The sequence below is a fragment of the Salvelinus sp. IW2-2015 genome, linkage group LG16, assembly GCF_002910315.2.
Source record: "Salvelinus sp. IW2-2015 linkage group LG16, ASM291031v2, whole genome shotgun sequence".
NCBI lineage: Eukaryota > Metazoa > Chordata > Actinopteri > Salmoniformes > Salmonidae > Salvelinus > Salvelinus sp. IW2-2015.
Genome location: NC_036856.1, coordinates 42,376,038 through 42,448,126, shown reverse-complemented (window position 1 = coordinate 42,448,126; position 72,089 = coordinate 42,376,038). Strand labels below are relative to the sequence as shown.

Here is a 72,089-nt window from a genome sequence, read left to right as displayed (position 1 = left end):
GAATTGCAAAAATCCCTGAAGTTGGAGACTCATATCTCCCTCTCTAGCTTTAAGCACCAGCTGTCAGAGCAGCTCCAGATCACTGCACCTGTACATAGCCAATCTGTAAATAGCCCACCCAACTACTCATCACCATATTGTTAGTGGGGCAAAAAAGTATTTAGTCAGCCACCAATTGTGCAAGTTCTCCCACTTAAAAAGATGAGAGGCTGTAATTTTCATCATAGGTACACTTCAACTATGACAGACAAAATGAGAAAAAAAAATCCAGAAAATCACATTGTAGGATTTTTTATGAATTTATTTGCAAATTATGGTGGAAAATAAGTACTTGGTCACCTACAAACAAGCAAGATTTCTGGCTCTCACAGACCTGTAACAACTTCTTTAAGAGGCTCCTCTGTCCTCCATTCGTTACCTGTATTAATGGCACCTGTTTGAACTTGTTATCAGTAATAAAAGACACCTGTCCACTACCTCAAACAGTCACACTCCAAACTCCACTATGGCCAAGACCAAAGAGCTGTCAAAGGACACCAGAAACAAAATTGTAGACCTGCACCAGGCTGGGAAGACTGAATCTGCAATAGGTAAGCAGCTTGGTTTGAAGAAATCAACTGTGGGAGCAATTATTAGGAAATGGAAGACATACAAGACCACTGATAATCTCCCTCGATCTGGGGCTCCACGCAAGATCTCACCCCGTGGGGTCAAAATGATCACAAGAACGTGAGCAAAAATTCCAGAACCACACGGGGGGACCTAGTGAATGACCTCCAGAGAGCTGGGACCAAAGTAACAAAGCCTACCATCAGTAACACACTACGCCGCCAGGGACTCAAATCCTGCAGTGCCAGACGTGTCCCCCTGCTTAAGCCAGTACATGTCCAGGCCCGTCTGAAGTTTGCTAGAGAGCATTTGGATGATCCAGAAGAAGATTGGGAGAATGTCATATGATCAGATGAAACCAAAATATAACTTTTTGGTAAACTCAATCGTCGTGTTTGGAGGACAAAGAATGCTGAGTTTCATCCAAAGAACACCATACCTACTGTGAAGCATGGGGGTGGAAACATCATGCTTTGGGGCTGCTTTTCTGCAAAGGGACCAGGACGACTGATCCATGTAAAGGAAATAATGAATGGGGCCATGTATCGTGAGTTGAGTGAAAACCTCTTCCATCAGCAAGGACATTGAAGATGAAACGTGGCTGGGTCTTTCAGCATGACAATGATCCCAAACACACGCCCCGGGCAACGGAGTGGCTTCGTAAGAAGCATTTCAAGGTCCTGGAGTGGCCTAGCCAGTCTCCAGATCTCAACCCCTTAGAAAATCTTTGGAGGGAGTTGAAAGTCCGTGTTGCCCAGCAACAGCCCAAAACATCCACTGCTCTAGAGGAGATCTGCATGGAGGAATGGGCCAAAATACCAGCAACAGTGTGTGAAAACCTTGTGAAGACTTACAGAAAACGTTTGACCTCTGTCATTGCCAACAAAGGGTATATAACAAAGTATTGAGAAACTTTTGTTATTGACCAAATACTTATTTTCCACCATAATTTGCAAATAAATTCATAAAAAATCCTACAATGTGATTTTCTGGATTTTTTTTTCTAATTTTGTCTGTCATAGTTGAAGTGTACCTATGATGAAAATTACAGGCCTCATCTTTTTAAGTGGAGAACTTGCACAATTGGTGGCTGACTAAAATATTTTTTGCCCCACTGTATTTATTTTGCTCCTTTGCACCCCAGTACCGCTACTTGCACACTCATCTTCTGCACATCTATCACCCCAGTGTTTAATTTGCCATACTGTAATAATTTTGCAAGTATGGCCTATTTATTGCCTCACCCCCCCTTATCCTACCTCATTTGCACACACTGTATATAGACTTTCTCTATTGTATTATTGACTGTTTGTTTATTCCATGTAACTCTGTTGTTGTTTGTGTCGCACTGCTTTGCTTTATCTTGGCCAGGTCGCAGTTGTAAATGAGAACTTGTTCTCAACTAGCCTACCTGGTTAAATAAAGGTGAAAAAAAAATAAAAAAGATATTAGGACTATGATAATTGTGTCCCAGTTGATCTAACCTGCTGTCCCAGTTTACCAAATGTGAACAGAAAATATGGTTTTGGTTGTGTACACAAATGTGTGTCATGCCTCCTGCGAATATCATATCAACATGTGTGATTAGGAAACATCTTGAGCATTTCAGAAATGTATCAGGTGTTGCGCTAATATAATATATAATGGAAAAGCAAAACGTGTCTCCCTTCTGAATTCACCCTGCTTTTGTATTTTTGGGCTTTGGCTATTTTCTATCAATAAGACTTTCATGAATACAACCCACTGTAAATGGTTCAGGGACCCCATCCCTCCAAATACTTTTGTATTTTTGGCAATTTTCTATGAATTTAAATTTACTTTACATTAAAAATACTTCCTTAAAATGTCAATGGCTTTCATCCCATAATGGTTTCATGAATACAACCAGAGAGGAAGCGGCAGATATAGATATTCATGGCATGAGGTTGGCAGCATACCATCTATCGCCGTGGATATACTGGCGGTTGACTACAACCCTCATCGAATATTCAAAAAGTATTAAAATAATGAGATGTATGAGCGAATCCAAAGAAAGATAGGCGGGAGGAAGACAGCCCGCGGTGCCGACTCCCATTGTTAGGGCGGAGAGAAGTTTCTTGTCAGAATATACATATTCTTTGATACACCTACATTCAGTAAAGGTACCCACAATGCCCTATGCAAGAATTAACATGGCGTCTATGGTGCTGTTTTGATCATACCGCAATGGTTTTGATCCGTGAATGAAAACAACAAAATACTGAGCAGGAAGATTAAGAGAAATTAGACGTATTTTAGAGCTAAAATCTGCATATTACAGTAAGGCATTRTATATTATTTTTCATGTTCTGGCGCTTTTGTCGTGTGTCAGTTTTTTTATAGGGTCGGGTGGCTAGTCAAACACTTGTCTATAGAAAGGCTTACCAGCCGCTGGCCAGCTAGCGGATAGATGGCTAACTTGCTAGCTAGCAAGCTAGCCATTTATCAGGTACTTCGATATACGAGGTGGCTAGTTAGCTACCGTTAGCAAATACAAACATTTGTCAGGTARCTAGCAAGTCTGCTCTAGCTGCACGGTATTTATTTGTCTAGTTATTTTAAATGTCACTTGCCCCGTTTGTTTGCATCTGCAGGGTGTCTCGCTACGCGAGAAGGCCCTTGCAGTATATTGTGGGTTGGTTTCGTTTCATAAGAAACACAAGTGCTTCAGCCTAGGTTTTTCTCAGCTAGCCACTCATCGTAATAATGTATATTTGCAATAATAAAATTAGCAAGTTTTATTACTACCCTTTATGCACTGGTCTAACTACTGTAACCCATATATGTTCATAACTAGGATGWACTTGTTTTGATCAGGCCTTTGGGGCTTCATTGCAAGCTAAATGTTTTGCCACTGGCTACTTTCTCAGTTCTTCCCAGCAGATGCAGAATTAGTAAAATATGTTATGTTTTGATAGCATTAGGTGTCTATGAATAGTTTAGGCTATTGTTCTTTTAAGATCAATGTAGGTAATGCCAAAAATGTATGACTTTCATCTCTTCAGATTTTCATTGGACTAGCTGCCTCCCCATTCTCAATACAGAGTAGTAGTTAGTTTTCTTCAGCCCGGGTGAGGGAGAGGACTGGATCGAGGCATGGAGGAATCAAAAATCCCCCTAAAATTAATCAAGCCCTCTCACAATGAGGCCAGGGGAGCCACAGCTCCATCCTCCACCAGGTCCCTGAAAGAGGCTCCAGCGACTCAGAGAGAGGGGCCTGGCCCCAAGCCTGCCACTGCCTGCCGGAGCAAGGAAAACATCACCACAGCCAGGGAGGACCATAAGGACCAAGGCAGTAACCGTGGGACAGGCAGATCCTCCACAGCTACCCCTCAGGACCCAGGGAGAGGGAAGCCTCGCAGGCTGACTGGGAGGGCCAGCTCTGGGGAGAGGAGGAAGGTGGGACTGGGAGGCCAGCAGCAGGCTGGGCAGGGGGGTGACGCTAGGCCCATGGTGGCTACAGGCAGGAGCACGGCTGGTGGAGGGAGAGACACAGGGGCAGGTACGGTGGCCACCTCATCCGACGAAGTCCTTACTGCACAGACCAAGACCCCCAAGATGGGGCCGTTGAAGAAGTCACCTGGTGCGTTATTCTATACTTTAGCTACATAGCTGTTTAATGTTTGAGCCATTTGCTGCTACAATATGTCTGTGTTAGAGTCCTATTGCTGTTTTTTTTTGTCATATAAACACTTCCTGGTCATAACATTTGTTAATCTACATGCTGACTGTAAGTGAAGAGTTGGTTTGTCTGTGTTTGCAGGCGTGAAGGTCGGTGCTGTGTTGGAGACAGGGCAACCTGCTGTGGAGGTGTCAGGGGTCAATGAGGAGGGTCATGGGAGGAACATGACCTCTGAGCAGAAGCTGGGTCTCAGACAGGCTGAGGATCGCCTCTACAGAGACTACATACACAGACTGGTCAAGGTGAGGCGAGAACAAAAGTTACTTCAGTTTGTTTATCAGTTGTCTGTATTTACAATCCCTTCAGAAAGTATTCACACCCCTTAACTTTTTCCACATTTTGTTACAAATTGGGATTAAAATGGATTTAATCTTTTTTTTGTCAATGATGTACACAAAATGCTCATGTCAAAGTGGAAGAAAATTTTGAACATTTTTAAAGATGAATAAATGCTAATAATCCGTGATTAGAAAAGTATTGAACCCCCTGAGACAATACATGTTGGAAACACCTTTGGCAGTGATTACAGCTGTGAGTCTTTCTGGGTAAGTCTCTAAGAGCTTCACACACCTGGATTATTTAAACACTTCAAGCTCTGTCGAGTTGGTTGTTGATCATTGCTAGAAAGACATTTTAGCCTTGCCATAGGTTTTCAAGCAGATGTTATTCAAAACTGTAACTAGGCCACTCAGGAACATTCACTGTCCTCTATTTGTAAGCTAAGCAACTCCAATATATTTGGCCTTGGGTTTTTAGTTATTATCCTGCTGAAAGGTGAATTTGTCTGTTAGTGTCTGTTGGAAAGCGGACTGACCCATGTTTTCCTCTAGGATTTTGCCTGTGCTTAGCTCTTCTATTTATTTTTATCCTAAAAAAACTCCCTAGTCCTTGCAGGTGACAAGCATATCCATAACGTGATGCAGCCACCACCATGCTTGTAAATATGAAGAGTGATACTCGGTGATGTGYTGGATTTTCCCCCAACATAATGCTTTATATTCAGGACAAAGTTTGCAGTGTAACTTTAGTGCCATATTGCAAACAGGATGCATGTTTTGGAATATTTTTCTCATTCTTTTCATACTTATTGAGTCAAGACATTTCAGCTTTGAGTTTTTTATTCATTTGTAAACTGTTCTTTGAAAAAATCCACTTTGATTATTGTGGGATATTGTGTATAGAGCAGTGGCACAAAATCTCAATTTAATCCATTTTAAATTCAGATTATAACGCAACAAAATGTAGAAAAAGTCAAGGTGTGAATACTTCCTGAAGCCACTGTATTGTCTGTAACAGTTGACTGGTGTTTGTGGACACAGTTTTACATTTTAAGGCAACTTCTTAGGTCAGATGTCTTATCAACTGTTGTTCGTTGCTGAGAACCCTCCACCAGGAAAAACAATAACAATGTTAATAGTCAACAGTTCAACACATCGCTGAGGGGTTAAAAAAAATAATAATTGGCATGTGTACAGTGAGGGGCACTATCAGTGGCTGATCTCTCACATATATAATTGGTTTCACTGCTTTCTGTCTCTACAGCCGTCTCCAGAGTACCCTAACTTCCAGTACCTATGCAAGCTATGTTCAATACACATAGAGAACGTACAGGGGGCACACAAACACATCAAGGAAAAGAGACACAAGAAGAACATCATGGTGAGAGAAAAAGTTAGCAACTTTTATTTATTTTGTCATAATTGTCATGTTCTCCTGTGTACTGTAACTTGTGTACTGTAACTGTAACTTGAAAGAAAATCCTAGGCTGTTATTTCCATCTTTGTTATTTCAGAAGTGGAAATGGTTGAGGTGGAGCTTATTGGTGTATCTGTATACATTCTTACTATTTTGCTGCTTCCTAAGCCTACGTCGGCCATTTTGTATCTCCCCCAAACTCCAAATTCTGTCAACATTCTCTCCAATCGATTAGACAGTGCCATTAAATGGGATTTGGATTCACCCTGCCTTTGTCCCTCTCCCCTGTGTTGTTTTTAGGAGAAGCAGGAGGAGAACGAGCTGCGTGCGCTGCCTGCCCCCTCCCCAGCCCAGCTCAGAGCCGTGGACGCAGCCGTCCTTCAGGTCACCCAAGAACATGGCATCTCTGACCAGGACTTCCTGATGCGAAAGGAAGTGGTCACCAGGATGGAGATCATCATCCAGCAGCACCTCTCAGGTAACCAAATATTTCTATCCTCCTGTCTCCTTCCTGTCATCTAGACTGTTCACATCTGCCATGTCTAGATGGTTGAAAGTAGCTTATTGTAAGTATAGGCGTACAGGAGTGGCAAAGGTTCCCAGGGTGGCAATAAACAAATAAAATGCAATAGTAGGGAAATGGTATGAATGAAATACTGTTTAATGTATGGCATGAATAGAATACTGTTTAATGTATGGCATGAATAGATCCCTGGTTAATGTATGGTATCAATAGATTCCTGGTTAATTTATGGCTTTTGTTGGTGTTGTTTTTTCAGTTTGCGCCCTCCGCCTCTACGGCTCCTGTCTCACCCGATTTGCCTTCAAGACAAGTGACATCAACATTGACGTCACCTACCCCTCCACTGTAAGTCTTGTCTGTTTCTTAACTTTTTATGGGCATGTGGGACGGTAGCGCAAAATTCAAATGACAGAAATATAAATATTTAACATTCATGAAAATACAAGTATTATACATCAAAATAAAGCTTAACTTCTTGTTAATCCAGCCGCTGTGTCAAATTTCAAAACGGCTTTATGGCGAAAGCACACCATGCGATTATCTGACGACAGCGCCCCGCATACAAAAGCATGAAAAACATTTTTCAACCATGCAGGTGCGCCACGAAAGTCAGAAATAGCGATATAACAAATGCCTTACCTTTTGAAGCTCTTCTGTTGGCACTCAAAGGTCCCAGTTACATCACAAATGGTCCTTTTGTTCGATAAAGTCCTTTATATCCATAAAAACTCAGTTAAGCTGGCGCGCTTCATTCAATAATCCACCGGTTTCCCTCCTTCAAAATGTATACAAAATTAATCCCAAACGTTACCAATAAACTTATCCAAACAACGTTTATAATCAAACCTCAGGCACCCTAATACGTAAATAAACAATAAAATGTAAGATGGAGAATAGTATGTTCATTACCGGAGATAAATAAAAAGGAATGCGCTTTCATCCACGCGCAATGAAACACTACAGCCAAAATGGGAGCCACTTAGAAAAACTACAACTTCTAGCTAATTTTTCCAAAAACCAGCCTGAAACTCTTTCTAAAGACTGTTGACATCATAATAAACAGTGGTAGGCTGAATTCTTTTTTATGTTTTGTCCTCTGTGTTTTGCCTGCCATACCAGTTCTGTTATACTCAGACATTATTTTAACTGTTTTAGAAACTTCAGAGTATTTTCTATCCAAATCTACCAATTATATGCATATCCTAGCTTCTGGGCCTGAGTAACAGGCAGTTTACTTTGGGCATGCTTTTCATCCGGACGTGAAAATACTGCCCCCTATCCAAGAGAGATTAACAACTCACTAATGCAAATTATAATTACGCAGTTGCCAGTTTATTTGCTACACCACCCTGTTCACAAATGGTTCGCTCCTACAGACAGTGAGTCACGTGGCCTTGGCTTGCTATATAAAGCAGGCAGACAGGCATCCAGTTCGATTGAACGTTAGTGGGCAAAACAAGTGACCTTTGAGTGTGGTATGATCATCTGTGCCAGGCGAGCYGGTTCCAGTGTCTCAAACGTCCCCCTGGGCTTTTCACGCATGACAGTGTCTAGGGTTTACCGAGAATGGTGCGACAAACAAAAAACATCCGGTCAGTAGCAGTCTTGTGGGTGAAAACAGCTTGTTGATGACAGGTCAAAGGAGAATCATGCAAGGTAAGTCGGGCCACAAATGGAGAACGGCATCCACAAATGCAGAACGGCATCTCGGGAATGCACAACTCGTCGGTCCTGGTCATGGATGGGCTATTGCAGCAGACGACCACACCGGGTTCCACTCCTATCAGCTAAAAACAAAAAGAAGTGGCTCCAGGGGGCATGGAATCACCAATACTGGCCAATTGAGGAGTGGAGAAACAGTGCCTTGTCCGACGAATTCCGGTTCCTGAGTCAGGATTTGGCTAAATCAGCATGAGACCATGACCCCATCCTACCTGGTGTCAACGGTACAGGCTGGTGGCGGTGCTGTAATGGTGTGGGGAATGTTTTTTTTCCTGACACACGTTAGGTCCCTTGATACCAATTGAGCAACGATGCAATGGCCCTGAGAATTCAGGCTGTTCTGGAAGCAAAGGTGTGTCCGAACCAGTACTAGATGGGTGTACCTAATAGATTGGCCACTGAGTGTAAATGGGAAGTGGCAGGTGTTAAATGCAATGTGGGTGCAAGTCAAATGATTGTAAGACCAGTGGTAATCAACGTAGGAAACAGGAAGGAGGTTATTCAAGACTATTAGGACACAGCCTTGATTTGCATTATCGCCTTATTGTCAGTCTGTATCAGATGATCTCTGATCGCTTTCACCTTGATTGTCTTGGATAGGATTTAACTGATTGGGTATATTTATCAGTTGGAGGGATCCAAGAACCTGTGAATGATTGGACTCCTAGACAGGACACTAAAACAGGACTCAAATTAACAGTGGACTGAATATTATTTGCCTCCACTCCTGTTAGGTCTTTGGGTTCTAGGCTGGGGTCACAGTAAAAGCACTTTGACTGCTGCTGATGTATAAACTGCTTTATGAAGACATTTGATTGAATATGATAAATGTTGGATGCCTTGACTCCTAATAATAAATGTAATGTTTTTGTCTCTCTAGATGACTCAACCAGATGTGCTGATACAAGTACTGGAAATCGTGAAGAACAGTGGTGTGTTAAACAGCCCTACACACACACAGTGTTGAGAGAGACTGTAAATTCGGCATAAGAAGCTATATTGAGTTATTTGTTAGCTTGGAGAGCTCATATTAACCACCTCGAATGAAGGTTATGAGAAAATAAAATTAATAGAAATCCGAACTAATGCACAGTAGTTTTAATACAACCCCCTTTGGTAAATTAGATAGTTTAATGCCTGAAAAGGATTAATCAATGTAAATTGGGTAGCCAGCCAGGAGATAATTGTTGGGTTTGGGAGCAGTCAAAGAATGTTGGCCTTTCTTTTTTCCAGCTCAATATTCTGAGGTTGAGTCTGACTTTCACGCCAAAGTTCCAGTAGTGTTTTGCAGAGATGTCAACAGGTCAGTGGAAGGTCAATTCTACTGTTTTCCATGAGCTCTACTGTTATCCATTTACAACCTACTTTTTTGAAATATCCTCTGAGTTAGTGGTTCCTGGGTGTATTTTTAATTCCTGGGTACAGCATAGCAAAACATTTTGCAACAAAATAAAAATTAGAGTTCCTTATTGGACAAGTTCAGGTAACCCATCTCTGCTTCAGTGCGTTTTCTTCCGTTTGGTGCCTAATGAATACAACCCTGATCAGTGTGTTGTATCTCCACAGTGGGTTGATGTGCAAGGTGAGTGCAGGTAACGATGTGGCCTGCCTCACCACCAACCACCTGGCTGCCCTAGCTAGACTGGAACCCAGACTGGTGCCTCTGGTCCTGGCCTTCCGCCTCTGGGCTAAGGTAAGGCTGGTCTGGGGAAAATAGTATTTTATGGATACCAGCATATGATATAAATAGCATCTGTCTAGTTGACGCTAGTGATTTTAGTGGAAATAGCAAATGTAACTAAATGTTTTGGCCTTTGATGACTAAACCTAAACCATACCGATGTTTTCTTCAGCATTTATGAGTAGAGTGGATTTCATTGTAAATTATATGGTTGCTTTACCTAGCTTAGAATACTGTCGCTTTAGTGGTTTTGATGACAACGACAGCCCCTGACCAGAGAGAATGTGTTCTTAATGACTTACCTGATTTAAATAAAGACTATGTCGTTTGTGTGCTTGTTTGTCCCTCTAGTTGTGCCATATTGACTGCCAGGCAGAAGGGGGAATCCCGTCCTACTCCTTCTCCCTCATGGTCATCTTCTTCCTCCAACAACGCAGAGAGCCCATCCTTCCTGTCTACTTCGGCTACTGGGTAGGTGACACCACACAAAGGTTGAGATTTTATTAAAATAGTCACCACTATTGCTGCACACATTTGAACGGATTCATTTTCTTTCAGGTCATATTTTCTTTGCTTTTGTTTAAGATGTTTTTACTGTGCTTGTTGCTGTTTTTGTTAATGCTGTTTATAACTTTGTGGTTGATTTCAGATCGAAGGCTTTGATGTGAAGGCTGTGGATGAGTACCATCTGACGGGGATAGAGATGGATATATTTGTGGGGTGGGAGCACCGGCCCCCCAGTACAGAGGGACGGGGGGACGGCAGGGGGGAAGGAGGGAAGGCCAAGCCTGAGCAGAAAAAAACTGCTGTGAAGAACCAGCATACAGAGGGAATGGTGAGTACTCTAGACAAGGCTTTAATTTCCTTTTTCAAGGCTTTAATTTCCTTTTTCAAAGTTTTTTTTATTCAAGAAATGATATGACTGCACAATGTAATATGTTTATATTCTGCAGTGCTAAAAGCAGAGTTCTTCAAAGGACTGAGTGTATCCCCTTTTCTCAGAAGTGCTACAAAGCATTGTATTGGTGTGTTAGCTCGACTGATTACTCACCATATTTCTTATACCAGTCCATTTCCTTTTTTATCCATGCCACCTATGGCATTCAGAGTGCCTCTGTTCTTCTTTGTGGCTACTGTCCATGTAGTCTTAGGCTTAGTTCATATGTCCCATCTCACTCTGTGTTCTCGCTCTGCTCCCTCTCAGACGCGCCTGGCCCTGGACCTGGGTAAGGGGGTGTCCCTGGGCCAGCTGTGGCTGGAGCTGCTTCGGTTCTACACTCTGGAGTTCGCCCTGGAGGAACGCATCATCAGCATCCGCCTCAAAGAGCTCCTCTCCAGAGAGATGAAGAACTGGCCCCGACGAAGGCTGGCCATCGAGGGTAAGACTACTGAACAGACAGGCTGGGGAGGGGGAGGGAGACGGACAACTGAACAGACAGGCGGGCCATCAAGGGTGAGGGTGAGAGACCACTGAACAGGGTATTCAGAGTTGAAACATTCAGAATGTTGCAGATAGAAATGTAATGAATAGAGCTGACATGATCACCCATAGAAATAAGAATGAATAGAACGGTCGTCCCCTTTCAAGTCAATTATGGCATAATGGGTGGTCCGGCAACCGTTGTGAGTGTACCCATAGGAGCAAAGCAGGAAGTGTACCTATCAATTTGTGCTGTGATTTGTTGATTCAACTCAAATGTCATTACAAAAAATACATACCATTGCATGAACCACATCAGTTAACATAATTTGAATGAACATTCTACATTAACATGGAAATTATTGCATCACAATACCAGACAGCCATTGCGAGTGTACCCATGAGTTTACCAGTTAAATTGCCAGGGTTAGAGGTTATTTCTGTGACCCCTCCACACACAATTCTAAATGGCAGACAGTCAGATTTGTTTTCTATATGACTAGCTCCCTTCGATTGTTACCACTTTTGTCCTTTCTACTTGTCTCCCTCAATGAGACTGCTGACTTACTAGGTGTGAATAACTTATTAAATTAATGTGGTGGAAAGGTCAGAATCGACTTTTTCATGGCTAGTTATTTTAGTCAGTTTCTACACACCACTGCTCTACCGCCTTTAAAGTTATCCTCCTCCATTTCTTCTCAGATCCGTTTGCCCTGAAGAGGAATGTTGCCCGCAGCCTGAACAGTCAGATGGTCTTTGAGTACGTCCAGGAGCGCTTTCGTACTGCCTACAAATACTTTGCCTGCCCGCAGAGCAAGGACAGGGACACAGGAGGGCGCCAGAGAGGCAAGAAGACATGCAAACATGGCCACATGAAACCGGAGGAAGGAGACGGAAAGGGAGGAGAAGAGGTGGCTGAGAAGAGTGGAGGTGGAGAGCGCAATGGGAAGGAAGGGAACGGTCTGAGCTCTGAGACAGGACAGAAGGAGGATGATGAGGGTGAAAGTGATGAAGAGGATGGAGCAGAGCGGGCATTAAACGCTGGCCTTATGGACTTGGTCCTCAGTGAGGGGGACAGTTCTACAGATGGGACTGGAGCTGAGCCTGGCGCTACCCTGGAGCATTCCTCCGCCTCCCCCTCGCCCCAGAACGGCCTGCTGGACAGTGATGAGGAAGAGGAAGTTAAGCCTGTGTTTGAGATGCAGGGACATATTGCACCAGAAGACCTGCATTATATATTTGACAGGATGATCTTCACAGGAGGAAAGGTACCTGTACAAAATGCTTTTTTTGATTGTTTTCAATTGGATAACGAAAATTCTAGACTTGCTTTGACAGAAGTTTAGTGTAAGTTCCAGAATTAAGTTCACAGGCTTTGCTTAATTATCTTTATTTATCTCCTCTGCAGCCTCCTACAGTCGTGTGCAGCATCTGTAAGAGAGATGGCCATCTGAAGGACGATTGTCCTGATGACTTCAAGAAGATCGAGCTCAAACCGCTGCCTCCCATGACCGATCGCTTCAGAGACATCCTGGATGGCCTTTGTAGACTCTGCTACCGTAAGTCATTTGCTGCTTAACATCATTCTGCTGTCTTGGAAGGAGTTTGTTTGAGTGATTAGGTCCAGATTTTGTCCAAGCGGATCTTCTATATTATGGAGCTAAGACGTGTCTTAAACACTACACTGGTAAAACCTGTGTATATATAGACTTCACATGCACAAATAGGAATACTCAAACACGCTAAATATACTTTTTCTGATTGTTTGTAGATGAGCTGTCCCCCTCTCTTGGAGAGCAGCAGAAGAGAGAGCAGGTCATGGGTAGTCTGGAGAGGTTTATACGAAAGGAATACAATGGTACGTACTGAATTGCATATGTAACAGCAGTTCACAAGAATATGGAACTTACTATTCTGTGTAGTACCACCTCAGTATTATAAAACATCTATGATATCATCCCACAGACAAGGCCCAGCTGTGTTTGTTTGGCTCCTCCAAGAACGGCTTTGGTTTCCGTGACAGTGACCTGGACATCTGCATGACCTTGGAGGGCCACGACACCGGAGAGGTACGTAGGCTCACTGTGATTAGTGTCCATTTTGAATGTGAAACTCATTCCCTCAGGTCTTTGTCTCCCCAGTCGTTCTGAGATGTATATTTGTCTACCCCTCTACTCAACAGAAGTTGAACTGCAAAGAGATCATCGAAGACCTAGCCAAGGTGCTAAAGAAACACGCAGGTAAAAGAGGTTCTTTCATAGCACATTACATTGACCCCTTTCAGGATGTTTGGTTTGACTACTTGTTATGAATGCAGACTGTCATATTTTGTGACTTGGTGATTGATGACCTGTGTTTTCCTCTGTCAGGTCTGAGGAACATCCTGCCTATTACAACAGCCAAAGTGCCTATTGTGAAGTTTGAACACAGACCGAGCGGACTGGAGGCAGACATCAGCCTCTACAATACGCTGGTGAGTAAACGGAGATCATTACTTAACGTTACAGATAGCCATAACAAGGACTGGTAAGGGACAGAGTACTATCATTGGGTAACATGTCCTTTGTAAGTCAAGCTAAGTTGATGTGTAATCAGTGATTGTGTACTATCCATCTGTATGGATTCATTGGCGTCGGTCCTCTTTCAGGCTCAACACAACACCAGAATGCTGGCTACCTACGCGGCTCTCGACCCTCGCGTGCAGTTCCTTGGATACACCATGAAGGTGTTTGCAAAGCGCTGTGACATAGGTGACGCATCCAGAGGAAGTCTGTCGTCCTATGCATACATCCTCATGGTGCTCTACTTCCTGCAGCAGAGACAGCCCCCCGTCATCCCTGTTCTCCAAGAGGTACTGTTCACTTACCCTCTGCTAACCCTTGTTACAGGTACATCCTGTTATATCCAGTCAGTGTGGATGTAGCTGACACCAACAGAACCCACTCAAAGTCTTTGTAAAAGCTTTAGGAAATAACCCAATGTCGACCTGTTCCTTAGATCTTTGACGGACATACTGTACCACAGAGGATGGTGGATGGTTGGAATGCCTTCTTCTGTGATGACCTCGAGGAACTGGTGAGTTAAGTCATCAACGCAAGTGAATGTAGCAAATCCTACACACACCTGCCTCTCCTAAATGATGACCTTGAATACGTTTGTTGTTTTATTAACTAGTCATTGTAGTCTAAAGCATTCTATTAAAGAGTTCTGATAAAGCTCACTGTCCCTTGTCCTCCCTCATAGCGTCGTCATCTGCCAGAGCTGCAGCAAAACCGTGAGTCTGTGGGGGAGCTGTGGCTGGGCCTGCTCAGGTTCTACACCGAGGAGTTTGACTTTAAGGAGCATGTCATTAGTATCCGCCAGAGGAAACGACTCACCACCTTCGAGAAGCAGTGGACCTCCAAGTGCATCGCTATTGAAGGTAGTGAAACTTTCCTTCTCACTCACATGGTTGTGATGATGAAAGGACCGATTGATCACTGATTACTTTTTGTTTGTTCCTTAGATCCCTTTGACTTGAATCACAATCTTGGTGCTGGAGTTTCTCGCAAAAGTAAGTGAACTATGTCTCCTAAGTAGGGTTGCAACATTTCAGGAACTTTCAATAAATTCCCTAGTTTTCCTGAAATCCCGGTTGGAGGTGCCCCGGAGTCAGGAGATGATAAGCAGGAAATCCGGAATACGCCATCCAGGATTTCTGGAAATCACAGAATTTATTGAGGGTTTTGCCACCCTACTCCTAAGTTATCCTCATCAGGCCAAGTATGTGTCATCTACCTCAGTATTTCAGTGATTATGGTCTGTGCTCCCTGTAGTAGTTCAGTGATCATGGTCCCCAACACACCCCTTCTCTGTCTCTCCTTAGTGACTAACTTCATCATGAAGGCCTTTATCAACGGCAGGAAGCTGTTTGGTACTCCCTTCTACCCCCAGCCTGGCTTGGAGGCGGTACGGCACACACTAGATACAGGGCTKTATTCAGAGTGCTGATATAGGATCATTTTTGCCTTTTTAAAATAATGAACAAGAGGGGGACCTGGTCCAAGATTCGCACTCTGAGACCCGTTGTAATTATGGGCATTGTTGCCCGGGCTGTACACTGTTGATGTCAAATTATTCCATTTGTCTACAGAAGACCTGTTCTCATGTCTAACGTTGTTTCTTCTGTGGTGCAGTACTACTTCTTTGACTCCAAGGTGCTAACGGACGGGGAGCTGGCACCTAATGACAGGTGCTGTCGGGTCTGTGGCAAGATCGGACATTACATGAAGGACTGCCCCAAGAGACGCAGGTACACTGGGAGAGAACATCAGTGAGTTTCTTTCGGAACTAGTGTGTGTGTGTGTGTGTGACAGACCTGGGTTCAAATAATATTTGAAATAATTCCAGGTGGGAGGGCTTTGCACTTTTGAAACTGTTTTTGCATTGGTTCTGTTGGAAGACGAGCACAGATACAGTATTTGAAATGATTTATAATAGTATTTGAACCTATGTCAAGTGGTGGCTGCATGTTTGAGTGAGCTAATCCTCTGCTTCTGTGTCTGTCTGAACAGGGGGATGAGGAAGAAGGAGAACGAGAAAGAGGAGGATGTGAAGGAGGGAGACGAACATGAGCCGCGGGAGCGTCGCTGTTTCCAGTGTGGTGACATGGGTCACGTACGGAGGGACTGCCAAGAGTACCGTCATCTTAGACAGAGAGCCGCAGGGGGACTAGGTACACACACACACACCTGATCGGGGTGTATCCGCTAGGAAGAAAACAGAAATGAAACAGGGTCGGGGATGTATTCAGGTGTACCTACCTGAATTTGTCGAATAGAAACTCCTGTTTTCKTTGCCAAACCGTTTTCTGTTTGGAGTAAACTGTTTCCGTAGCAAAGGGTTTTCCAACTGTTTGCTACCGTCTTGGTCTAATAATTACACCTCTGGGGTGAATTCATTACATAAACAGTCTACCGTTTGAGAAGCAAACAGAGCAAAACAAGAGTTTCATTTGGACAATTTCAGGTAGGAATGTAACGATTCACCGATACGCATCGGTCCCCAATTCAAATGTTTAAGATAAGTGTATCGGTCTGCGAACCCTAAACCGATCCAAATGTAGCATGCATCGGTCAGATATAATTTAGGTTGTCATCTGTGCGCTGATTTACTGGAATAAAAGTAAGCTATCGGAGAGACAACTGGCTGTTGGYCTACCTGCTGAATAGTGCTTAAAATAGAGTTTATTTTGATTGTTCAGGTTCACCATCAGCAATATTTTTGGTAGTTTTGCTTCGAACAATCAGTGTATATGGTAATTTTTGGATATACAGGGTAAAGTTCATTATTTCATAACGAGGACAGCAATCACTTTTAAAAAATATATATMTTTTTTTACCCTGTTTGTTCCGTGGTATCCAATTGGTAGTTAGTCTTGTCTCATCGCTGCAACTCCGTACGGACTCAGGAGAGGCGAAGGTCGAGAGCCGTGCGTCCTCCGAAACCCAACCAAGCCGCACTACTTCTTGACACAAAGCCCACTTAACCAGGAAGCCAGCCGTACCAATGTGTCGGAGGAAACACCGTACACCTGGCGACCGTGTCAGCGTGCACTGCACCCGGCCCGACACAGGAGTCACTAGTGCGCGATGGGACAAGGACATCCCTGCCGGCCAAACCCTCCCCTATCCTGGACGACGCTCGGCCAATTGTGCGCCGCCCTATGGGTTTCCCGGTCGCGGGCGGCTGCGACAGCCTGGACTCGATCCCAGAATCTCTAGTGGCACAGCTAGCACTGCGATGCAGTGACTTAGACCACTGCTCCACTCGGGAGGCCAGCAATCACTTTTGCGAGTCGCACTGCATGGCCAAAACTAGAGACGACGAGAAGATCAATCTGTAAAAACGGTCAAAACCATTTGATTTTGAGATGGGAGTGAAATCCAAAGTTGTGCTATATATTCACTGGCTATGTCATAGCTAATTTGTAAATTATAAATATTAAAATCCCAAACACGAATCTGCAAAAAATAGACAGATCCAGCTCCAAGAGTCCCAGCTCATGAGCTCCATCAGCAGCAGATTTGAATTTAGAATGGAAAATGAATGTGTTTGTGCAACAAATGTTAGTGTATTGAATCGTATTGCATCGAATCGCATCGATTCGTTCTGTAATCAAACCGAATGGCACCGAATCGTTTCAAACTAAAACGTATCGTTCCTGTATCGTATAGGAGCCCATTAACAGTATGTAATTGTTGATTTAAAGCCCTGTGTTTTGTCATGACTACTACCTCCAAGCAGAGGACAGCAGTGGCTATTTGACTGAGTGATGTAATGGTTTGCTTCCGTTTCCTCCAGTTCCCCACATGGTGCAAGCCATGGTGAGCTCCCAGTCCATCCCCATCCCCCAGCCTCCACAGGACCGCCCCGGACGCACCAGACAACCCTCCGAATGTGTGAGTACAACTGGGCGTTGTCTCTCTCCCTTAGCCACCCTTACCATGTTCAAACATGCTGCAGCTAGCTTCTTTATCTATCAGTACAGACCTCTATGTATGGTGATGCCTTTTAATTGATTTCTCTCTTTCCCTTCCTGTATTTTCCCTTCCTGTCTTTCCCACTACATCCTTACCCTGCTGTCTCTTCCCCCCCCTCAGTCTGATTCCCACCAGACTCCGCCCTACTCCCCCCAGCCCAACCTGTTCTCCCAGGGTTCCAGCCAATCCTCCAGCTCCCCCCAATCCTCCTCCTCCAAGACCTCTGCTGGAGTGGGACCCCCTAAGCAGCCCCAACACCCCCAGGTTCCCCTCTCTCTCTTCGGCTTCCCTCCCTCCCACCCGGGCCAGTACCACCACTCTGCAGCTCTCACTGCTCTGGGACTGCTGCCGTCCCACCACAACCAGCACCAGTCACATCAGTCCCAGGGGCACCAGGTTCATCACCAACACCACCACCCCTCCAACTCCTGGCCCATCCACGGCCCCATCCTCCAGACTTCCAGCGGCCCTGGAGGGCCCTCCCCGCCCGGCCTTAAATTCCCTCTGCGCCAGGCCCCTGGGCCAGGGAACGGGAACACAGGGCCAGGGGGATCTTTGGGGGGTGGCAGCCCTAGCCCTATGAACCTAAACGACCCTAGCATCATCTTCGCCCAGCCGGCGGGGAGGCCCATGGGCCTGGGAGGAGGGCAGGGACGGGACAGGCACTGGCACAACCACCTGGCACAACAGGGGGCAATGGTGGCTAACGGCACTGTGGGCAAGTCAGGTACACACTGGGTGGCTCCGTCTCTGTCTGGGCTCTGCTAGTTGTGCCAGTGCACAACTCTGCTAGCTTTCTGTCTCTGCTAGTTGTTGGAACAGTCAGTCTTTGTTGGTTTGTCTGACTAACTGGTCAGATTCTGTCCTTGTCTTTAGCAGTAACTGTCTGTTTCCTTGTTAACGGTGCTGATTGTGTGGTCAGGTAAGAGACACCAGTGGTTTTGGGCTACACACTTAATTCACTGTGCATTTAAACTGGTGCTGGGACGAAAGGATGATATCAAATTATTGTGGTTGGCTGAGTAGTTTCTTGTTTCAATTTTCCAATTATGTTTTGTGGACCAAATTTAAAGACCTCCCTTTCCCTGTAGACCCAGGCTACAAGACCCAGTTTGGGGGTGTGAGCCAGCAGGGTTCTAGGACCTGGGAGCACAGCAACGCGGCCCACTACTCCCTGTCCCCGTCCTGGCCTTACCGCATGCCACATAACTTCATCCAGCAGGGCAACGGGGGCTACCCACAACCCGGCAAGCCCTTCATGTCCCAAGGTAAGAGGCTCTGCGATAGAGAGATGCGAATTAGAGGTCTTCACGGTTTCAACAGACCTGAAATTCMGAGATCTGACTCGGGACCCAATTGGGTCCTGGCCCTAAAATCTGACTTCTGGGTCGGGTCTGACACAATTGCCACGGGTACCAGGTATATGCAATTAAAATGTATTACCAATTGGTTCCGATTTGGACCTGTCTTCTGTTAATTAGCCGTGTCTACTGTTGATCGTGAAGATTGAGTCCTTTTTCATTGAAGTATAACGAAAGTTAGAGGCGAAAGAGTATAGTGAAAAGAAGTCGACAAGGGGAATGTCCTCAGGGACAAGTTGTGATATTGTAGTTGACAAAGATGAGGAGAATGTTGGCACAGCCAAATGGAMTTTGTGCAATTCGCTATTCAGGTATGATGCAATTTTCTACCTTATTTATTTTCATTTATTGTCTAGTCCATTATTGTTTATTTATTACTATTGTAGGTCTATTTTAATGATCTAAACCAGTTCTTTAAATAGCCAATGCAAAAGGTTTTTCATTTTGTTTAATTTTTTTTGTCAAGGAAAATTATCTATAATTTTGTGCTATGTATTTAGTTTAAGTTCTGTAGGCCTGTTGTAAAAGAAATAGCATTAACCTATTACTGTAATTTGTTGGGTAGGCCTGCGGTAGGCAGTCGCCTTTGTTGGTATTGAATTTATTGCGGCAATATAATAACCTGTTAGTATTTTCCCRGGGAACAGTGACTTAACTTTATTAGGGTAATATCAAAAGTAAGCAACTTTTGTGATGGTTTGGTGTGGTATGCCTATTCGGCTTAGGTACTGCAGACCTATGAAGGCAGTACACACCGACAGTTGAACTTGAGGTGAGGAAGAATGTTTTATGCCTACCCGAGTTACACCTTTTATCTAACAATATAATGCTTATCTTTATAAAAAAAATATTTGGATCGAAAATGTACGAATTAAGCTACTGCGTCAGCCTATATCTGTATAGCAATCTGACAAGGATTTAAAAAATGATGTCGGGAACATGGCGCCAGTGTTTTTCCAAATCTCCCCCTGCCASAATTCCCCCCCCCTTCGCGTTCTTCATTGCTGCGACTTGCTTCCTAGTTGAGATTTCTGCTCTTCACTCCTTTGTCAGTTTAGCCTACATTCACTGATCTTAGTAGCAGAAAGCATTTTTGTCTGCAGTTTTCGGTTTGGCTATTTGTTTCAAGTGTATGTGGCGGTTCTAGCTTGTATAGCGCCCTGGGCGAAGCCCTCCTTCAGCGCAGACACCCGGGGGCGCCCCGTGCTGCCCCCGCCAAGATGCTGCCATGGGTGGCTGCCCTTGTCGCCCGTACCTAAATCGGCTACTGATTTTTGTATTGGTCTATAAATAAATCTCTTTGCCAAAATTGGTCATCTCTCCCATATTCGACTAGTATTTTTGAAAGTCTATGGATAATAATTCAGCCGTAGTTGTTCTGAAAGGTTTATTGCTTGCCAACATTTTATTCTATGTTTAATAAAACACACATACATTAATTATTCATTTTGGTTGCCTATGCTGACGTGAAGTTCTATAGAAAGTATTTGACTGATGTGTGTCACAAAGTATTTGACTCTAGCCACAAAATTAAGGAAATTAGAAGATGGGGGGGGGGGGATTTTCAGCACAACACCGGCATACCTATTTTTTTCTGTCGTTCTAGGGCTAGGCCTAAACTTGTCTCTTTATAAAAATATATGAATATCATGACGTGAACGCCTAGGCCTATGCAATGCCCTGATGCATTTATCGCTCAAATCGCTGACAGCTGAACCGTRAGGTAAACAACTTTTGTATTAGCAAAGTATAGTCCATACGCTACACGTCGAAACACAACTAATAGTTTTTAATAATTTGTTATAGGCAGTTTGACACGTAACTGTAGTTCATTTGGCCAACATCGCTTGTTTATTGATGGCGCTGGCAGCGCTCAATTGGATATTTTAAATTGCTTTCTTTAGAATCCGAACGGGTCTCTCGGAACCTGAACCAGCATGGGTCTGTTTGAATCAGTTTACCACTGTCCTTTTCGGAACGGGTCGGACTGTCCTCGAGTCCATTCAGAACTGGTGTCCGTTTAAAAAATACAATTAATTATTGCATATCTGGTGTGGTGGAAAAGCCACCTATCCACCGATCATTTAGAATMATTTGTAATAATTGTTCATTGATTGGTCTACTCGAAATAATTCCCCTTCGATCTTACAAAAATGCCCCTACTGTAGTTAACTTTACTTCCTTCTTTGTCTTGGCCCCGCCCCAGGTTCTGTGGTGCACCCCAATCAGCATTTCCCGCTCCTCCCMCACGGACGACATCACGTCAACCTCAACTACATCCAGCAGAAGAAATGAATTGTGAACTCTGCTCCCATAGCATCTTCTTTCATTTAGGCGTCATGGTCCTTCACCCTGACAAAACAAAAACTATCTTAACTTTGCATCATCTGGTCACAATACTTTTTAAAATGAATTTTATCATTTTTGTACAGTTTTTACGTGTTTTGTCTCATTACATTGATTTGTGATACAAATGTAAAATATTTTAATACCCCCATTTCTGAAGGGGTCCAAAAAGTGTTTTTATTTTGTGTAAAGTAAGGARGTAAAAATTATCCTTTATTTTTTTTAGCTGTGTTTGTACTTTGCTTGCTTAAGGATCAAAGCTTTGAATAGACATTTGTTCAAACAAAAAACAACATTTTAACATGTCCACTCCTATCAGATAATTATGTAGGGCCAAAAAGACCTATAGTAATGGGGGGAAAAAAGAAAAAAACAAAGCCATAAAAAATAAATAAAGTTAAAGCAAACATTTTGTTTTTGGTGACATTATTTGTTGACTGCAGACAATTTCGGTCARTTTCCTAGGCATCTTAAGTCTATTCCTGTTCTAAAAGTATTTCCAATAGAGATTCTTAATATTTTTTTCTTTTTTTTTACACAATTGCATGCCCTGATATAGCCTGGTCAGGACCGCAAACCATGGCCGCTCTACATACAATTCAGTATAGTATCAATACACATCATTTATGATCGGTGAGTTTTATGATTTTTCTCATGATTTGAGTACAGATGTTTACAATCCAGCTTTAGTAATAATGGCCAGAACTGCAGTTGCTCTACTACTAGAGCATGAGTTTAATCAGCAGGACATGGACTCTATCGACTTTTATAGCAAAGTCACTGTACTATTATTATTCATATTGTTCGTTGATAGTAAACTTTACTTTGGTTCACGGATTTCTGTTATTACATAATGGTAGTGGTTGTGTCACCAAAGTGAACCTTTTCCTAGAAAAGCCCCTGCGGTGTATTACTCCGAACCAAACTGGCCTTAATGCCGGAGGGATCAGCTGAACTTTTCCAGTAAGGAACTCTTGTTTTTGTTGCAAAYGTTTTGCAACAGTTTCCTGTGGTGTGCACTAATGAATACACCCCTGGCATGTGTTTTTCTCAATGTTCAATGGCAGGAGCTGTCACACCAGTCTAGCAGTATAAACAAGCTCTTGTAGTTTATTGTTCTGCACTGATGGAAAAACCATCTGAACTGAGCTTGGGCTCTCCCTCCTTTGCCCAGCCCAGAGCTCTTGTATTGAAAGGAAGGCAGTAGAAGTAGTCTGTACAGTCAGCTAGGACTTCTCCTATTAGCCTCCTATTAACCACCTATATTTAACTGCCAATTTAGGGTGCGTTCCCTTCCATACGTTTGTAAGGGTTCCATTGTTTGATTTAGCCTACCTTTTATTTATTTCCTCTGTAAACACTCACATTCTTGTGGGTGAGGGTCAAGTAATAGTGGATACAAATTGTAATAAAAATGAATCGGGACATGTAGGCTTATTTAATCATTATAGAGCTTAAACTATTACTTTGAACTTGCATGGCACAAGACTTGGAACTTGAAATCACACAGTTCTATGATCAGTGTGGGCAATTAGGGTATTTTATTATAACACGTGTAATTTAGGCAGCAGCACCAAACATCGCCATACTGCCTAAAATTAAACTTGCTATAGTGCTTATGTACGGCAATGCATACTTCGACTACATGCAGAAAACCCAATGTCAGTTTGAATGCACTATGGGATATGCAAAACACAAATGTTCAATTTACACTAGTATAATACTTCATTTATTTAAATTTTATTTCACCTTTTATTTAACCATGTAGGCCAGTTGAGAACAAGTTCTTATTTACAACTGCGAACTTTCCAAGATAAAGCAATGCCGTGCGACATAAACAACAGAGTTGCACATAAACAAACGTACAGTCAACGACACAGTCAACGTGGTGATTTTTGCAATTCGTTCCACTCATTGGCAGCAGAGAACTGGAATGAAAGGCGGCCAGAGGAAGTGTTGGCCGCATGAGTGAAGGAGGCTTTGTTGTGCAATAGGAAGCCGATTCTAGATTTAATTTTGGATTGGAGATACTGTGAGTCTGGAAGGAGAGTTTACAGTCTAACCAGACACCTAGAATATGTGGACAACTACAAATGCCTAAGTCAGAACCGTCCACAGTAGTGATGCTAGTCAGGCGGGCRGGTGCGATAGAGAAAAGAGTCGGCCTGAGAATTGAACCCTGTGGCACCCCCATAGACTGCCAGAGGTCCGAACAACAGGCCCATCCGATTTGACACACTGAACTCTATCTGAGAAATAGTTGGTGAACCAGGCGAGGCAGTCATTTGAGAAACCAAGGCTTTTGAGTCTGCTGATAAGAATGCGGTGATTGACAGAGTCAAGCCTTGGCCAGGTCGATGAAGATGGCTGCACAGTACTGTCTTTTATCAATGGCGTTTATATCGTTTAGGACCTTGAGCATGGCTGGTGCACCCATGATCATCTCGGAAACCAGCATAGTGGAGAAGGTACGGTGGGATTTGAAATGGYCGTGATCTGTTTGTTAACTTGGCTTTTGAAGATTTTAGAAAGGCAGGATGGATCTAGGTCTATAACAGTTTGGGTCTAGAGTGTCTCCCCCTTTGAAGAGGGGGATGACCGCGGGAACTTTCCAATCTTTGGGTAAATCAGAAAATACGAGAGGTTGAACAGGCTAGTAATAGGGGTTGCAACAATTTTGGTGGATCATTTTAGAAAGGGAGGGCCCAGATTGTCTAGCCCAGCTGATTTGTAGGGATCCAGATTTTGCAGCTCTTTCAGAACATCAGCTGTCTGGATTTGGGTGAAGGAGAAGCGGGGTGAGGGCTTGGGCAAGTTGCTGCAGGGGGTGCTGAGCTGTTGGTAGGGGGTAGTCAGGTGGAAAGCATGGCCAGCCGTAGAAAATTGCTTATTGAAATTCTCAATTATAGTGGATTTATCGGTGGTGACAATGTTTCCTAGCCTCAGTGCAGTGGGCAGCTGGAAGGAGGTGCTCTTATTCTCCATCGACTTTAGTGTCCCAGAACATTTTGGATTTTGTGCTACAGGATGCAGATTTCTGTTTGAAAAAGCTAGCCTTTGCGTTTCTAACTGCCTGTGTATATTGGTTCCTAACTTCCCTGAAAAGTTGCATATCGCGGGGGCTATTCGATGCTAGTGCAGTACGCCACAGGATGATTTTGTTCTGGTCAAAGGCAGTCAGGTCTGGAGTGAACCAAGGGTTATATCTGTTCCTGATTCTACATTTTTTTGAATGGGGCATGCTTATTTAAGATGGTGAGGAAAGCATTTTTTWAAGAATAACCAGGCATTCTCTACTGACTGGAATGAGGTCAATATCCTTCCAGGATACACGGGCCAGGTCGATTAAAAAGACCTGCTCGCTGAAGTGTTTTAGGGAGCGTTTGACAGTGATGACGGGTGGTCGTTTGACCGCAGACCCATTACGGACGCAGGCAATGAGGCAGTGATCGCTGAGATTCTGGTTGAAGACAGCAGAGGTGTATTTGGAGGGCAGGTTGGTTAGGATGATATCTATGAGGGTACCCGTGTTTACGGATTTGGGGTTGTACCTGGTGGGTTCATTGATAATTTGTGAGATTGAGGGCATCAAGCTTAGATTGTAGGATGGCCGGGGTGTTAAGCTTGTCCCAGTTTAGGTCACCTAACAGCACGAGCTCTGAAGATAGATGGGGGGCAATCAATTCACATATGGTCTCCAGGGCACAGCTGGGGGCAGRWGGTGGTCTATAGCAAGCGGCAACGGTGAGAGACTTGTTTCTGGAAAGGTGCATTTTTTTWAAGTAGAAGCTCAAATTGTTTGGGCACAGACCTGGATAGTAAGACAGAACTCTGCAGGATATCTCTGCAGTAGATTGCAACACCGCACCCTTTGGCAGTTCTATCTTGTAGGAACATTTTATAGTTGGATGGAAATTTCAGGGTTTTTGGTGGCCTTCCTAAGCAAGGATTCAGACACGGCTAGGACATCCGGGTTTGCAGAGTGTGCTAAAGCAGTGAATAAAACAAACTGAGGGACGAGGCTTCTAATGTTAACATGCATGAAACCAAGGCTTTTACGGTTACAGAAGTCAACAAATGAAGTTACAGATCGGAGGGCCTGTTGTCCGGACCTCTGGCAGTCTATGGGGGTGCCACAGGGTTCAATTCTCGGGCCGACTCTTTTCTCTGTATACATCAATGATGTCGCTCTTGCTGCTGGTGATTCTCTGATCCACCTCTACACAGACGACACCATTCTCTATACATCTGGCCCTTTGGACACTGTGTTAACTAACCTCCAGACAAGCTTCAATGCCATACAACTCTCCTTCCGTGGCCTTCAACTGCTCTTAAATGCAAGTAAAACTAAATGCATGCTCTTCAACCGATCGCTGCCCGCACCTGCCCGCCAGCCCATTATCACTACTCTGGACGGTTCTGACTTTGAATATGTGGACAACTACAAATACCTAGGTGTCTGGTTACTGTAAACTCTCCTTCCAGACTCTCATTAACTTCTCTAGGGTAGGGGGCAGCATTTCCACGTTTGGATGAAAAGCATACCCAAATTCAACTGCCAGCTACTCATCCCCAGAAGATAAGATATGCATATTGTTAGTAGATTTGGATAGAAAACACTCTGAAGTTTCTAAAACTGTTTGAATCATGTCCGAGTATAACAGAACTTATTTAGCAGGCRAAACCCCGAGGACAAACCATTCAGATCTTTTTTTTTKAGGTCATTCTTTTCAATGAGGTTTCATTGGGAAACCAGATTTCTAAGGGACCTGCTTGCAGTTCCTACCGCTTCCACTGGATGTCAACAGTCTTGAGAAATTGGTTGAGGTTATTCCTTTGTGTAATGAAGAAGTACGGCCATCTTGAACGAGAGTCACTCGAGGTGTCCTGTTAGATAGAAGCGCGTGACCAGAAAGCTAGCTATAGTTGGTTTTAATCCTGTATTGAACACAGATCATCCCGTCTTCAATTCTATCGATTTATTAACGTTAAAAAATACCTAAAGTTGTATTGCAAAAGTAGTTTGACATTTTTTGGCAAAGTTTACAGGTAACCTTTGAGATATTTTGTAGTCATGTTTGAGCAAGTTGGAACCGGTGTTTTTCTGGATCAAACGCGCCAAATAAATGGAMATTTTGGATATATATCGAYGGAAATAATCGAACAAAAGGACCATTTGTGATGTTTATGGGACATATTGGAGTGCCAACAAAAGAAGCTCGTCAAAGGTAAGGCATTAATTATATTTTTATTTCTGCGTTTTGTGTCGCGCCTGCAGGGTTGAAATATGCTTATCTCTCTTTGTTTACAAATGTGCCAACTCAGATAATAGCATCGTTTGCTTTCGCCGAAAAGCCTATTTGAATTATGACATGTTGGCTGGATTCACAACCAGTGTAGCTTTAACTTGGTATCTTTCATGTGTGATTTAATGAAAGTTTGAATTTTATAGTAATTTTTATAGTAATTMATTTGAATTTGGCGCTCTGCATTTTCTCTGGCATTTTTCCAAGTGAGACAGTAGCGTCCCGCCTCAACTCAGATTTTTGGATATAAATATGAACTTTACCGAACAAAACATGCATGTATTGTGTAACATGAAGTCCTATGAGTGTCATCTGATGAAGATCATCAAAGGTTAGTGATTAATTTGATCACTATTTCTGCTTTTTGTTACTCCTCTCTTTGGCTGGAAAAATGGCTGTGTTTTTCTGTGGCTATGTACTGACCTAACATAATCGTTTGGTGTGCTTTTGCCGTAAATCCTTTTTGAAATCAGACATGTTGGCTGGATTCACAACAAGTGTAGCTTTTAATTTGGTGTCTTTCATGTGTGATTTCATGAAAGTTTGGTTTTTATAGTAATATATTTGAATTTGGCGCTCTGCATTTTTACTGGCTTTTGGCCAAGTGGGACGTTAGCGTCCCACATATCCTAGAGAAGTTAAGCATCTCCAATCCAAAATTAAATCTAGATTTGGCTTCCTATTTCGCAACAAAGCATCCTTCACTCATGCTGCCAAACCTACCCTCGTAAAACTGACTATCCTGCCGATCCTTGACTTCGGCGATGTCATTTACAAAATAGCCTCCAACACTCAGCAAATTGGATRCAGTCTATCACAGAGCCATCCGTTTTGTCACCAAAGCCCCATTACTACCCACCATTGCGACCTGTATGCTGTTGTTGGCTGGCCCTCGCTTTATATTCGTCGCCAAACCACTGGCTCCAGGTAATCTATAAATCTTTGCTAGGTAATGCCCCGCCTTATCTCAGCTCACTGGTCACCATAGCAGCATCCACCCGTAGCACGTGCTCCAGCAAGTATATTTCGCTGGTCATCCCCAAAGCCAATTCCTCGTTAGGTCGCCTTTCCTTCCAGTTCTCTGCTGCCAATGACTGGAACGAATTGCAAAAATCACTGAACCTGGAGACTTTTCTCCCTCACTAACTTTAAGCACCAGCTGTCAGAGCAGCTCACAGATCACTGTACCTGTACATAGCCCATCTGTAAATAGCCCATCCAACTACCCCATCCCCTCTTCTGCACAGCTATCACTCCAGTGTTTAATAGCTAAATTGTAATTATTTTGCCACTATGGCCTATTTATTGACCGACTAGAAAGGTCAGCTCGCAGAAGTGTTTTAGGGAATGTTTGACAGGGATGAGGGGTGGTCGTTTACACACTTAATACATAATACACACTTGGTCATGTGTGAAATAGGACACCCACATAAGCCCCCACCACACTGGCATGGCCCACGGAGGTCTGGCCTCCCCAGATAGCATATGAACACGTCATAAGCCATGAAGAAATGTTTAGAATTAAATTATATATGCTTTAAAATTGCAACATTTTCTCTCAGCCGTATGGCAAAATGTGTAGGAAATTTGTCCAGAGATTCTTGAAAGTCGGACAATCCTTGTCCGGCAGGGAAACTTTATTTATATGGTATTGAGAATTTTTACATTTAGGGGGATTTTATAAGGGAAAATATTTGGTTTTGGTATTTTCTAAATACTTTAAATGTTATTAATTTCCATGTCGGCTCTATGCCTGGAAATGCCCTTGTCCGTAGCAAAGGATCCAAAAARGTGTTTAAAATTCTACAAATTTTTCAGTTAATATCCATTATCTTATGTAGTTTCTTGCCATAGCCCTCTGACTTTAAAGAATATTTCTCAACTATGATTCCTTAAAGATGTGTATGGAGATTTGGTCTGTTAGATTTGTCAAAAATCCTAAATTAGGAATAAGCAGGGGCAGCTATTTACCATAAGGACTCCTTATTAATTTCTTCATTACATGTAGTGCAACAAGACCACTTGTAGTCTGAAGTTCTCTACTTTCGATAGATTTGAACAATATTAGAATCACCCGTGGTCACAACCATAAACTGTCAGCTCCATCTGCCTGATAGATTAAGATATATATTTGAACCAAAATTCATATTCTGGTACATTTAATTAGGTTTTAGAGTCTTAAAGCAACTGAGGAAAAGCAAATTTACTAAATAATTTTCCATATTTTAAAAATATTTTTTTAGAGGCAAAAATGTGTATTTGGTGTTTTATTAGGATCCCCATTAGCTGTTGCAAAAGCAGCAGCTACTCTTCCTGTGGTCCACACAACATGAAACAGAAACTCAAGGACAGAGTTTCTGAAACTCAAGGACAGAACTAGACGCATATACACAATCTAGGTCAAATAGCTGTTGTCAACTCGATTGATGGACTCAATATTGTTTTGTCAATATTCTGAATAAGTATTGTAATCACTGTTCTGCAACATATGCTTAAAACATTGAAGTATTTTCTGTGCTAGACTTTAGGGATATTGTTTGCTTTATAAATGTTTTATGTTCAAAATCTAGAAAAACAACAAAATGCTAAATAAATTATCTCTGGAGCATTTAATAGGGCTATTAATCCAAAAGAAGTTTGGAGATTTGTATTACATATTTGAATAATTAGAATTAACCAATCAAGGCCCCTTTAAACACTTGTTGGACAATCATTGTAAAAATGAAAAGGCTTTTATGGTGTCTCATGGAGTTGACATAAATCCAGTTAGTAAAATAATTATTTGTTATATATTTGAAATGTTCATTTTAAGATAAATATTTGTGGGAATAAGTTGGACCGTGCGTGGGGCCATGAAACTGCGCTATGCCACTGACCCACCAAATGATCCATTACTTATTAAAAGGGTTTAAGTCAAGTCAGTTTGACTTTCTGCAGTTTCCTAACTAATATAGACGAAGGACTTGTTTCTCAGACACAAGATTAAGCCTAGTCCTAGACTAAAAGGCAAACGTAATGGATAATGTCCATTGAAAGTGGTCTTTAGTCCAGGACTATGCTTAATTTTTTGGGGGCGGAAAACCGCCCCGAAAGAGTTTAATTATTATAAAAGGGAAAATTACCTCAAACTATATTTTGGAATTGTTTTTCATTAGTCCACTTAATACAGTGATTATTAAATGTTTTTGTATGTTAACAGTCACGTTTTCAAGATTTAGGATTTTCAAGAAGCGAAGTATCACTTACCACATCATGATGATGTAATTGACATTTTGCTTCTGGAAAAATCCTATGCCTTGAAAATGCGACTGCTGACATGCAAAACATTTTGGGACTAATGAAAAAAATAAGTTTGAGTGGCGTATTGCTTTAACAGCTGGAAGCTGTCTATAGTGCTGAACACGCTCCACGTCACCAATGTGACTCTGGTCCGGAATGGAGCCATGTTTTCAGGGAGGCCATCTATACCTGTTCTGAACTGGATCATCTACAGAGGAGGTCAGTGACATGATCACAAATGTGTCCTAAATGACACCCTTTTCCCTATATAGTGCACTACTTTTGACCAGAGCCCAAATAGGGTGCCATTTGGGACGCAACCCATTTGGGCAATCACATTACATTTCCTGTAGCCTCTGCTTTCACAATATTATCCCCTTTTATCTTGAAGTGTACACTTGTTTACTACTTCACACAAATCGAAAAGCATTGGATTGGTAGAGGCATGGGCTACCAGTCATTTCCTTTCAAATCAGTGAGTGAAGGGAAGTGAGCAAGTGCACACTTTAGGGAGGAAGGAGAGATAATACAGTCATAGCCGTGGGCTTCCTCATGAAGTGTGGTAACCTGAGGYTGTGGTCCAAACATTTAAAAGACACCCTCGTCCACTTAACCTCGCCTTATGCCCTTGGAGGAATCCTCATTGTCATCTTGGAGGGCGGTCCAAATGATTAGCCAAGCAAGGGAAGTTTGCAACGTAAGCCTCTCAGCCCTCGTTTTTAGTCAGCTTTGCGAATGTACAATTTATGTTCACTCMGGGGCCTGAAACTCCCCATTATTCAATTTGCGACAATTGTACATTCGCTAAGAAAAGTCTGTGAGAACTTAAAAACAACATCAATGGAGAAGTCAACCTACAASTGTAAGTAAAAATGAATGCAAATAAGTTAGAAATTATGCTACTAATGCACATGACGGCACAAACACGACTCGCAAAAAGGAAGTATGTTTTTGTTTGGTTATCTTTTGGAAATTGTAGAATTAAAACTTGTTCCTTCAGAAGTTCCAGCTAGGCATGCTAACGTTAGTTAGCTAATTAATTTGCTAGCTATCATACAGTAGGCGTATATTAATAATTATATATTTAATATAAGTAGACATGCAGTCAATTGACTAGCGCATATAAAGCAGCCACAAGCTACCGGTGGCTGAAAAAACAATAATTGCGGGATGGAGTGAATTTCCGGCCAAGGGTGGTCCATTTAAGTGTATACTCGTCAGGCGGCATCAGAAGTGTCCACTTGATTTAAGGGCTGAGGGGATAGGGTGTGTCTTAAGTGTTTGGACCGCAGCCTGAGACAGCATTTCATGAGGCTGGAATTCAATCAAACATGCACTGAAGAGACAGTATACCCCACTTTTGCTGTGCTAAAAGAAAGCATATTTGAGATACTACCAGAATTATTTCTGCAATATTTGTCACCAGGTGTAACTAAAAAGCACACATTTTCCTTTTCATTAATCAAAGATTATTGCAGTGCTGGAACAGCTGGTTTTGATTGGGTCTCTAGCACTCAAGTGCTAGGATGGATATAAAGCATTGACARGTCACAAAGTCTGTATCACAAGTGCACTACTTTTGACCATAGCCCAATCGACCCTGGTCAAAAGTTGTGCACTACATAGTGAATAGGGTGCCAGCTGGACAGACCCTATATGATTTATTTTGCCACTCAGGGATTTTGATGTCTACAGGGGAAAGTTGGCGTCAACAGGAAGTGTGCCTTTCTCACTCTTAAGGCCTTCAGTCTGGGCAAKAAATCTCTGGATCATCGGGTCACAGAGGAGGCCCACTACCTTATACAGGTGCTACAGAAGGAGGGCGGTAATTAGTTTGTTTGGCAGGACTGCCCCAAAGTCATCCTGATTGTGCCACATAGACATTTTCTATTGACTTATTGGAATCTTGTCAGTGGAATATTATATCTACTGTTGTGTGATGAAGGAAGCTGACCAACTGTGTAAAGTTTTCACTGTGATCTGTGGTGGTTGTTTATCATGAAGAGAATCCATTCGACCCACAACACGTGATCGTGAAGGCCGTGTCCAACATAATCTGCTTAGTGGTGTTCGGAGACTGCTATGAGTACAAAAACACCGTTTCCACAGCCTCCTGGACATCCGCAATTAAAATCTCTTCCTGACTGGATCTGCTCTCGGCCAGGTACGAGTACGGAGTACCCATAGAAATAAATAAATAATTTGAATGGTTGCAATTTGACTTGTTTGGAATTGATCTTTGACCAAAATGTCTGCCCTTCTAGAGTTATGAAGGTTTATGACATGGGCCACTTTGGTAATGTATCACTATGGGAGTACCTTACTCCTACTCTAAAAATGTGTAGAGACAATAGGTGAAAAATGACCATATTATTAGTAACAGGAACTTTTAACAGCTAATGAGATTCAAAATAAGATTTTAGCATCCGGTGTACCGTATTTAACGGATGTTTTTTCAGGTAGTTTCTTTCAAAATATTTGGCATGATACATTTCTTTAGATCTTTAATCTGTTCCCGTTTATGAAACATTTCCCGGGGCCTCACCAGAGGATCCAAAGGAATGTGTCAGAGCTGAAAGGCTTCATATCGGAGGTGGACAGGCAGCACTGGAAAACCCTGGACAGGGACAACCTCTGATACTTCATAGACTCTTACCTGATGGAGAGAGTAAGTGACCCATAGAAGATGAAGAGTAACTAAGTGACGAATAGGTCTCTCCAAACACTATCTTTTATATAATGCTTGTTTTTTCCTATAAGTGGTAAATCTGTGAATAGAAGGCTCTCGAGGTCATCCTTAAAGCTACAGTCTGGAATAAAAAATAAGAAAAACTAAAAATGAACAGGTATTTTTGTACATTTTGAATCCTGGCTGATTTAGCTGTTATCAAACATGGAAACCATAGAGACTATACAGTTTTGATCAAGTCTCAATTGTCTGTCATAAATTCGATGTCATATCAGTCACTATTTCTTGATCTCTGTGGAGCAGCAGGACTCGAGTCCGGACTCAGCGTACTTTGAGGAGAACATGCTGTTGTCGGTGGCTGATCTCTTCCTGGCCGGGACTGACACCACCTTCACCACCATCAGATGGGGACTCATCAACATGATGGAGCACCCATACATTCAAGGTACGTGTGTGAGATTAAAAGTGCTGATATTAATGTAGGGAATAGGCAGCCATTTCAGACTCAGTCCTGCTGTCCTATTGCCTATCTGTGTTTATTTAAAAATCCCAGAGCAATGTCATTAGATTTTTCATGTGTTGGGGTTCGACTGCACCCCCTCAATGGACAACAGGGCATCCCTTCCCTACGTCTATGCCACAGTCCATGAGGTCCAGAGGGGCGGTAACGGCGTTCCACTAGGGGTGGTCCATGCCGCCAGCTCAGTGGCTTCCACCTGTCCAAGATGAAGTTTGATTTATTTGTTTAAAAAATAATGTGGATTCCCATAAGCTGATGCCTTACATTACAAATATTGATTGATGTTTACTGTCCTACAATAATTATTTTCACAGCTCACAAATACGCGCACCACATAGAAACACAGTCGAACACAAACCACAGTAAACAATAGTATTATACAAATAATTATTGTAGGGTTGGCTTTTACTTACTTGCAGTAGTTAGTGCTGAATTCAGGCTATTTGATACCTGTGTCCTACTACCTTACTGTGAAAGAGTACCAACTTCGTCAACATGACTGATGGGAAAAAGACCACCGGAAGTACCCAGATACCTTTTAACCCTGCTAACTTTCTGGATGATAAGGGCCAGTTCTGCAAGCAAGATTCCTTCCTGGCCTTTTCTCTGGGTGAGTCCCTCTTCTCATTGGCCCAAATGATCTTTTTTGTTTGGAGAGAACAATATGTCCATATAGAGAATATTGTTGTATGTACAGTACAGTGAAGTCGGAAGTTTACATACACTTAGGTTTTTCAACTACTCCACAAATTTCTTGTTAACAAACTATAGTTTTGGCAAGTCGGTTAGGACATCTACTTTGCATGACACAAGTCATTTTCCCAACAATTGTTTACAGACAGATTATTTCACTTATAATTCACTGTATCACAATTCCAGTGGGTCAGAAGTTTACATACACTAAGTTGACTGTGCCTTTAAACAGCTTGGAAAATTCCAGAAAATTACGTCATGGCTTAATTAAGAAGCATCTGATAGGCTAATTAACATAATTTGGGTCAATTGGAGGTGTACTTGTGGATGTATTTCAAGGCCTACCTTCAAACTCAGTGCCTCTTTGCTTAACATCATGGGAAAATCAAAAGAAATCAGCCAAGACCTCAGGAAAATAAATGGTAGACCTCCACAAGTCTAATAAATCATTCACTCTACTATTATTGACATTTCACATTCTTAAAATAAAGTGGTGATCCTAACTGACCTAAAACAGGGAATTTTTACTAGGATTAAATGTCAGGAATTGTGAAACTGAGTTTAAATGTTTTTTGGTTAACACGGAACCCAAACCGGCTGCGCGCTTGCGCCATCGTGCATACATTTATTTTGTCCCCATACACCAAATGCGATAATGACACGCAGGTTGAAATATCAAAACAAACTCTGAACCAATTAMATTAATTTGGGAACAGGCGAAAAGCATTAAAMATKTATGGCAATTTAGCTAGTTAGCTTGCACTTGCTAGCTAATTTGACCTATTTAGCTAGCTTGCTGTTGCTAGCTAATTTGTCCTGGGATATAAACATTGAGTTGTGCATTTCAGGTAAAATAACAAGGTCCTCTACTCCGACAATTAATCCACACATAAAACGGTCAACCAAATCGTTTCTAGTCATCTCTCCTCCTTCCAGGCCTTTTCATCGTTTAACTTATATGGTGATTGGCATCTAAACTTTCTTAGTATTACCACGACAACCGGCAACMGTTCGTCTTACAATCACCCACGTGGGTATAATCAATGAGGAGATGGCACGTGGGTACCTGCTTCTATAAACCAATTAGAAGATGGGAGATGCAGGACCTGCTGCGCTATCTGTGTCAGAAATAGGAATGACTTCTATTTTAGCCCTTGGCAACGCAGACGCTCGTTKACGCTCGCGAGCAGTGGGGGTGCAATAATTGAATAACATAGATTTCTAAATTTAATTTGCAGCACACGCAACGCGAGTTGTGGTCAGCCTATAAGGTGTNTGGCCTTTTCTCTGGGTGAGTCCCTCTTCTCATTGGCCCAAATGATCTTTTTTGTTTGGAGAGAACAATATGTCCATATAGAGAATATTGTTGTATGTACAGTACAGTGAAGTCGGAAGTTTACATACACTTAGGTTTTTCAACTACTCCACAAATTTCTTGTTAACAAACTATAGTTTTGGCAAGTCGGTTAGGACATCTACTTTGCATGACACAAGTCATTTTCCCAACAATTGTTTACAGACAGATTATTTCACTTATAATTCACTGTATCACAATTCCAGTGGGTCAGAAGTTTACATACACTAAGTTGACTGTGCCTTTAAACAGCTTGGAAAATTCCAGAAAATTACGTCATGGCTTAATTAAGAAGCATCTGATAGGCTAATTAACATAATTTGGGTCAATTGGAGGTGTACTTGTGGATGTATTTCAAGGCCTACCTTCAAACTCAGTGCCTCTTTGCTTAACATCATGGGAAAATCAAAAGAAATCAGCCAAGACCTCAGGAAAATAAATGGTAGACCTCCACAAGTCTAATAAATCATTCACTCTACTATTATTGACATTTCACATTCTTAAAATAAAGTGGTGATCCTAACTGACCTAAAACAGGGAATTTTTACTAGGATTAAATGTCAGGAATTGTGAAACTGAGTTTAAATGTTTTTTGGTTAACACGGAACCCAAACCGGCTGCGCGCTTGCGCCATCGTGCATACATTTATTTTGTCCCCATACACCAAATGCGATAATGACACGCAGGTTGAAATATCAAAACAAACTCTGAACCAATTAMATTAATTTGGGAACAGGCGAAAAGCATTAAAMATKTATGGCAATTTAGCTAGTTAGCTTGCACTTGCTAGCTAATTTGACCTATTTAGCTAGCTTGCTGTTGCTAGCTAATTTGTCCTGGGATATAAACATTGAGTTGTGCATTTCAGGTAAAATAACAAGGTCCTCTACTCCGACAATTAATCCACACATAAAACGGTCAACCAAATCGTTTCTAGTCATCTCTCCTCCTTCCAGGCCTTTTCATCGTTTAACTTATATGGTGATTGGCATCTAAACTTTCTTAGTATTACCACGACAACCGGCAACMGTTCGTCTTACAATCACCCACGTGGGTATAATCAATGAGGAGATGGCACGTGGGTACCTGCTTCTATAAACCAATTAGAAGATGGGAGATGCAGGACCTGCTGCGCTATCTGTGTCAGAAATAGGAATGACTTCTATTTTAGCCCTTGGCAACGCAGACGCTCGTTKACGCTCGCGAGCAGTGGGGGTGCAATAATTGAATAACATAGATTTCTAAATTTAATTTGCAGCACACGCAACGCGAGTTGTGGTCAGCCTATAAGGTGTATGTAAACTTCTGACTTCAACTGTATGTGCAGTGCATTCGGAAAGTTTTCAGACCCCTTGACTTTTTCCACATTTTGTTACATTACAGCCTTATTCTCAAGAATGATCAATGGAAACCAGGATGCATCTGAGCTCAATTTCGAGTCTTATAGAAAAGGGTTTAAATACTTATTTAAATAATGTATTTCTTATTTTTAATAAATTAGTAAAAATGTCTAGACCTGTTTTTGCTTTGTCATTATGGGTTATTGTGTAGATTTCTGAGGATTTATTTATTTAAAACATTTTAGAGTAAGGCTGTAACGTAACAATGTGGAAAAGGGGTCTGAATACTTTCTGAATGCATTACACAGTGAATTGTGGATTTATTCAGACTGCTTGACTTTTTTCACATTTTGTTACGTTACAGCCTTATTCTAAAATGGATTACATAGTTTTCTTCCCCCTCAATCTACACACAATACCCCATAATGACAATGCGGAAACACGTATTTAGAAATGTTTGCAAATTTCTTATAAATCAAACACGTAATTTACGTAAGTATTCAGACCCTTTGCGATGAGACTAGAAATTGAGCTCCGGTGCATCCTGTTTCCTATGATCATCCTTGAGATGTTTCTACAACTTGAATGGAGTCCACCTGTGGTAAATTCAATTGATTGGACATGATTTGGAAAGGCACACACCTGTCTATATAAGGTCCCACAGTTGACAGTGCATGTCAGAGCAAAAACCAAGTCATGAGGTTGAAGGAATTGTCTGTAGAGCTCCGAGACAGGATTGTGTCGAGGCACAGATCTGGGGAAGGGTACCAAAAAATGTCTGCAGCATTGAAGGTCCCCAAGAACACCGTGGCCGCCGCCATTCTTAAATGGAAGAAGTTTGAATCCACCAAGACACTTCCTAGAGCTGGCCGCCCGGCTAAATTGAGCAATCAAGGAAGAAGGGCCTTGGTCAGGGAGGTGACCAAGAACCTGATGGTCACTCTGACAGAGCTCCAGAGTTCCTCTCTGGAGATGGGAGAACCTTCCAGAATGACAACCATCTTTGCAGAACTCCACTGATCAGGCCTTTATGGTAGAGGGGCCAGACGGAAGCCACTCCTCAGTAAAAAGGCACATGACAGCCCGCTTGGCTGATTTTCTGGTCTGAGGAAACCAAGATTAAACTGTAATCACTACCAAARGTGCTTCAACAATGTACTGAGTAAGGGTCTGAATACTTATGCAAATTTAATATTTCAGTTTTTTTTGCAGAATTTTCTAACAACCTGTTCTTTCTTTGTCACTTTGTGGTATTGTGTGTAGGTTGATGAGGAGGGAAAAAACACATTTATCAATATTAGAATAAGACTAACGTGAGAAAGTCAAGGGGTCTGAATAACTTTCCAAATGCACTGTATGTGTTTGCATCAAGGTATGTGCTTGTGTGTTGAAACTGTTTGTCTGTGATCTTTGAGTGTTTATTGTGGTTAGTTCCACCTGAGGAACACACATCCTAGTTCCACCTGAGGAACACACATCCTAGTTCCACCTGAGGAACACACATCCTAGTTCCACCTGAGGAACCACATCCTACTTCACCTGAGGAACACACATCCCTATAGTTCCACCTGAGGAACACACATCCTAGTTCCACCTGAGGAACACACATCCTAGTTCCACCTGAGGAACACACATCCTAGTTCCACCTGAGGAAGACTTCTGTGAAGTCGGAATATTGTTTGTAATCATATTGCAGGAATGAAAAGCACCAGGGAGCAGCAGTATTCTGTGTGGGCATCTCATTTCTTTACCTAGTTCCACAGCATTTTGCCTTGCTCCCTCCAGGGTTGGGGTCATTTCAAGAAGTAAACTGAAATTATATAATTTTTTTTCTCTGAGTAGCATTGAGTATTTTTTTGAATTTCAGTTTACTTCCTAAATTGACTGAATTGAAAAGGACCCCAACCCTGATTTGACTGGCTCCCTCTCCTCTGAAGGCCCGTGGGTGTGTCTGGGGGAGTAGCTGGCCAGTTGGATCTGTTTGTGTTCTTCACATCCCTGCTGCAGCGCCTGTGTTTATCCTGGCCCCCCCACACTTCTCCCCCGGACACGGAGGGTATTCATCAACCTGATCCACAAACCCAAACCCTTCACCATGCTCTGTCACAGCCGAGGCACCAAACACTGAGACCAGGGCCGTATGTATCAAGCATCTGTATCAAAACCCAACCTGAGTTTATTAAGCACATAGGCCAAGATTGTCTACCAATGAGTGAATAATATGATGAAACTAAGGGTCTTCTTTAGTCTTAACACCAAATKCTAGCTAATGAAAATGCTAGGGCAGCAGGGTGAATAATGGAATTAAACTTTGCTCATCTCAACATGCTGTGTGAACGACTTTAATTATCAAGGGATTTTTTATAACTAATAGGATGTTGAAGTGAAGAGGAAATTCAACAACTCTTGAAGGACAGTGTCTATGAGCCGAAATGTGTTGGTTTGAACAATAAAGACACATTTCTATCAACTTCCACCGTCTTCCAAGAGTTGCAGAATGTTATCTTCAGTTCAGTTTGCTCCTTAATTAATGCCCCTTGGTTGGAGAGCAAGGTAGTGACGGTGTTCCTTGCCCTTTGACAAATGATGTTGACAGAGTTAAATAGCCATCTTGGGTAACTGCTACAGCTTGCCCTGTGGTGGAGTTAAAAAAGAGTAGACTAGAGGGAGAGGAGCTAAAGGTGAATCGGTATGGAGACTGCCGTATAGCACCGTGAGCACTTTTTACATTTTTATTTTATTGAATATTAAACATACAATCTACCTGCAGTGAAGCCGCTCAACATTTACATTACATTCAGTSATCTAACAGACTCCCATCCAGAGGGACCCACAGAAGCAACCAGGGTCAACATCCTGCCCAAGGGCATGTCGACAGTTCTCCCACATGGTCAAAAACAGGGACCCGACCCAGGAACCTATCAGCCACCGGCCTAAGCTCCCAGCCACCAGCCCTCCAAGATCCCCCCCCACAGTTTCCGAGAGCTGCCCCTCAATCATCAGAGACCCCCCCCACAGTCCCCCTGAGAAAAAAAAACATAATAAAAGAATTCCATTCCCTGTCCCCCAATGCAGCAACAATGAACAAAAGCGGGGGGAAAACATAAAACAAGACATCAAGGACAACTGAATACGTTTGAGTGCATGTATGGCACTATTTACATGTGAATGAGTGTGTGTATGCATGCGTACCAACACCTGCACGGCATCAGCCTCAGGCAAACCGGCATTAAATGTAACAACGTTGCCCCTGTGTCATTCAAAGTTTTTGGTTTATTTTGAYTTTATTGTACTGTATGTTACTTTCCCACACAGCCTGTAAGATGACTAGAGTGTTAGAGGTAGTGGGTGTGTTATTGTACAGTGCTGTTGAATGGMTGTGACCTTAACATGATAGAATAGACCTTGCCTGTTCAGTTTGAGGCAAAAAAAAAGCACGGTCCATGTTTTTCAGAATGTTTTATTTAAATGTTTAGAAAAGCTACATACTTTACCATATAATAATTAGTTATCACTCTATCAAAAATAAAGTAATTACCTAAGAAAAATAGAATCAAATTGACGCTGTACAACAATGATTGGTTTATGTACTGTTCTAGGTTTACTTGTCTAAAATCTGTCAATTATGAATAAAATTGGGTACAAAGTATCTATGTTCAAACATGTACACTTTAAAGTGAAATCTTGTTTGCCATGCTGTATCATAAATATAAAATAATTGAATGAATTGTATTGCCACAGTCTAAAAATGTAAAAAATCATCAATCTGTAATTCACAGGTGTGTGCTTTCATGGTAAGAATGTGTTGATTGTGTGTATCCCGTCTTGTAAGACACGCCAATGTCTTGTATGTAGACTTCCCTAATGCTTTTCCCTGATATCGTTATGGGCTGTGTACATTTGAGGTTCTACCATTGTCTTGGCTTTGATTGGAATCTTGAAATCAGTCTCTTTGCGGACGGCCTGGTCCCTGCTTGGCATAGGTCGAGAAGGCTAGCGACAACCAACACGACCAGCATCGGTCCCACCTCCACAATGGTTTAGTGCTGGGAGCACCAGTGTCTGTACCCCGATCCCCTGAAGCCTCACCACATCGGGGAGGGAGGCCAAGAGGTACCTGGTGGAGGGGTAGGGCTTAAGTACCTCCGGGTGCAGGAGGAGAGAACAGGCCTGACTCATACGGGACAGGGGTACTCCCTCTGGGTGCTGGTTCATCAGGTCATGCAGGCTGCTCTTCAGTCTGGTCAGGTAACTGTTCTGGGCAGTAGTAGGGGCTGCTGGTCTAGCAGAAGTCCTTACTTTTTAAGAAAAAKAAAAAATAATCATCTGATGAGGTTGCACTCAGGTGCTATCCTCTCATTGTTGAAATATAACCAAATTAGGGATAGTTAAAAATGTACTGGGGGGTGGGTCTGATCCAATCACGACTCCCCTTGTACTGAAAATCACTTGCAGAATCTCTCCCTCAGAATTAATGCAATGTTTACAACCACAAACGAGTAATGACCCTGTGTTCATTAACGTGGATATCGACTTCGCCACTTCCGCATGCTTTTGTTGCACAGTCGATGCTAACATGCTGACTAGGCCGGGTGCGCGTGTGGGCCATAGCGCGCATGTTGATTTTCTCCACCCACAACACAACAGACATGATCAGGACATGCAGGTTGAAATATCAAAACAAACTCTGAACCAACTATTAATTTGGGGACARGTTTAAAAGCAAACATTTATGACAATTTAGCTAGCTAGCTTGCTGTTGCTAGCTAATGTCCTGGGATATAAACATTGGGTTGTTATTTTATCTGAATTGCACAAGGTCCTCTGACAATTAATCCACAGATAAAAGTGTAAACCGAGTTTGTTTCTAGTAATCTCTCCTCCTTCAGGCTTCTTCTTTAGAATTTATATGGTGGTTGGTAACCAACTTTAAGGTGCATTACCACCAACTGGACTGGAGTGTGCACCTCAGTTCATCTTTCAATCACCCACGTGGGTATATGCTCCAATGAGGAGATGGGAGAGGCGGGTCTTGCAGCGCATCAAGCATCACAAATAGAACCAAGTTCTATTTTAGCACCTGGTTACGCTAGCAGTGTGGATGCAATGATTGAATAACATATATGTGTACATTTATTTTGCAAAGCTCGCACACGTAACGTGAGCGGTGTGGTCAGCATGTAACGGCCAGAAGGTTGAGGGTTCATACAGCACRATGGACGAGCTCGCTCTCCCTGTCTGTCTCATTACACTGAGCCGGCTGCAGACACTTACCAGGTATCCATATAAACATTTCATGAGGATTAATTACCTGACGCATGAAAAAATGTTAACTGGGCTGATGAAACAGCAAATGCCGTTACAATTTTATAAATGCCAACAGACAATTTGTTTGGTCGACATGGTGGGCTATTTTTGTGTGTAAAATGATTTATGTGAGAAATGGCAGTGGAAACGCCTTTATGCACAAATATTGATATAATGACCATGTCGAAGTAAACTYGGGAGTCATGCGATGATATGTTAAGAGGTCCTCCCACTACGACTCGTGAAAGCATGCAGTTGATTAGCAGATTAAAGAAATTCTGAACTTCACAGGGTGGTGAGTATCCAAGGTGGTGTGTCCAATCAATATTGAGGGTCTTATTCTGGTGACATGATGATCGATGCTTGGCTGCCTTTAATAATGCACACATTTGCTATTGAACGCTACAGTTTTTGTGACAAAACCATCAGTAATGTTGATAATGCCATGGAACCCATTTAACTTGTATTTTTTATTTGGTACATAATAATTTAACTGCAGAAGTTATTTGTATGTGCACTARGTCATCACGCACAGCCTTTTATCCACAATAAGTCAGTTGGAAACACATCTCCAGTAGGAAAATGCGTATATTGTTGTATGTAGATTTTAGAATATTCACATAAAAATCTGTAAATTGGAAAATAAATTCTAGGTAGGATAATTGCAATAGCGGTGCTTAGGTAAAATCACCAGGGAAGGCAAACCAGAGTGAAAAAWGCCATATTACAACCTATGTGTTGTGATAATTGAGTTGTTTGCTCTATAACMTGTTAGTTCATRTGCCTTGCCACCGTGATATATACAGTGCATTCGGAAAGTATTCAGACCCCTTGACTTTTTCCACATTTTGTTACGTTACAGCCTTATTCTAAAATGGATTTAAAAAAGAATAATCCTCATCAATCTACACAAAATACCTCAATGACAAAGCAAAAACAGGTTTTTAGAAATTGTAGCTAATTTATTACAAATAAAAAACATGACATTTACATAAGTATTCAGACCCTTTACTTAATAGTTTGTTGAAGCACCTTTGGTACTGATTACAGTATTGAGTCTTCTTGGCTATGACGCTACAAGCTTGGCACACCTGTATTTGGGGAGTTTCTCCCATTCTTCTCTGCAGATCCTCTCAAGCTCTGTCAGATTGGATGGGGAGCGTCACTGCACAGTTATTTTCAGGTATCTCCAGAGATGTTCGATCGGGTTCAAGTCCGGGCTCTAGCTGTGCCACTCAATGACATTCAGAGACTTGTCCCGAAGACACTCCTGCGTTGTCTTGGCTGTGTGCTTAGGGTCATTGTCCTGTTGGAAGGTGAACCTTTGCCCCAGTCTGAGGTCCTGAGCACTCTGTACTTTGCTCGGTTTATCTTTCCCTTGATCCTGACTGGTCTCCCAGTCCCAGTTCCTAAAGACATGACACTTGGCATTCAGGCCAAAGAGTTCAATCTTGGTTTCATCAGACCAGATAATGTTGTTACTCATGGTCTGAGAGTCCTTTAGGTGCCTTTTGGCAAACTCCAAGCGGGCTGTCWTGTGCCTTTTAATGATGAGTGGCTTCTGTCTGGGCACTCTACCATTAAGGCCTGATTGGTGGAGTTCTGCAGAGATGGTTGTCCTTCTGGAAGATTCTCCCATTTCCACAGAGGAACTCTGGAGCTCTGTCAGAGTGACCATAAGGTTCTTGGTCACCTCCCTGACCAAGGACATTCTCCCCTGATTGCTCAGTTTAGCCAGGCAGCCAGCTCTAGGAAAAGTCTTGGTGGTTCCAAACCTCTTCTATTTAAGAATGACGGTGGCCACGGTGTTCTTGGGGACCTTCATTGCTGCAGACATTTATTGGTACCCTTCCCCAGATCTGTGCCTCGACACAATCCTGTCTCGGAGCTCTACAGACAAACCCAGCGACCTAATGGCTTGGTTTTTGCTCTGACATGCACTGTCAACTGTGGGACCCTATATAGACCGGCGTGTGCCTTTCCAAATCGTGTCCAATCAATTGAATTTACCACAGGTGAACTCCAATCGAGTTGTAGAAACATCTCAAGGATGATCAATGGAAACAGGATGCACCTGAGCTCAATTTTGAGTCTTATAGCAAAGGGTCTGAATAGTTATGTAAATAAGGTATTTCTGTTTTTTAATGTGCAAACATTTCTAAAAWACTGTTTTTTGCTTTGTCATTATGGGGTACTGTGTGTAGATTGATGAGGGAAAAAAACAATTTAATCAGTTTAGAATAAGGCTGTAACGTAAAAWTTTTKGGAAAAGGGGAAGGGGTTTGAATACTTTCCGAATGCACTGTAGGCCTAAGGCCGAGACAATAAGTGATGGAGTCCACAAAGCATATTGCATGTAACATACATTTACATGGCCAATCAAGTTAATATTTCCGACTTTTTCGGACTACTAAMCAACTATTGATTTAGAACACAGAAGAGTTACTACAAGTCGCAAAGAAAACAGGAGCTGCCTCCACTATTCCAGCACCATTTCAACATCATCAAATCACCTATGCTTAGTCTAGTACAGTGACAACAAAGATACCAAAAACAATTTAGTCCAATCAACGTTAGCAAAATATCATGCGGCTGTCCATGGTACTAATTTATGTGTGTGTGTAAGTACAAAAAGARAAACGCCAATGCCATCCTCTCTTTCATGTTACTCAAACGGTCTATGACTCTTCATGCTTTTAGTTGTTGTTGTCCTAGGCTACCAGCTAGTTGACAGCTAGCTACATTTAGCTACATGTTGAACTTCCATCCTCTCAGGCCAGGGGCACAATATATGAATTTATGGTTGAATCAGAATTGCTGTTATAATCATTGGCCAATACGGAGAATTAAATAAAACCACAAGTTCAAATCCCTATCTCCATCCATGCCTAATTTAAGAAAGGGACGATTTTAGCAAGCTTGACATTTTTTTTTGTGCAACAGGACCATTCACAGTTGAGCTCACTCAGTTTAGCTTTATTTTTTATCAAGGGAGGCCAAACGCCCGCTGGCTTCCATTGCATTCAATGCAACGGGCGGAAACAATGTCATATTAATTTTGACCAGACAGCATCAGATAGATGTGCTTCACATAATAAGACAGAGAGGTGCTTTTTCTTTCGCTCGGCTGCTTTCTCCAGTGAAATACATTCAGCCTCTTGCGAATTGAAGGACATGTATAAAACATAGAGAGATGAAAGATTAAAAAAAGGTATATATACTGTATTTTGTTCTTGGTAAATGTTTTGGGGAAGCCTGGCTTCCCTGGCATCCAAGCATACACGCCACTGGATAATTGTATTGTCCCTAAACAAGATCATTACGCAAGCCTTTTGAGCTGCTTGTCTCATTTCTTCACTGTTCTTTCATGCGCAATGATGCACCTAGCCTCCACTGCCTATTAGCTATTCCTATTTGTTCTAGTGGATTCATATTGAACATTGATGCAGCTTGCTTTTATGTGTTGCATGACTGCTAGTAGTTAGCCTTCTGCAGATCTGGAGAAACGATCAACCTTAACACTATTGTCACGATGAATGGTGGATAGAGGGCAGGATAGACGGTTAGACTGGTAGACTATATTGACCTGTGGTATAGTTAAGCAATAAGCCACGAGGGGGTGTGGTATATGGCCAATATACCACGGCTACGGGCTGTTCTTATGCACGAAGCATTGCGGATAAGAACATTGGCCATTTTTTGGCCATATACCACAAACCCCTGAGGTGCCTTATTGCTATTATAAACTAGTTACCAACGTAATTTAAGCAGTACAAATAATTGTTTTGTCAGTCTGATATACCACCGCTGTCAGGCAATCAGCATTCAGGGCTCGAACAACACCCAGTTTATAATAAAAGTTAGAGAGCAGGAAAACCATAGCGCATAAGGGAAATACCAAAACACCTTGATATAGTGGAGGCGCATGCAAGCAGACAAGGAAAGTTGGCTAGGATGGAAGACATTATATAGTAAAATCTGCAAAAGAGTGAATGTAAACCAGGGAAAAACGCACAACCCTCCCTAAAGCAAAAAGGTTGGGTTGTCCATATACTGGCCTTACAAAATACAGTACCCTAACTCATTTAAAAAAGAAAGCTCACCTTTGTTTGGTTGTGTTTGAAGGGCGTCTCTATAGCTCATGATTAATGGTCTATGTTGGTTCTCTTTCTCCATCATCTGTCTTTGCTGCTGGATACTTCAACAATGAATATCTGTTGTAGTACAACAATGAAGTTATGTTCAATGATGTTCAAACCTCAGGCATTTACGGCTACTGTAGTACAATAATGTAGATTTGTTCAATGAAGTTCAAAACTCAGGCGTTTACTGAGCTACCTGTCGTCACTAGGCAGACAACTTTACAGGCATAGGCTCTCGAGCACTGGCTCATTCTTCGTTTGCTATTTATTAAAGTTATAACTAAATATGTAAAAGCTGCAACATATAAAACAAGAAACAACAGGTACGAATACTTAACGTAGTTGTAGAATAAAGCTTACCAAACAGTTTTTTCAGTTGCTCACCTCAAGTCGATATTTTACTTTCGGTTTCACAGAAACGAAACAATCAAGTACATCCTCGTTGTCCATCGCTTCATGGGAGTGGTTTACTAACATTCTTAGCAATACACCTTCTCCGAAAGATAGTATGATTTCAAGCAGTCGGCTAGCCTAGATTTTAAATGTCTTTGCGTTAATCCATACAAATGGTTTAGTTTGCATAATTGTTATTTTCCTATCTCGTAACTGGAAGTGCCGCTGACCAATGCTAGATAGTGCTGAAATCGAAGGTACAGCCAAAACCCGTGTTGGCGCTTGAACACATAGGAGTAGAATGAACCAGCCACCCGACGTTCTAAATTCCCTCTGAATTCTAGAGCACAATGTTCGGAAAATCACAACAACAACAACATCAGGCACAGTTTTATTTCAAGATAGCAAGGTGAGTGGACAAAAGATAAGACACTATTCATAACACCTTCATGTTCTGCTTCATTTTCTCTGTTTTCACTCCAAATTATACTGACATTGATGCACAGAGAATTCCACATAGGATCAAAATAATTCAATAGGATCATTGTATTGATGCCACTATATTGACCACCCTTAGGACCTATTCTATCCAGATACAATGCTTCGGTGGGCCCAGTGGTGTGTGCTGAATCTGGTGAGACTGATGCTGTGGCTGTTAGCCCAGGCTATACTGACTGTCCTGGTAGCCCCTGACCTGCTGTGGAGCCTGACCGGGGGAGAGCCATAGGAGGTGTTGACGAAAATACWATTTTTTTATACAGTATGTCCCAAATGTCCTCTTCTGTCTGTAAAACCCAGATGAAGGCTACAAGCTGAAACAAATTGGTTTTTCAAAACAAATATTTATTTTAAAATCAACTTTGTCCTCCATGAGTGGCTGAAATAGCCTCTTCTATTTAGGTGTGGACAGGGTTGCAGGAGGGTCTGTCTCTGCTCACTCTGATCATATCCACCCTGCTTTGGATGGCTGTCCTGGCTGTAGTCTCTCTGTACCTGGGCCAACAGGATGCGTCTGGTTAGGACCATGATGTGTCACATCAGAGAGCGTTGGGTAGGGTGGACGGGAAGGCTGAACTCATATATATGGGACATTGAGGATATGTGGAACAGGAGCAGTGCACGCCTATTGGAGTGGGTTGCAGCACCAAGAGCAGGTAGGCTGTAGGATTCTTATGGAAGGCCTGTCGGTGCACTATTATTTACATTTTCATGAAACTGGAACACAGTCATTTGCAATTGAATGCACTGTTCACAAAGGAAACCTAAATGTGTTGTATAAATAGTGAAGAAAGTCTTTGGGCAGACGGGAGTTGAACCACCTGGAGATGCTCCACAGAGTGGACAAAGGACACCTTGATGACCAGGATGAGATGGTCCAGCGTTTCCTAGACAACGGCATGAAGTTCCGTGGCTACCACAACTATCTGATGGACAACATGAAGAACTGTGAGGCCTTGGTGAGGAAATGCAGGTGAGATGCAAAAAGAGACAGGATAAGTATTATACAACTTGATAACATTGCTTGCAGAATAAATGTTTCTACACCTGTCCAGTCTTCATTGCGACCACAGCCACTATCTTTCAGCTAGTATTAGTACAGAGTCTCATATAGGGTTGCAAAGCTACCGGTAATTTACCAAAGTTACCAGAATCTTCAGTAATTTTGGTAATTAACAGAAAATATATGGCAACCTGTGGTAACTTTGGTAAGTTATACTTGGATAATTGTAAAACATGTATTCATATATAGTATATATGTTTTATAACTGTGTCCATATTGTCCATGAGATTCTAGTAGATAGACCAAATGGTTCAACAGAAAATAGCCTAATTAATGAAAAAAGCATCTAATCAACAATGTAATTATTTTTAACTCTGCATTTCTTCCAACTGTTTACTTTTTTCACAACTGCCACCAGTTTGACATCAAAACATTGACATCAAAACATATTAACATTGTAAAACAAAAACATAAAATGCATTTCATGCTGAAACCCTCATATTAAACACCAATGGTATTAACTAAGTTAATGGTTTAAATTTAAGATAATGTTTTACAGCATTATCATTACATTTTTATTTGTAAAATATTTTACATGTGATAAGTCAGAGATAATTACAGACACCTGTGATAATCCAAAGTACCCAAAAGGGCCACTAAATGTCTAAATGATCGATACGCAACTGGACCTGGGACTGATCTGGTACCAATGGGCATTGGGTTGAGGCTTCAGTTATTTTCAAGCCCTTGCACTGGATGGATTGACTAGTCCGATGTGATTCACAGCTAGAGCACCAAATTATTAATACAGTAATGAACTGGAAGTATTCGAGTGAAAGTGTATAGAGATTTTTTTATTTAATTATCTGCACAAATTTTGCTTTCTAAACAAGACTCACATTACATAGTAGCTACTACAAAGATAATGCCAATGTTTACTTACAGACAAAAACCTACAGTCTTCAACACACACCAAACCCCACACATATTTCAAGTCCTCACCAAACACCTTCATCACAGTTCCTTTAGGTACTGTAGGGCTGTGTCCAGGTGGACTTTGCCCTGTCTTCTCCCTCCATGATAATGGGTGACATCACTGATCCTCAGGGGACTCAGGTTCAGGTTGAAGATGTGGTTGTAGTTCTGAATCAGACGTCTGGCTTTGTCCTGGTCTATGTAACCTGAAATGGCAGACAGATTCCCAATTCTGTCATATACTTGTAGTGTAGCTCATTAGTGCTGATGTCTCTTTGAAATTAATGTTTACTGTACATTAAATAATATCCCCAATTCATTTAGTTAGAAAATCTATATTTATCATCCGAATTATATCAGTGATTAAACTTTTTTTTTTTTTGAATTTAGTACATGTAACTGCAAGTTATGTTATGATAGTTCCCTATATTTCAGGTAAAACAGCCCCTTATGAATTATTTTGACCTATCAACTTTTAAAACCGTACCAGTGTTCTGGCTGTCACATATGTGCATGGCTCTCTCCATTCTCTGGAACCTTTGGAGCCATCTTTCTGTTTCCATGGGATACACAGAAGCTGGCGGGGGCTCAGTGCAACCCCTGGGGACTTCTGATGTGTGTGACACATGCCCAAACTCTGCCTGTCAAAATATCAACGAGGACTTTCAACAAGATTTACAGAAGAGAACTATAGAGATGCAAGGGCTGAGAAAGACGGCTAGATGTATTTTTATAGAAAATAAGAAAATGGAAGAGAATAGAGAACCTTAATGTCATCTTGTAGCTCTTTGGGTAACACAATACCACTGAGGATTTGTAGAAAGTCTTTGTAATGCACCTAAAGTATGAGAACAATGTCATGCAATAGATACTAAAGTCTCAGGCTCTCATACAGTTGCACTGATGTGAATTAAATATCAACTATAAACTATAAAATGTAGTAACAGTCAACTTATTTTACTGTGGCCTTCTGCTTGCCACTACCTTGAATGCCATGCTGCAGTAATACTTGAAGTGGTGAACCACAAGTATTTCCTATAAAAAACAAGACCCTAAATAAACTCCTTTGTGATGTTTAATTTCAACCCTACCTGATCTGGATGGTCAGCATCACAGAACGTTAGGAGGAGCTGACGGAATGTTGGTAATTTCAGTGGAACCTCATGTCTCAGAAACGCCTGAGTGATCTGTGATTGGCTGATGGTCCCTTTGAGGGCAGGGTCAATTGCAACAACTTCCTCCTGAATGGTCCTCAGGGGTGAAGAAGCCTGCCAGTCAGCCAGCTGCTCACTGATGGCCAATGAGAGACAGTCTTCCTGTTCTTCCTCTGGTAGATCTCTCTGTGAGGATGTGGGGAAAGGGGGATACTTAGTAAGTTATACAATTGAATGCATTCAATTGAAATGTGTCTTCCACATTTAACCCAACCCTTCTGAATCAGAGAGGTGCGGGGGGCTGCCATAATCGACATCCACGTCTTCGGTGCCGGGGGAACAGTGGGTTAACTGCCTTGCTTAGGTGCAGAATGAATGATTTTTACCTTGTCAGCTCGGGGATTCGATCCAGCAACCTTTCGGTTACTGGCCCAACGCTCTAACCACTAGTGGGCTACATAGAAATGTATTTATATAGAATGATTCTATTTCTATGGTGGGGAATCAGAATAAGCCTTTGTTGGGCTCCACACCAGTAGGACGTGATAATCAGTAGAAATAAACAATGTCATACAACTTCATGAAGCGTGGTATCATCTGTTTTATGTATGAAAGTGGGGATCACTGTGCAGACCACGGTTTTGTTTGAGTAAAATAAAAATGTAATCAAGTGATCACAGTTAGGCCGTAGTTTGGACTAACCTTCTCCCCCTCAGATGCCCTTGCTGCTGTTCCTACTCTGAGTTCAGTTCTTATGACAGCTGGGTTCTTCTGATGGATGTAGAACAGGGAACGGTCACCAGAGGGAGCTGTCACACACAGTCTGTTTGGGGCCTATCAAGTGAACCCAACACACAGTGTTTTGAGCTCTCAACTAGAAAGATACAGCTCACTGTGCACAATGTACTGTATACATCAATGAAATCCCGTAATCGCGTATGTCACCTTTGTCTATCTATCTTGAAATATACTACTCATGCAATGTCATTTTTTCACTATGTATTATTGTTATATATTTTCTTTTTTTATTTGACATATAAAAGAGGGTAGATACCTTTATATTTTTAAAATAATGTACATATACATATTTTTCTAAGCTACATGATAATAAATAATAATAATAATAATAACATAACTTAATAACATAAGTATAACCACTATATTACGGTTCAGKGTTTACCTTGTGGAGCGCAGCCTGAAAAGCTGACCCCACATCCCCCTCAACCTCAGGTTGTCTGTGTGATCTGGCTACTATAGAGTCCTGTTTCTCTGGTGGTTCCTTCATCACATTATCCACAACGGCCAGAGGAATAGCTGCTCCATTCACCCTTGTGCAAAGTTAAAGAGATATGCATCGAGATCCAGTTAAGTCACAGTAATAAGCAAGTGTAAGATGTAGTGTTTTGAAGCAGAATTACCATTGAGACTTTACTGCTACTTTACTTGAGATTTCCGTTTCTCACAAGAATGAAAAGTAAACTATTCATTCTATTGTATAGTATTCTATGTTTTTCTATTCTATTCCATTCTATTGTATGTTATTCTATTCCATTCTATTTTATGCCATTCCATTATTTTCTATTCTTTGATCGACCTGATTCAACTCACTTGTCTGTCTCTTCTGTGATGAAATACTTGATCTGTTTGCTGCCTATGATCTTGACAACTAGTCTGGGGACTGCTTTAGTTCCAGAGGTATTTCTCAGGGCCATGATACAGGTAATGAGATATGTGGCGATCCCCTAGAGAGAGATGGAGGGAAAGGAAAACAGCACAGATTCAATTGGTCAGAATAGAATACAGAGCAGAAGAAGGCAGTCAAGGTTTCACAAGAATTCTTCCCTGAAAATTATAAATTAAATCATTTTACTGTTTGTCCATTGTTCTGAGTAGTATGATTATTTAACCACCTCTCGTCTACACAGCATTGTGAAAGATATTTGGCTATGTTCCATATTGGACACAGGCCAATGCATCACAGCCACTACATATCACAGAGTAAAGAGTATTACTCACATGAGCAATTAGTCCTTACACGTCCACACCTTGCAGGCTATAGGTTAACCTTTGAAAATCACCATGTAGATTATTTCACCATGAGCTATGTCCATCATCTCAATCAATCATCAGGTGCTAATGTACTGTACTGTGAAGCCCTCTGTGTGAAGTGTGAAGCTAGGTAGACCGACTCATAAAACGTCTGGCTTCTGTGCTGTGTATGTTCTTTCTGCACCTTGGTTACCTGCCTCACCCCGCCTCTCCACTGAGCTGCGAGCAGAGCAGCAACATAGGCCCAGTGCTCAGCAGGCTCATAATCATGGAAAATGAAAACGAGCATTTCTTATTGGACAGACAGTTCCTAAGCGTTCTGGAGTTTTTTTTTCTTGTTTGTGCCTAATGAATACAACCCAGATGACCTTGTGTGTGTCAAATGACTAGTTGGCCTGGCTGAGAGAGTTATTTAAGTGTACAGACTTTGGTGATTTATGGCAGTGTGTTTTTATTGACACGGCCTGCATCAGGGCAAAATAATAAAGCATGGGGACGGGGAAACGGAGAGCAAGATGAACTTGGGGCTTAAAGTCAAATCAACAGGACTGAATGGAGAGAGAAAAATACATTTTTAAGATCCATTGCTAATCAGTTCAAATGAATCATTACAATGAGGTGGTGGTGCATGGTTCTGAACCCATGGAACTTCCATAGCCTTAAACACACCTGTTGAACATCATCTTTTTTTGTTTATCAGTTTTTATTGATTTATTTATTTCAGTTTTTGTTTATCAGATTTCTCTAAAATCTTATGTCATATCCCGTGATAAAAAAGGTTTTCTTTGTGTGTTTGGAAACAACTGTAACGGGTGTCGTTGTCTGAAGAGGAAGAATCGGACCAAAGCGCAGCGTGGTAAGTGTCCATGACTTTTATTTAAACTGAACACTGGAACAAAATAACAAAGTGCAAAACGAAACCGAAACAGTCCTGTCAGGTGCAGAAAACACTAAACAGAAAATAACTACCCACAAAGCATAGGTGGAAAAAAGCTACCTAAGTATGGTTCTCAATCAGAGACAACGATAGACAGCTGCCTCTGATTGAGAACCACACCCGGCCAAACACAAAGAAATACAAAACATAGACAATGAACATAGAATGCCCACCCCAACTCACGCCCTGACCAAACCAAAGTAGAGACATAAAAGCTCTAAGGTCAGGGTGTGACAACAACTGAGTGTGCTGTCCCCATTCTAAAGCCCATTCTAGCTTTACCGAAAAGGGAAATCTGTCCTACTACTTGAGCCAGACTAATTGTAAATTCCTTAAATCATCATTAATTGGAATGGATTTCTAATTAAATGTGTGTCCATGATAAGGAAACAGGCCTAACTCTTGATAAGAGGCCTGGATATAGATAAAGAGGGAGCCTAATTGACATAATTACTTTATATTCCTTATGGAAAACAGTGTGAATCATTCAAGTTCTTATACCATTGTAATCTTTTGATTAAGTCATGGAATACAGCACAGACATTTTTTGCCTTATCTGGCATTAGCCTAGATACACTATAAATGCACAGTACCAGTCAAACGTTTGGACACACCTGCTCATTCAAGGGGTTTTCTTTATTTTTTTAAATGTTCTAATTTGTGGAATAATAGTGAAGACATCAAAATGATGAAATAACACATATGAAATCATGTAGTAACCAAAAAAGTGTTGAACAAATGAAAATATTATATTATATTTGAGATTCTTCAAAGTAGTCACCCTTTGCCTTGATGACAGCTTTGGACACTCTTGGCATTCTCTCAACCAACTTCACCTAGAATGCTTTTCCAACAGTCTGCTGAGCACTTCTTGGCTGCTTTTCCTTCACTCTGCGGTCCAAGGCCAGGTCATCTGATGCAGCACTCTATCACTCTCCTTCTTGGTCAAATAGCCCTTACACAGCCTGGAGGTATGTTGGGTCATTGTCCTGTTGAAAAACAAATGATAGTCCCACTAAGCGCAAACCAGATGGGATGGCGTATCGCTGCAGAATGCTGTGGTAGCCATGCTGGTTTAGTGTGCCTTGAATTCTAAACAAATCACCAACAGTGCCACCAGCAAAGCACTGCCACACCACCTCCTCCATGCTTCACTGTGGGAACCACATATGCGGAGATCATCCGTTCACCTACTCTGCGTCTCACAAAGACATAGGGGTTGGAACCAAAAGGTTGGTTGGAACCAAAAATCTCAAATTTGGACTCATCAGACCAAAGGACAGATTTCCACCATTCTAATGTTCATTGCTCATGTTTCTTGGCCAAATCAAGTCTCTTCTTATTATTGGTGTCCTTTAGTAGTTGTTTATTTGCAGCAATTCGACCATGAAGGACTGATTCAAGCAGTCTCCTCTGAACAGTTCATTTACATTTACATTTAAGTCATTTAGCAGACGCTCTTATCCAGAGCGACTTACAAATTGGTGCATTCACCTTATGATATCCAGTGGAACAACCACTTTACAATAGTGCATCTAACTCTTTTAAGGGGGAGGGGGGGGGTTAGAAGGATTACTTTATCCTATCCTAGGTATTCCTTAAAGAGGTGGGGTTTCAGGTGTCTCCGGAAGGTGGTGATTGACTCCGCTGACCTGGCGTCGTGAGGGAGTTTATTCCACCATTGGGGTGCCAGAGCAGCGAACAGTTTTGACTGGGCTGAGCCGGGAACTGTACCTTCCTCAGAGGTAGGGAGGCGAGCAGGCCAGAGGTGGATGAACGCAGTGCCCTTGTTTGGGTGTAGGGCTGATCAGAGCCTGAAGGTACGGAGGTGCCGTTCCCCTCACAGCTCCGTAGGCAAGCACCATGGTCTTGTAGCGGATGCGAGCTTCAACTGGAAGCCAGTGGAGAGAGCGGAGGAGCGGGGTGACGTGAGAGAACTTGGGAAGGTTGAACACCAGACGGGCTGCGGCGTTCTGGATGAGTTGTAGGGGTTTAATAGCACGGCAGGGAGCCCAGCCAACAGCGAGTTGCAGTAATCCAGACGGGAGATGACAAGTGCCTGGATTAGGACCTGCGCCGCTTCCTGTGTGAGGCAGGGTCGTACTCTGCGAATGTTGTAGAGCATGAACCTACAGGAACGGGTCACCGCCTTGATGTGAGTTGAGAACGACAGGGTGTTGTCCAGGATCACGCCAAGGTTCTTAGCACTCTGGGAGGAGGACACAATGGAGTTGTCAACCGTGATGGCGAGATCATGGAACGGGCAGTCCTTCCCCGGGAGGAAGAGCAGCTCCGTCTTGCCGAGGTTCAGCTTGAGGTGGTGATCCGTCATCCACACTGATATGTCTGCCAGACATGCAGAGATGCGATTCGCCACCTGGTTATCAGAGGGGGGAAAGGAGAAGATTAATTGTGTGTCGTCTGCATAGCAATGATAGGAGAGACCATGTGAGGATATGACAGAGCCAAGTGACTTGGTGTATAGCGAGAATAGGAGAGGGCCTAGAACAGAGCCCTGGGGACACCAGTGGTGAGAGCACGTGGTGCGGAGACAGATTCTCGCCACGCACCTGGTAGGAGCGACCTGTCAGGTAGGACGCAATCCAAGCGTGGGCCGCGCAGGAGATGCCCAGCTCGGAGAGGGTGGAGAGGAGGATCTGATGGTTCACAGTATCAAGGCAGCCAATAGGTCTAGAAGGATGAGAGCAGAGGAGAGAGAGTTAGCTTTTAGCAGTGCGAGCGCCTCCGTGACACAGAGAAGAGCAGTCTCAGTTGAATGACTAGTCTTGAAACCTGACTGATTGGATCAAGAAGGTCATTCTGAGAGAGATAGCAGGAGAGCTGGCCAAGGACGGCACGTTCAAGAGTTTTGGAGAGAAAAGAAAGAAGGGATACTGGTCTGTAGTTGTTGACATCGGAGGGATCGAGTGTAGGTTTTTTCAGAAGGGGTGCAACTCTCGCTCTCTTGAAGACGGAAGGGACGTAGCCAGCGGTCAAGGATGAGTTGATGAGCGAGGTGAGGTAAGGGAGAAGGTCTCCGGAAATGGTCTGGAGAAGAGAGGAGGGGATAGGGTCAAGCGGGCAGGTTGTTGGGCGGCCGGCCGTCACAAGACGCGAGATTTCATCTGGAGAGAGAGGGGAGAAAGAGGTCAAAGCACAGGGTAGGGCAGTGGGAGCAGAAACCAGCGGTGTCGTTTGACTTAGCAAACGAGGATCGGATGTCGTCGACCTTCTTTTCAAAATGGTTGACGAAGTCATCCGCAGAGAGGGAGGAGGGGGGAGGAGGGGAGGAGGATTCAGGAGGGAGGAGAAGGTGGCAAAGAGCTTCCTAGGGTTAGAGGCAGATGCTTGGAATTTAGAGTGGTAGAAAGTGGCTTTAGCAGCAGAGACAAGAAGAGGAGAATGTAGAGAGGAGGGAGTGAAAGGATGCCAGGTCCGCAGGGACGCGGTATTTCCTCCATTTCCGCTCGGCTGCCCGGAGCCCTGATCTGTGAGCTCGCAGTGAGTCGTCGAGCCACGGAGCAGGAGGGGAGGACCGAGCCGGCCTGGAGGATAGGGGACATAGAGGTCAAAGGATGCAGAAAGGGAGGAGAGGAGGGTTGAGGAGGCAGAATCAGGAGATAGGTTGGAGAAGGTTTGAGCAGAGGGAGAGATGATAGGATGGAAGAGGAGAGAGTAGCGGGGGAGAAGAAGCGAAGGTTGGGACGGCGCGATACCATCCGAGTAGCGGCAGTGTGGGAAGTGTTGGATGAGAGCGAGAGGGAAAAGGATACAAGGTAGTGGTCGGAGACTTGGAGGGGAGTTGCAATGAGATTAGTGGAAGAACAGCATCTAGTAAAGATGAGGTCAAGCGTATTGCCTGCCTTGTGAGTAGGGGGGAAGGTGAGAGGGTGAGGTCAAAAGAGGAGAGGAGTGGAAAGAAGGAGGCAGAGAGGAATGAGTCAAAGGTAGACGTGGGGAGGTTAAAGTCACCCAGAACTGTGAGAGGTGAGCCATCCTCAGGAAAGGAACTTATCAGGGCGTCAAGCTCATTGATGAACTCTCCAAGGGAACCTGGAGGGCGATAAATGATAAGGATGTTAAGCTGGAAAAGGCTGGTAACTGTGACAGCATGGAATTCAAAAGGAGGCGATAGACAGATGGGTCAGGGGAGAAAGAGAGAATGTCCACTTGGGAGAGATGAGGATCCCAGTGCCACCACCCCGCTGACCAGAAGCTCTCGGGGTGTGCGAGAACACGTGGGCAGACGAGGAGAGGAGCAGTAGGAGTAGCAGTGTTATCAGTGGTAATCCATGTTTCCGTCAGTGCCAAGAAGTCGAGGACTGAGGGACGCATAGGCTGAGATGAACTCTGCCTTGTTGGCCGCAGATCGGCAGTTCCAGAGGCTGCCGGAGACTGGAACTCCACGTGGGTCGTGCGCGCTGGGACCACCAGGTTAGAGTAGCGGCGGCCACGCGGTGTGAAGCGTTTGTATGGTCTGTGCAGAGAGGAGAGAGAGGGATAGACAGACACATAGTTGACAGGCTACAGAAGAGGCTACGCTAATGCAAAGGAGATTAGAATGACAAGTGGACTACACGTCTCGAATGTTCAGAAAGTTAAGCTTACGTTGCAAAAAAAATTCTTATTGACTAAAATGATATAGTACTGCTGGCTGGTGAAGTAGGCTGGCTAGCAGTGGCTGTGTTGTGTGACTTTGTTTGAAAGTGTAGCTGGCTAGGTAACCTCTAACTGGCTAGGTAACCTCGACAATTTCTCTAAATTTCTCTTAAACTACACAATTATCTTGGATACAAGGACAGCAAAAGACAACTATGTAGCTAGCTAACACTACGCTAATCAAGTAGTTTCCGTTGTAATGTAAGTTTCTACAGTGCTGCTATCCGGTAGAAGTTGGCTAGCTAGCAGTGTTAGCTAGCAGTGTTGACTAGGTAGGAGAACGGCAGCGCGGCGGACGAAATAGCTGGCTAGCTAACCGATAATTACTCAAAACTACACAATTATCTTAGATACAAAGATAGCAAAGAACAACTATGTAGCTAGCTAACACTACACTAATCAAGTCGTTCCGTTGAAATGTAATCGTTTCTACAGTGCTGCTATTCGGTGGCTAGCTGGCTAGCTAGCAGTGTTGACTACGTTACGTTACGTTAGGCGAAATAGCTGGCTAGCGAACCTCAATAACTACACAATTATCTTTGATACAAAGACGGCTATGTAGCTAGCTAAGATCAAACAAATCAAACCGTTGTACTGTAATGAAAATGAAAATGAAATGGTAATACTACCTGTGGAGCGAAGCGGAATGTTGATGTTGATGTTGAGATTTGTCTGTTACTTGAACTCTGTGAAGCATTCATTTGCTGCAATAGCCCAAATAAGGCTATCTTCTGTATACCAACCCTACCTTGTCACAACACAACTGGTTGAGAGAATGCCAAGAGTGTGCAAAGCTGTCATCAAGGCAAAGGGTGTCTACTTTGAAGAATATAAAATATAAACACTTTTTTGGTTACTACATGTTTCCATATGTGTTATTTCATAGTTGTGATGTCATCACTATTATTCCACAATGTAGAAAATAGTAAAAATAAAGAAAAGCCCTTGAATGAGTAGGTGTGTCCAAACTTTTGATTGATACTGTATATGCAAAAGTTTGTGAACACCTCTTCAAATTAGTGGATTTGTCTATTTCAGCCACACCCATTGCTGACAGGTGTAGAAAATCGAGCATACAGCCATGCAATCTCCATAGACAAACATTGGCAGTAGAATGGCCTTACTGAAGAGCTCAGTGACTTTAAACCTGGCACCGTCATAGGATGCTAACTTTCCAACAAGTTAGTTCATCAAATTTCTGCCCTGCTAGAGCTTCCCGGTCAACTGTAAGTGCTGTTATTGTGAAGGTGAAACGTCTAGGAGCAACAACGGCTCGGCCATGAGGCGGTAGGCCACACAAGCTCACAGAACGGGGCCACCGAGTGCTGAAGCACTTAACGTGTAACAATCGACACTCACTACCGAGTTGCAAACTGCCTCTGGAAGCAATGTCAACACAAGAACTGGTCATCGGGAGCTTCATGAAATGGGTTTCATGGCCGAGCAGCCGCACACAAGCCTAAGCTCACCATGTGCAATGCCAAGCATCGGCTGGAGTGGTGTAAAGCTCGACAGCAACGGACTCTTGAGCAGTGGAAACATGTTCTATGATGTGATGAATCACCCTTTACCATCTGGCAGTCCGACGGACAAATCTGGGTTTGGCGGATGCCAGGAGAACGCTTCTTCCCCCAATGCATAGTGCCAACTGTAAAGTTTGGTGTAGGAGGAATAATGGTTGGGCTGTTTTTCATGGTTTGGGCCGCTTAGTTCCAGTGAAGGGAAATCTTAATGCTGCAGCATACAATGACATTCTAGACAATTCTGTGCTTGACTGGCCTACACAGATCCCTGACCTCAACCCCATCGAACACCTTTGGGATGAATTGGAATGCCGACTGCAAGCCAGGCCTAATCGCCCAACATTAGTGCCCAACCTCACTAATGCTCTTGTGGCTGAATGGAAGCAAGTCCCTGCAGCAATGTCCCAACATCTAGAAGAGTGGAGGCTTTTATGGCAGCAAAGGGGGGACCAACTCCATATGAATGATTTTGGAATGAGATGTTCGACGAGCAGGTACTTTTGGTCATGTAGTGTATATAGCCAGTGGGACATTGCCTGCCTGCCTGCTTTGCCTGCCTTTTGTGYTGTTCCCTTGAAGGGTTTGGGGGCCTAGGATACACATTTCTCAATATAGTCTACTACCCCACTGTGGTCCCCCACTCTGTTTGATTTGCAGGAATTAAACCGTGAACCCACAGTAATGACTGTGGAAATGACTCCTCATTCTTCAGTGCATTGTCAGTCTCTACACGCCCCCACCCCCCTTTAAACGTCCTAATACGATTGAAGTGTGAAAGTCAAATGGTAAATCCCTGATCTTAATGATCAAACGAGCACTCACAAAAAGGCTAAGCAGGTGTGTGCGTGCGGTGGGGTTCGGAAAAGAGAAGAGAGATTCAGCGGATATCGGACACCAGTTAATTAAGGGCCCGATTACAGACGGCAGAATCCTCAAAGGTGCATCTGGGTAGGTGTGGGTAAAGCGTGAAATCATTATCCAAACTGAAAAGTCAGTCGACGTGAAGCGTTCAACCACAGACTACTAGAGGAAACGAGGAAAGACTTGAGGCAAGATGATGCTTTAAACCAATCACTCTCCTACATGCAGCCATGCACTATCATTTTTTCTGTTAATAAACCAAAATACTTCCTTTACTCCTCTCCTAATCTCAGAAACCCATAACTAAAATATCATGTAGTTGCATCAGATGTTACAATACCATTTATGTTATGTTGTCTGTCCGTAAGAGGTTACTAATCTCCAGATTTAAAAAAACATTCTAGATACCTCGTGGGACCATTCAATCAAACCTAGTAGGTAAGTTCAAACAGTAATGTAACATATGTCAGCTAATGTCACATAACTGTAGACCAAAACCATAAACTAAAATGACATACCTTTATAAGTAAAACGCATAAATGACAATATTTAACTATGTTAAATGATACTGGATTTTTTTTTTTATTGAACTTTATTGAATCCTATGTTGGGTTGGACATGCATGGGTTATTGAATCAAAAACTGAAGCAACTTGATTAAAAATTCCAGGTAGACTTACAGTATGTTCAGCAGGAGACACTGCACTAGACAGGAAGAAAGGATGTTATGACAGGAGACACTACCCTAAACAGGAAGGAAGGAGGTTACGACAGGAGACGCCCTAAACAGGAAGGAAGGATGTTACGACAGGAGACACTGTCTTAGAAAGGACGGAAGGATGTTACAACAGGAGACACTACCCTAGACAGGAAGGAAGGATGTTATGACAGGAAGACACGCGTAGACAGGAAGAAGGATGTTACGACAGGAGACGCCCTAAACAGGAAGGAAGGATGTTACGACAGGAGACACTGTCTTAGAAAGGAAGGAAGGATGTTACAACAGGAGACACTACCCTAGACAGGAAGGAAGGATGTTATGACAGAGAACGCCCTAAACAGGAAGGAAGGATGTTATGACAGGAGACACTGCCTTAGACAGGTAGGAAGGATGTTATGACAAGAGAACACTGCCCTAGACAGGGAAGGAAGGATGTTATGACAGGAAACACTGCCCTAGACAGGAAGGAAGGATGTTATGACAGGAAACACTGCCCTAGACAGGAAGGAAGGATGTTACAACAGGAGACACAGGAGACAAGATTGAAGGATGTTATAACAGGAGAGTCACAAAGCCTTGACGTGATCAAGTTAACTGAAGTTGGTTGATTATGTTTTGACATTCTGCTGACATTCTGCTGATTTTTCCCTCATTGTTGTTGACATGTGATCCTGATTGTCCCCCGAAAGGAACAGCCTTGACGTTTCTGTCGTCTGAGCGGGATGTTTTATCATATGGAGTTCAAATTGTGTCCCCAAAAGTGTCTAAGTGAACGATAAGACAATAATGACATGGGGTTGTGAATGATAAAAAGTACACTAAGACTTTTCTGTAATTTCAACAGTAAAACACTGTACAATGCACAGTATAATACCATAAATGTGTCTTACAGCATTCATGCTGTAGATTGCACTGCATTATGGGTAAAATGCTGAAAAAGATTCTTATTAACTGTAATTTGGAAGCCTCCTGTAAAAATGACTCTAACATACTGTATTTATTTATTTATTTACAAGAATAGCTTATGCCTACTAGAGGTTCAAATGATCAGTTTCAGGTGCCAACCTTATGCTGTCAGGCGAGACACATGAACCTCAGACAGTTTTAGTAAATGTCTTCTTGAAGCAGCTGTGAAATGGAAGAATATTTTCAGCAGCTGCTGGGTAGGTACGTTGAGTTGTTTATAAGTATATTTATTGCGAGCTAACATTGACTTACTGTACATTTCCTTAGCTAACCTAAATAGACAGCTGGCTAATGGTATGCTCTAAATTGCTTGTAAATATCTAGCTGTGCGATATAGAAAAACATCACCCATAGAAAATGATTGGGATTATAGGCTGTATCGCAGCCCCTGAGTGCCATAGAAATACACTGAGCACAGATTCGTGACCGCTATGTTTCCACCATTACTACAGAGAAATAGCTTGTTTCTAGCAGTTGTAAAGATGACCCATATTTTGTTCGTATTGACCAGCCGCATCTTGCATAAACCACGTTGTGGGCCGTACTCACAAGCTGCTAAAGCCGATGCGAATGACCAGTGCATCATGTTGTATTGAGGTGCCTGCCAACCTAAGGTGCAGTGCAACTGGTCGGCTGTAGCCTAACATAGTGTCGGCGGCGGAAGCTAGCAACATGGCACATTTTTTCCCCGCCCAAGATTCATACAGTATTTCAAGTAGGATAGCAGCCTACACAAGAAATAACTAATATTAGTCGCCATCTAGATGTCACCATGATATATTATTCTCAAAGGGGAGAGCATAAATGGCAATGACACCAGGACAGAGTCCTCCTAGGCTGTCACAACCCTGTGGGATTCCACTCACTTGGCTCTCATCTGCGCTACATACTGTAAGTCATCGTTTTGCAGGCCAGGAGTGTCTGTATAGCCTCTCCTGCATAGCTGTGGGAAGTAGGGATGCTGAGGGTGCTGCAGCAGCCCCTGAAAAATCACAATATTATTTATATGTTTTTTTTCACAAAAGTAGTGCACTGGGCCTTTAGTAGTCCTGAATTAGTGGACCGATATAGCCGTCTGCAGCGCGGGCAAAACGTTTTTCCAGCACCCCCAAACTACTTCCTGCGGCTATACTCTTCCGCTATCCATTTGTTTAATTTAAACAATATTGTTCCATAATGTTACAGTATTAGCTAAACCTGTTCACTTTACGAGCCACGGCCTGTTCTCCCAGTTTCCATTACTCAGACACTGGCAGCACAAGAGCAATATGGCGAAAACTGGAAGCCACTACTAGTCATTTATCTGCTTTTTATTGTTTCACTTGGTCCCCACACCCCCTCAATGGTCGTTTAGTCAGCCTGCTGTTCCCCCTATGGTCAATGTACACCCCAATGGACATTTATTCATTCATAACTGCTACAGTTGTTATTATGTATATAGTACTATTTCTGTTTTTCTTATTACCATTTTCATTGTTTTATTTCACTTAGTCCTGCATGTTGGAGCTCAGCGCACTGAATCTGAAGATCTAGGATTGTACCCAGTCCCAGTTATAACTCCGTCTACCTCTCTCTCTTTGTCTCTCTCTCCCCACACAGCCCACACACAGGCACACAATCTAGTTTTTACATTAGCGTTGTAATGATTATCTTATTTGGTTACATACACTATATATACAAAGGTATGTGGACACCCCTTCAAATTAGTGGATTCGGCTATTTCAGCCACACCCATTGATGACAGGTTTATAAAATGAGCACACAGCCATGCAATATCCATAGACAAACATTGGCAGTAAATTGGCCTTACTGACTTTCAACGTACCACCTTTGCAACAAGTCAGTTTGTCAAATTTCTGCCCTACTTGAGCTGCCCCGGTCAACTGTAAGTGCTGTTATTGTGAAGTGGAAAGGTCTAGGAGGAACAACGGCTCAGACGCGAAGTGGTAGGCCACACAAGCTCACAAAACGGGACCACTGAGTGCTGAAGCACGTAGCACGTAAAAATCGTCTGTCTTCGGTCAGCATAAGAACTGTTCGTTGAGAGCAGTTTATGAAATAGGTTTCCATGACCGAGCAACCGCATACAAGCCTAAGATCACCATGCGCAGTGCCAAGCATCAGCTGGAGTGATGTAAAGCTTGCCGTCATTGGACTCTGGAGCAGTGGAAACACGTTCTCTGGAGCGATTATTTATTATATATATWTTTTTTTGTTTAACTAGGCAAGCCAATTAAGAACAAATTCTTATTTACAATGACGGCCTACCCTGGCGACGCTGGGCCAATTGTGCGCCGCCCTATGGGACTCCCAATCATGGCTGGATGTGAWTCAAACCAGGGACTGTAGTGATGCCTCTTGCACTGAGATGCAGTGCCTTAGACCGCAGCGCCACTTGGGAGCCCCAAATGAATCATGTTTTACCATCTGGCAGTCCGACGGATGAATCTGAGTTTGGCGGATGCCAGGAGGACACTACCTGTCCGAATGCATAATGCCAACTGTAAAGTTTGGTGTTGGAGGAATAATGGTCTGGGGATGTTTTTCAGGGTTTGGCTAGGCCATTTAGTTCCCGTGAAGGGAAATCTTTATGCTGTATCATACAATGACATTCTAGACAATTCCGTGCCTCCAACTTTGTGGCATCAGTTTGTGGAAGGCCCTTTCCTGTTTCAGCATGACATTGCCCCTGTGCACAAAGCAAAGTCCATACAGAAATGGTTTGTCGAGATCGGTGTGGGAGAACTTCACTGATTTGCAAAGAGTCCTGACCTCAACCCCATGAAACACCTTTGGTATGAATTGGAATGCCGACTGCGAGCCAGGCATAATCGGCCAACTTCAGTGCCCGACCTCACTAATGCTCTTGTGGTTGAATGGAATCAAGTCCTCGCAGCAATGTTCCACATCTAGTGGAAAGCCTTCCCAGAAGAGTGGAGACTGTTATAGCAGCAAAGGGGGGACCAACTCCATATTCATTTTTAACGAGCATGTAGTGTACTGTATGTGTTCACTTTTGTTACTTCTGTTGCCTCAATTCTGTTGTTAATGTTGTTACCACTTTGAATAAATACATTTTATGTACAAATCTATTGTTTTTCTTACGTTTAGATTTCAGGGAAAATTTCACTGTGAATTTACAGCATTATCCTGGCACCAGAGTTGCCAGCTTAATACTGTAATTTTACTTTACAGTACTGTATTCCTTACTGTAAAACATKACAGTATCCCTGTAAACGTACAGCAAGGATGCTGTAATATGTCTTTATAGTAAGGAAAATAGTACTGTAAAACATTTTACAGCATCTCTGCTGTAAAGCCAAAGTATTAAGTTGTCAACTGTGGTGCCAGTATAATGCTGGAAATATACAGGGAAAAGTTTTACAGTGCAGTAGACACTTTTTTGGCACAAATGGAACTAACGAGGCTGTTTGTCCATCGTTTGCCCYGCTAATCAATTAGAACCTCTGTACACATACTCGTTTGACATAGATGAGGCTGGAGAAAATCAAAGCTCATTACAAAAGCAATACCTCCACGCTGCCTGTCCAGTGTCTAGTCATACATTAGTCAGATCTATTCACAGGCCCTGATTTGTAATGTGGCTTTCATTTCTTTGGCCTCATTTATGCGGCTGGCCGAAGGGAAGTGTGTGTGTGTGCGTACGTGCACTGTGTGTGTGTGCATGCACCGTGTCTGTGTATGTGTGCTCTTCTGTGCGTATGTGTGTATGTTTGTGTGTGTGCATGTTCTTGTGTGCTTGTGTGTGTGCGCACACAGGCCCTAATTGATTAGCAGGCAAATTAAACACAGGAGATAGATGGGGCCTGGCTGGCGATGGAGCAGAGGAGGAGGGTGACAGAATCACAGCTCTTTTTCTCTCCTTCTGAGTGAGTCATTCTTTTACAGAGGACCTACATTGGATTTGCTCTGGACAGTTAATGGCTGTCCGTGCAACCTAAACATGCACCTAGAAGTCATCTCAATCTAAACATGCACCCAGAAGTCATCTCAATCTAAACATGCACCTAGAAGTCATCTCAATCTAAACATGGACCCAGAAGCCAGATCAATCTTAACATGCACCCAGAAGCCAGATATCTTAAACAGTGCACAGATCGCATCTCATTCTATACATGCAGCAGAAGCCAGATTCAACTTTAACGATGCCAAAGTATCTCAAGTCTTAAATGCCTCAGAATCAACTCAACTAAACATGCACCGAAGTCACTCAATCTAAAACATGCACCCAGAAGTCCAACTCAATTAACATGCACCCAAAGTCAACTCAATCTAAAACATGCACCCAGAAGTCATCTCAATCTAAACAGTCACCCAGAAGATCTCAATCTAAACATCCCGAAGTCGATCAATCTTAAACATGCACCCAGAAGTCATCTAATTAAAATGCCCCAGAGTCATCTCAATCTAACATGCACCCAGAAGTCATCTCATTAAACTGCACCCGAAGTCTAATCTTAACATGCACCAGAAGTCATCTCAATCTTAACATGCACCAGAAGTCATCTAATCTAAACATGCACCAGAAGTCATTCAATCTAACATGCACCCAGAAGTCAATCTCAATCTAAACATCACCCAGAAGTCATCTCAATCTAAACATGCACCCAGAAGTCACTCAAATCTAAATGCACCAGAAGTCTCATTCATAACATCGACCCAGAAGCCAGATAATCTTAAACATGCACCCAGAAAGTATCTCAATCTATAAATGCAGACCCAGAAGTCATCTCAATCTAACATGCACCAGAAGTATCTCAATCTTAACATGCACCCAGAAATCATTCAATCTTACATGCACCAGAAGTCACTTCAATCTAACATGCACCAGAAGTCATCTCAATCTTAACATGCACCCAGAAGTTTCTCATTCTAAACATGCACCAGAACAATCAATCTAAATGCACCCAGAAGTCAATCTCAATCTAAACATGCACCCAGAAGTCACTCTCATTAAATGCACCGAAGTCATTCAATTAACATGCACCCAGAAGTCATCATAATCTAAACATGCACCCAGAAGTCATCTCAATCTTAACATGCACCCAGAATACATCCTCAATTAACATGCACCTCAGATAGTTTATTCAATATCTAAAACATCACCCCACGAAGCCCAGATACATCTTAACTGACCCAGAACGTCATCTCATTACAACATGGCACCCAGATATCATCTCAAACTAATTACCCAGAAGCTCACTCAATCTAACCATGGACCAGTTGCTCCAATCTTTAACATTGGCAACACCAGTAAGTTCGTCTCCAAATACTCTACATTGCACCCAGAAGTTTATAAGCCGAAGGCGTTAATCTAAACAGCACCAGAAGCCACGCTCAATTCCTAACAGACATGCACCTCTTCACGGCCAGCTCAACATCTACAACATGACCTCCTGCAGCTCATTATACATCTGTCCAAGAAGGCAGTCATCTAACAATGATCCCAGAAGCCAGACTCAATCTAATAACATCCATATGCACGATCAATCGAAGCCAGCCAAATCTATCATTGCCATGAGGCACTCATCATATGCATCCAGTAAACAGCTGAACCTTAGCAAGATAAAAAGGCAATCTCACAGGCAGAAACCAAGGTTGGAGTCCCAAAATTGTTGGATGCTAGAGACATGATCCGGTTTATACGTGTTGTCGTGTGTGTGTGCCTGTCTACCGGGAGGAGGCTACAAAGATATGAATAGAGGAAATTAGTAGTGATTAATTATATATTTTAATGGTATTTTCTGTCGTTACCTACGTCGCTGGTGTGCAAGATGCGTCTGGGATTACTAATGCCAGGGCTCTCAACATCGACGCGCCCTAGTTACATCTCCTCGATGGCTGTGGTGGAAAAGACATTAATCAAAGCTTCATGTCAGGAACAGGATTCTCCCCAACACTCCTGGTGAGCAGACACAAGCACACGCACCACGCCCAGCACAAACACACACACAACAACACAACCACCACACACAACACACCACACCACACACACACACACACACACACACACACAACACACACATCCACACACACACACACCACACCACACACACACAACACACCAACCACAACACACACACACACACCCAAGAACACACACACACAACACACACACACAACCACACACACAACACACACCTGCTGAGCTCCAAGTGATCCATCAGCAGTCCCAGGTCTGGTTCAGAGGGCAGCGTCATTTAACATTTTTATAAATGCCTTCTGCCCAAATGTAAATGATGAGACATTTAAATGTCCTTCAAGCAGGCTTCAAATTTTTTTCAAATGGGCCTCTTAAGGACAAATTGGACATTTAAAAGGTGACCGTTCAGATGAAAGTAAGTCTGGTGGGTTTAATTGTGGATATAGTAGCCTAATTGAAGCCATTATTTGCAAGCATTTGTCATTGTAGGAAAAGAGACCATGCTCATAGTATATTACCATGGTTTGTGTGCATTCTTTCAAATACATTCTAAGTTGATCTAGGACAATACAATTAAAGTTGTTTACAAGACATATTTCATTGTAGCCAACTCTTAATAATGAATCCTTTTGGCACTGCAGTGTTTGTGGTTGGACATTGTTCCTCTGAGGGAGCACCAAACTACCTGGCTGTACTGTAGCTGGTGGCAGTATCATTATTCAGGGAACATTGTGTGTAACCTTCACAAATGGCAGCTATCATCCATTTACAATCTCAGGCCCGGCCCGGAAGGGGGAAACGTCCGGAGAAGCTAGACTTGAGCATTTTTAGTGGAACAGAACTGTTGGAGTCACTGAGGCATACAGCGAGCCGCCATCTTGTTGAAGGTCATCTGAAACATTTTCTTCAGACTATTTTACTTCAAACTATCAAACAAATATTTAAATGCGACATGCAGCAATTTCAAAGATTTTACTGAGTTACAGTTCATATAAGAAAGTCAGTCAATTTGAATAAATTCATTAAGCCCTAATCTATGGATTTCACATGACTGGGAATACAGATATGCATCTGTTGGTCACAAATACCTTTAAAAAAAAGGTAGGGGCGTGGATCAGAAAACCAGTCAGTATCTGGTGTGACCACTATTTTCCTCACGCAGTGCGACACTTCTCCTTATTATATAGTTGATCAGGCTGTTGATTGTGGCCTGTGGAATGTTGTCCCACTCCTCTTCAATGGCTGTGCGAAGTTGCTGGATATTGGCGGGAACTGTGTACACGTCAATCCAGAGCATACCAAACACGCTCAATGGGTGACATTTCTGGTGAGAACGCAGGCTATATAAGAACTGGGACATTTTCAGCTTCCAGGAATTGTATACAGATCCTTGCGACATGGGGCCGTGCATTATCATGCTGAAACATGAGATGATGGCGACTGATGAATGGCATGACAATGGGCCTCAGGGTCTCGTTACACTATCTCTGTGCATTCAAATTGCCATAGATAAAATGCAATTGTGTTTGTTGTCCATAGCTTATGCCTGCCCATACCATTGCAGAAATTCTTCGGTTGTATAAACCCACAGTTTCATCAGCTGTCCGGGTGCCTGGTGTCAGATGATCACGCAGGTGAAGAAGCCGGATGTGGAGGTCCTGGGCTGGAGTGGTTACACATGGTGTGCGGTTGTGAGGTCGGTTGGACGTACTGCCAAATTCTCTAAAACTATGTGATGAAGAAAGGAACATTAATTTCTTTGGCAACAGCTCTGGTGGACATTTCTGCAATCAGCATGCCAATTGCACGGTCGCTCAAAACTTGAGACATCTGTGTCATTGTGTTAGAGTGGCCTTTTATTGTTCACAGCACAAGGTGCCCCTGTGTAATGATCATGCTGTTTAATCAGCTTCTTGATATGCCACACCTGTCAGGTGGATGGATTATCTTGGCAAAGGAGAAATGATCACTAACAGGGAAGTAAACAAATTTGTGAACAAAATTTGAGAGAAATAAGCTTTTTATGCATATAGAACATTTCAGGGACCTTTTATTTCAGCTCATGAAATATGAGACCAACACTTTACATGTTGCGTTTATATTTTTATTCAGTATATTTTAACACGGAACATATTTCAATATTTCAGTTCAAAGCTCAGTTTTAAACATCTATCACCTATACTCAAATGGGAGAACTTCAACTTTCTGTTACAGAAGTAGAATCTTAATTTGATCAGCCTGTTGCAGGATAACTTTTCCCTTACGAAAAATGTTTCAACCCCTACAAAAATGTCCATTAATTATAATCCACACGTGCTGATGCTGCAGGATTGTTTTCTTGCTGTAGAAAACTGGCTCCAACTAAGATCCTACATCTGTACATCCATGTGAATTACGCTTCATTACACGGTCATTGATTTAACTGTATGTATTTAGCATGTGGAATGCTGAAAAACACAGACACATAGTTTATTCTCAGCCTCCAGTATTTATGCTGCAGTAGTTTATGTGTCGGGGGGCTAGGGTCAGTCTGTTATATATGGAGTTTTTCTCCTGTCTTATCCGGTGTCCTGTGTGAATTTAAGTATGCTCTCTCTAATTCTCTCTCTCTTTCTCTCTTTCTTTCTTTCTTTCTCTCTCTCTTTCTCTCGACCTGAGCCCTAGGACCATGCCTCAAGACTACCTGGCCTGATGACTCCTTGCTGTCCCCAGTCCACCTGGTTGTGCTGCTGCTCCAGTTTCAACTGTTCTGCCTGCGGCTATGGAACCCTGACCTGTACACCGGACGTGCTACCTGTCCCAGACTTGCTGTTTTCAACTCTCTAGAGACAGCAGGATGACGACATAGAGATACTCTGAATGACATCGCTATGAAAAGCCAACCTTGATCATTCAACTTTCCTGACGGTGTTGACCTAGTGACCCTCTACAACCACTGTCCGATTATTATTATTTGACCCTCTGGTCCAGTCGGCATTGCAACATCTTGAACATACTTGGGCCATGTTCTGTTATAATCTCCACCCGGCACAGGGCCAGAAGAGGACTGGCCACACCCCTCAGAGCCTGCCGTTCTCTCTAGCGTTTCTTCCTAGGTTTGGGCCTTTCTCTAGCGGACGGTTTTCCTAGCCTCACGTGCTTCCTTACACCTGCATCTTGCTATTTGGGGTTTTTTCAGGCTGGGTTCTGCTACACACTGATGAAAGATATCAGCTGATCTCATGGGCTTTCAGTAAATACATTTTGATTTGATTTGTTATTTAAAAATGTATTATTTGACTACTGGTGGGGAGACACATCTTTATTTAATTTTTAAATTACTAGTACCCCTCTGCTTGAATCTGTGTGAATTTACAGTACCCTGAATTAAACACAGTTTGATTGACTGGGCTGTGTGTATTTCCAGCCGATGAACTGCAATTACACAAAAATCACAGATCGTCGTGTAACCCCAGCGTTGTACTGGGGATGCATCGCGAATATCGACGCCTACTCTTTATCTCAGGCCCTGCGTCAAATGTAGGCTAGCACCTATAAAGGGAATAGACTGCTGCACTCCTGGGACACAGGACAGACAGTAATTTCAGGTCTGTTCACGTCAGCCAGCGCTGCCGTGGTGAGGCCACCACTGTCTCATCCATTAAAAGAGGGCATGTCAGAAAGCCCCGATGAGAAGTCCTCCCCTTCAGATGAGCCCCGGACCTGGCCGTTCGGTGCAGCAAAGGAGCACCTCGAAACGCGCGACGCGCAACCGAGCACCACACACTAACACGATACCAATCACACACCACGCACACGCACACGCACACGCACACGGCACACGCACACGCAAACGCACACGCACACCACACACACAGCACACTACCAACAGCAGGCCCCTGTGTTAAAAAGATGGCACAATGATTTTTTTCCTGGATCCCCCACTGAGTGGCACAAGGAGCGGCCCTGTAGCGTTCAAAGCTGACTTTGCTTTTTGCTGCTTTACACACACACACACACACACACACACAACACACCACACACAGTGACAACAGACAGGGACAGACAGAACAGAAGACAAAACAGAGACCACCGAGACGAGACAGACAGAACAGACCGAACGACAGATCAGACAGACGAGCAGCAGACAGCGTAAGACAGCACAGCAGCCACAGACAGACCAAGACATCACAGGCACAGCACGACAGACCAGTACAGAC

The 72,089-nt window shown here is 42.7% G+C and overlaps 1 protein-coding gene, 1 long non-coding RNA gene and 1 pseudogene across 7 annotated transcripts; 2 read left to right on the top strand and 1 right to left on the bottom strand.

The window, feature by feature from the left end:
• The first annotated feature begins 2,565 nt into the window (after positions 1 to 2,565).
• tut4 (terminal uridylyl transferase 4) lies at positions 2,566 to 21,987 on the top strand. Of its 6 annotated transcripts, none has more exons than XM_070447693.1 (29): positions 2,566 to 2,750; positions 3,633 to 4,210; positions 4,391 to 4,551; positions 5,852 to 5,980; positions 6,305 to 6,482; positions 6,784 to 6,872; positions 9,130 to 9,181; positions 9,483 to 9,552; positions 9,816 to 9,942; positions 10,282 to 10,401; positions 10,580 to 10,765; positions 11,135 to 11,309; positions 12,053 to 12,618; positions 12,759 to 12,909; positions 13,122 to 13,208; positions 13,316 to 13,419; positions 13,533 to 13,590; positions 13,720 to 13,823; positions 13,998 to 14,201; positions 14,348 to 14,425; positions 14,594 to 14,771; positions 14,856 to 14,903; positions 15,216 to 15,298; positions 15,526 to 15,662; positions 15,904 to 16,064; positions 17,693 to 17,790; positions 17,992 to 18,598; positions 18,963 to 19,139; positions 21,439 to 21,987. In XM_070447693.1, the coding sequence occupies exons 2-29, from the start codon at positions 3,724 to 3,726 to the stop codon at positions 21,525 to 21,527; spliced, it is 4,704 nt and encodes a 1,567-aa protein (XP_070303794.1). In that variant the 5' UTR covers positions 2,566 to 2,750; positions 3,633 to 3,723; the 3' UTR covers positions 21,528 to 21,987. The 6 variants fall into 6 exon arrangements, with proteins under 6 accessions (XP_070303794.1, XP_023859511.1, XP_070303796.1 ...); XM_024003743.2 differs by lacking the exon at positions 2,566 to 2,750 and adding an exon at positions 2,757 to 2,907 and having other exon boundaries at positions 3,672 to 4,210; XM_070447695.1 differs by lacking the exon at positions 2,566 to 2,750 and adding an exon at positions 2,757 to 2,907 and having other exon boundaries at positions 5,852 to 5,968; positions 15,526 to 15,641.
• Positions 21,988 to 28,334: 6,347 nt separating this feature from the next.
• Positions 28,335 to 39,736, top strand: LOC111975514 (cytochrome P450 2J5-like; annotated as a pseudogene).
• Positions 39,737 to 40,203: 467 nt separating this feature from the next.
• LOC111975352 (uncharacterized) lies at positions 40,204 to 46,866 on the bottom strand. Its single transcript, XR_002878822.2, has 3 exons — positions 46,569 to 46,866; positions 46,170 to 46,280; positions 40,204 to 41,057 (listed from the first exon to the last, which is right to left on the bottom strand). It is a non-coding gene; the product is annotated as an uncharacterized lncRNA (long non-coding RNA).
• Positions 46,867 to 72,089: the final 25,223 nt, after the last annotated feature.